General features: G+C 43.4%; 2 protein-coding genes across 2 annotated transcripts; one reads left to right on the top strand and one right to left on the bottom strand.

Moving 5' to 3' along the window:
• Positions 1–1,924: 1,924 nt before the first annotated feature.
• Positions 1,925–5,969, top strand: LOC308531000 (normal mucosa of esophagus-specific gene 1 protein). The gene is made up of 4 exons (XM_081107830.1): positions 1,925–3,084; positions 3,229–3,317; positions 4,243–4,303; positions 5,590–5,969. Exons 1-4 carry the CDS (start codon positions 3,049–3,051, stop codon positions 5,656–5,658), a joined length of 255 nt encoding a protein of 84 aa, XP_080963956.1. The 5' UTR covers positions 1,925–3,048; the 3' UTR covers positions 5,659–5,969.
• Positions 5,970–42,378: 36,409 nt separating this feature from the next.
• Positions 42,379–68,517, bottom strand: SLC30A4 (solute carrier family 30 member 4; the record flags this gene model as incomplete). Its single annotated transcript, XM_081101675.1, has 7 exons — positions 42,379–44,257; positions 45,091–45,225; positions 46,412–46,517; positions 47,395–47,596; positions 49,020–49,173; positions 58,524–58,670; positions 68,127–68,517. The coding sequence occupies 7 exons, from the start codon at positions 68,515–68,517 to the stop codon at positions 44,103–44,105; spliced, it is 1,290 nt and encodes a 429-aa protein (XP_080957801.1). The 3' UTR covers positions 42,379–44,102.
• Positions 68,518–70,359: the final 1,842 nt, after the last annotated feature.

Here is a 70,359-nt window from a genome sequence, read left to right as displayed (position 1 = left end):
GCCACACCACCTTTAGGGTGGGGGGGTCCCCACAAAGGTGCCTGGCCAATCTGGGTGAAGGGCTGAGGGCCATTTTCAGGCTGGCCAAGCCTCCCCAGTGACAGAAGCTCCCAGCCTCTCCTCTTTTTCTTTTCTTTTTTTTTCTGTGATTTATTTACCTTCTATAATTGAAACTTTGTAGCCTGGGGCCAGGGCTTGGCTTCCTCTATCGCCAGGGGCAACCCAAGGCTCCAGCTCAATGGCCATGCCTGCTGAAAGTAGGTATCTGGGATTTATTTACCTTCTGTAATTGAAACTTGGTGCCTGAGAGGAGCTTAGAGCCGGCCAGGGCGGGTGGGAGGGAAAGCCTCCTGCGCTCCAGCTCTGTGGCCACGGCCGCTGAAAGCAGGTATCTGGGGTTTGTTTAGCTCCTATAATTGAAACTTTGTTGCTTTTGGAGCTCAGAGCTGGGCCGTGGCAGGCGGGGAACCTTGGCTTCCTCCATTCTTGGGGCAAGAAAGCCTCCTGCTCGTTCCAGCTCTGTGGCTGCCGGCTGCCATCTTTGTTGGCAGTTAATTTGCATATCTTGCTGATTAGCCAATGGGAGGCGTAGCAAAGGTGTGGTCAGCTACCATATTTGTCTATTATTAGGTAAGAAGATGCTTCCTGATCTGTGTTTGTCTGATATGGCACCATGATAGATTCAGGCTCTGCCTTACCAGTGAGCAGTATGTAAGTGCTGTGTCCTTAGAGTTCACGTTAATTTTGACCACTTGTTTATGGAATTATTGAGTTTCTCCACTGTATAGCTACTATTTCTATTTTTCCTTTTATAAGTATTTTTAAGGAGGTAGATTATGTATTCATCTTTATTTTCCATTATCATGAAAGCAATTAGAATGCTAGAAAATACAGATTAACACAAAGAAAACACTTGAGTATTTAACCTTCCAGTTCCTTATGGATGCATAGATAAGACATGGTTTACTTTGTAACTTGTTTTTCTCATCTAACAATATCAGGTAAGCATCTCACTGAGCCTTTCTTCACTCACAAGTATACGCAAATGAGACAGACATGGCAGCTGGGAGCATGGGTCTCAGACAAATCATGCAGGAAGTAACATACAACCAAAAGGAATTAAGGGTCTGATCAGAGCGCAGTGCATGAAATATATGAAGTCATAAATGTTAAGTTGGAAAATTTTCTATTTCTGATTGAAGCCAGGACACATTGATTAAGCCAAACCTCACTATTTGGGGAATAATTATTTATAGGCATATAATTCATCTAAGTTATTCTAACCACCTGACCCCTCACTTTTGAGTAGTAGGGGAAATACCTAGAAAACTTAGAATTCTGACAGCTTTCATTCATATTCTCCATCTGTATTGGTTTTATAGGACAAGGCAGCATTGAGCCTTTGCCACCCCTGGCTGGAACCCCTCCCTCAGGCGCTAGCTGGAGGCCGCGCCCCCCCCCCTTTTTTTTTTCTAGAAAAAGTTCCTAGTGTCAGTCTGGAAGTCTGGTACCCATACTTTGGTTAGAAGCTGAATTTTGATGTGAAAATGTCTCATCAGAACTTTGGAAGCCCCCTGAGGACAAAAGCCATGTTTTCTCTTATTAAAATACTCAATAAATGATGATGTCAGATCAAGGATTTCTTTGACTCCGTTCCCCCCCACACCCCAAGTTTATTGGGATAATATTGGTTAGTAACATAAATTTCAGGTGTACACCTTTATAAAACATCTGTATTGTGTGCTCACCACAGAAGCCCAGTCTCCTTCTGTCACCATATATTTACCCTCTCATCCTCCCCCACCTCATTTCCCCTTTGGTAACCACCACCAATCTGTCGGCTTTGACTCCGTTTTAATCTGATTTGAGGATGGCTCTGGACAGCTTCCAAGAGTTGTTCTTAATAGTGGTGAGAAAATTAAAATACTTCAGTTTCTAAGCACCTGGGAAGTATAGTTTTCCCTGTGCATTGAGCGGAAACACCTTTCTGAGCCACATCAATAACCTTAGACAAAGGTTTACTCCCAGACCTGCCAAAACGGAGCAAATCCAGTAATTGCTAAACCTGGCAATTAGGTACCCACTGAAGGGTAGGCAGAATTAACTTTAGCAAAAAGTATTTAATAAAATAATATTTTCATTACAAAGCCTGAGCTGGGCTGACTAAAATCTAATTCCTGGTGTGTGGGAACCAATCAGTATAGCTCCACATCCCTGAAAACCTGGATTGCAGCAGCTAGAGAAGGTGCTAGAAGTTTCTGGTGGGGAAGGGAAGCTCCCCCGAGGGATTATGGGCTTTGGGGCAGCCACAGAGGATGAAGTGTCCTGAGTGGGTTCCTTTGGGGTTTGAAAGGTGGGAGCTGTGCCTGCTAGTCATCCTGGGGAAGACCAAATTCCATACTGACCTTGCGTCTCCCACAAGTTCATCAACCTGGGCATTCACTGAAGGGGAAACGTGGCTTGCTGGGTGTAATTCTAATTTCGCTGCCTCTGGCTCTGCAGCTCCTTTTCCGGACCCCTTTTGAGGGCGCTGGTTTTCACCCCGGCCCTGGCCAGCAGCGATCCCGGTGTTCTCAGCTCCACCCGCTTCCACACCCTGGGCTCCCGGAGCGCCAATGCCCAGCCAGGGCGGGTAATAATCGCAGCGAACGGCAGGGGGCGCCCGCATTCGGCTGCGCAGGGTCTGCGCGCGCGGCGTCCTGCAGGGGGCGCTCTCGCGCCGGGCGCCGAGCGGGGAAAGCGAGTCAGGTCCCGCACGTCCGCGACCCGACCCGTGACCAGAGCGCCCCGGCCGGCCCTTCCGGACGGTTGTGGTCGGTTTATAAGGAGCGCGCCCGGCCGGCCGCCGAGGTCGTGGTCGTTCGCATCCTCCGCGCGCGTCCCCGCCCCGCCCCGCCCCGCCCCGCCCCCAGGGGAGCCGGCCCCAGGCTGCCTTGGAGAGTTCGTTGGATCTGTTGGCGCCTACGGAGTGTGGTCCTAGGGGCTGAGATTTCATCAACATCTTGGATTTTTTTTAGTCTAGATTTGGCATTCTACACTGCGGTCATCATGAAGGTTTTCCGAGTCCTGATGAAACATAAGGAAGTAAGTATTTAAAGCAATGGAAAAATCTTGACTACAATTTTTGATTTTTAAAGATGAGCAGGTGGTGCATAGCTATTCTGTTACCTTTCACTTTGAAGCAGCGGGATTTGCCCTTAATTTAACGAATTCAATGTTCTCTGTTAGCTTATTCCTTTGGCGTTGATCATAACGGCGGCAGCGAGCGGAGCGTCATCTTTTGCTGTCTATTCCCTTAATAAAAAACCCGATGTGATGTAAGTAGACATCATTCACAGACACGTTTTTACAGCTTAAGAAATGTATGACATCAATTTCCTCCCCCCAACCTCCCCGTTCCCCCCCCCCGCCCCCCCCCGCCCCCCCGACAAAACCGCCCAGCTGAGAAGGGGAGTCAGGGCTGGAAAGTATCCTGGTGTCAGAAGACTGTAAATTGCGATTTTCATAAAATTAGTTCGTTCCTTAGTTCTCAGTGTCCTTCCATCCACTGCCACTCCCTCTTCTCCGGCAGCAAAGTAAAGTTTGATAAAGTTTTGACATTTCAAATTCTTAAATGGTCTTTGGGGCTATCAGACTTAGATCATTTTAAATGAAATTTTAAATGTTCAGTTTACTAAAAAAATAAAATAAAATTTCAGTTTACTGGAAAGATCTTTCCCAATGCAGTAGAGTTTGTAGATTTAGTTGTTTGCAATGGACCCAATCTCAGCTGTGGATATAATAAGTGAAATACCACGCTTCCTGGGACACCAGGAAGAGAGAAACTTGGAACTGAGCTCGTCGGGCTGGAAAGGGCAGCTCTGGGAGCGGGACCGGGGACCCCGCGGTTCACCCCCTGCAGCGGCCGAGCCCAGCCCTCCTGCTGGTCCTGTGGGCGAGGACATTTGTGCTTCCTCCTGGCCTGGGCTTCCACCGCTGCTGCTCTTTAGCTTGTGAGAAGGTGCTCCAGTCGAGCCCAGTAAGTGGAATCCAGACCTCCTCACCTGCAGAGGAAATAACCCCTAGTGTCTGAGCCAAACCGAAGCTCCTTAAGGAATCTTCCGTCAATTGCAGCTCCCCAACAGATGGAAGCCTTAGTTAGCATGCAGTCCGGATCTGTCCCCAGCATGTTTATAGACCCCATATCAGGGCTGGTTTAAATTCACCTACGTTAATATTTCATCAGCTTTCTTTTCTGTTTAGCATTGATCGAAAAAGAAATCCAGAGCCTTGGGAAAATGTGGATCCCAATGTACCTGGAAAGGTAATTGCCGCATTAAAAAGTGATTTACATTTAGCCCAGCCTTAGCATCATTGTCAGCAGAATAGGTTTAATTAATACCTTTCACTTTTAGGGTGCCATTTGGTGTATGTAGTGTTAGAAAGTGTTACAGAGTTGTAGAGATCTAGTTCAGACTCTTGCTCATTATTCACAGGCAATTTTATTTTTTTAAATATATATTTTATTGCAGAGAGCAGAAGGGAGGGAGATAGGAACATCAGTGATTAGAGAGAATCATTGATCAGCTGCCTCTTGCACGCCCCCTACTGGGGATCAACCCCACAACCCGGGCATGTGCCCTGACTGGGAATCAAACCATAACCTCCTGGCTCATGTGTCGCCGCTCAACCACTGAGCCACACCAGCTGAGCTTCACAGGTGATTTAGACAACTTGGCCTCTCTGAGGCTCTCAGAATCTATAAAATGGGTACAATAACAGGGTTAAGAGGATTAAAGAAGATAAAATACAGAGAGTCCTTTAGAACCATGCCTGGCCCATATATTAATATCTCACTTTTCCCATTATTTATCTAAAGTTAATATTAGGTCTATTATGGCCCATTACAGGAGTTCCTGGAAACAGAAATTGCATTTTAAGCAAAAGTAGCTAATATTCACCTACCGTTTTGAGACTATTGCAAATACTTTTTACATTTTAAATATTTTGGAAGTGAGAAACATTTAATCTGTTAGATTGAACACCATTTAGGCCTGTCAGGAAAGCTATCTTATTTTTAAACAAAACTTTCAAATAACACAGTTTGACCTGGTGAGGACACTTAGGATCTTTTAAAACTACCTACATCGCCTAGGTCCTGGGATAATAGAAGAATTGTGAGGGTAAATGAGAATCTCTGAATGTGAGTCCTTTAGTTGAGTAATTACAATGAGGAAATTTTGCCACACCCTGTGCTAGGAGCATTACACATCCACGCACAGGGAGCAGATTACTTTGTAAACTTATAAAACCATGGGAAATTTAAAAATCTAGATCTTGTTAAATGAAAGGGGGCGGATGGATAAGACCTTTCTCTCTTATCCTGTAACACTCAGGAACCCAAGGGCTTTTTGGAGGTTTAGTGTGATAGAAACCAACCCATATTACTGTTTTGTCCATGCTTTAGAGATGGGAAGAGGAGGTGATTGTTTGGCTACAAATGCTAAGGTGATGCTTTTTCTAAAGACGAGTGTGGACAAATCCCAAAGGGGGATGTAAGGATGAAGGACAGATCCTAACGAAATGCTTTATTTTGCTTTTTTATTTAAGCTTATAACAGTCAACCAACAATGGAAACCCATTGAAGAGTTGCAGAAGGTCCGAAGGGCAACCAGATGACCAGTCCTGGCCTCTTCCTTCCATAGAGTGCCCTATGAATCTAGCGGAAACACTTCTCACAATCTAGATTATGGATCCAGTGTGCGGAAATGCTTCTGCTACATTTCTAGGGCTTGCCTACATTTTTTACTCTGAATAAGGAATTATAAAGTTGGCGCAGCAATAACCACAGTCTAAAAATAAATTTCTTGTTGTAAATTTGAATTTTGAATATTGAAATATTTATGTTTATGATGCCTGAATGTTTTAACATGTATAAAGATTCATAAATTTTATTATCTATAATAAAATACCATCTGTGCAAGATTTCTTAAAGATGAGATACCTATTTAAATGGAGGAGAAAGTCTTATGGGACAAGAAACATTTTAAAGCATAGAGTCATATTTTAATTAATATTCAGTGCAAATTTCTGTGTAAACTTTTATTTATCCACTAGAAATTTATTAAGCACCTACTGTTGGCTCAGCACTGTTTAGATACAGGTGAGATAAAGCAATGAACAATCCCAAATATTGAATGACAGTACAGGACAATACAGTGAAGGACAATGAAGAAGAGATGGGGTATGAGATGTGCACGAAGACTGCACTGGGATTCTGGTGGTGAGTGGGAATGTGGGGTCTGCTGAGATTGCCCCTACGATGACCCTGTGAGGGTGGTAGGGAGGAGGGTGCACAGCACCCTGCAGCGTGTGGGGCCCCTCTTTACTCTGGCCAGTGGTGACTTGGAGACCAAAGGTGCAATCAAACCCAGCAAGCCCTTAGGTTCCCCTTGGAGTGTTCCATAAAATTGCTTTATGTTAACTTTTTAAAAATATATCTTTATTGATTTCAGAGAGGAAGGGAGAGGGAGGGAGGGAGAGAGGAAAACATCAATGATGAGAGAGAATCATTGATTGGCTGCCTCCTGCATGCCCCCTACTAGGGATCAAGCCCACAACCGAGGCATGTGCCCTTGACCGGAATCAAACCCAGGACCCTTCAGTCGCCAGGCTGATGCTCTATCCACTAAGCCAAACCAGCTGGGGCTATGTTAACTTTTTAAAATACAATTAAGATATAATTCACATACCATAGTATTCATCCATTTAAAGTGCACAATTCAGTGTTTCTTAATATATTCACAAAGTTCTACCACCATCTCCACCATCTAATTCCAGAAAATTTTTGTCACCCCCAGAAGAACCCTGTGCTCATTAGCAATAATTCCCTATTCCTGACCCCTCTATCCCTAGCTCCAGGCAAACACTAATAAATTCTTTATTCTCGCCATTTTATATAAATGAAATTATACATTATGTGGCCTTTGTGTCTGGTTTCTTTACTTAGCATAATATTTTCATCTGTGTTGTGTCATGTATCAGTATTTAATTCCTTTCTATGACTAATGTCCCATTGTTTATCCATCAGTTGATAGACATTTGTATTGTTTCTACTTTTTGGCTGTTATGAATAACTAGAGGCTCAGTGCATGAAATTCGTGCAGGGGGGTGAGGGGGTCCCCTCAGCCCAGCCTGCACTCTCTCCAATCCAGGACCCCTTGGGGGATGTCCAACTGCTGGTTTAAGCCTGATCCCCGGGATCGGACATCCCTCTCACAATCCTGGACTGCCGACTCCTAATCACTCACCTGCCTGCCTGCCTGGTTGCCCCTACCTGCTGGCCTGGTCACCCCCAACTGCCCCGCCTCCCCGCACCGGCCTAGTTGCCCCTCACTGCCCCTCCTGCCAGCCTAATTGCCCCATGCAGCCTGCTTGTTCAGTCATTTGGTAGTCCCTCACTAACCCCTGCCGGCCTGGTTATAGGCAGCCTTCTGGTGAGGGTGTGAGGGTTAATTTGCTATCACTTCTTTATTACATAGGATGCTGCTGTGAATAGCCATGTACAAGCTTTTGTGTAGCCATATGTTTTCTGGGTTTTTTTTTTCTTATTTTTTGTTTTTATAGCTATATATTTTCAATTCTCTTGGGTACATTAGACTATCTAATAAAATAGGTTCATTAACTATTTTTTTAAACATATTTTTGTTGATTTTGGAGAGGAAGGAGAGGGAGAGAGAGATAGAAACATCAATGATGAAAGAGAACCATTGATCAGCTGTCTCCTGCACGCCTGCTCCTGGGGATCGAGTCCATAACCCAGCATGTGCCCTGACTGGGACTCAAACTGTGACCTCCTGATTCATAGGTCAATGCTCAACTACTGAGCCACACCTGCTGGGAATTCATTAACTATATTAAATAAAGGTGATAAATTATTGTTTTTTTTAACTTCCCTCTGAATATAATAGAAATTTAAGAGAAGGGCTAAATTTTTATCACCTTCACAGCAAAATTAACTAGCTCTTACTAGAGACTTGGCAATTCTGAAAGGACTAAAGCAAGACTACTTCCACCAACCTTTCTTGCTTCCTTATCACTGAAAATTTTCCCAGATGAAAATCTTCAATGGTTGATCTCAAGGAATTACATGTGCCAATTAAGAAGCACACTTTTATTTGCCTAAGTTTCTCGTGTGATATGATACCATTTAGGCAAATAAAAACCAACAGTTGTGATGGTTGGTCAACGAGGAGAGCACATTTGTGAGGGATGACTGGGCCTTTCAAATTTCAAAATATTTATTTTAATTTTGGTTGTGTTCTTAGCATTTTCCCTGAATGTTTTATTTGGAAAATTTTTCAAATATGCAGAGTTGAACAATTAGTACAAAGAATACTCACATTTTTTTATCAGTTAACATTTTCCCACATTTTATGTATCTCTCTGTATATTATGCTCTTTTATTTACTTATTTTTAATTGATTTCAGTAAGGGGAAGGGAGAGGGAGATAGAAACATCAATGATGAGAGAGAATCATTGATCGGCTGCCTCCTGCACGCCCCCTATTGGGGATTGAGCTTGCAACCTGGGCATGTACCCTTGACCAGAATCGAACCCAGGACCCTTCAGTCTGCAGGCCAACATTCTAACCACTGAGCCAAACCAGCTAGGGCTATATTATGTTCTTTTAAAATGAATTCTTTGAAAATAAGTTACAGACATCATAAAGCTTTTTATGTTTAAAAGAAAGGACACCCTGGCTGACTAATGCCATTATCATTCCCAAGAAACTGAACATTATTTCAATAATATCACCTAACATATAATCCATTTCCATTTTCTCTGATTGCAATGTCCCTTGTGACTGTACTTTTCAGTCCGTTGTACTGAATACGCAATAAACAGGTGGTCACAGAAATGACTTCAAAGAAGCTTGTGTTGAACTGCTCTCTTCCGAGTTTCATCTAGATAAGATTCTCTTAGATGTGGACTTTGAACTTTAAAAATATAACATTTTCATGTAATTTGAATAAGTACAATTACTGAGCATTCACTATGTGGTAGGCCTTGTGCTGGCCTCAAGAATCTGGCATAGGAAAGGGAGACACCTGCAAACAAAGCTATACAGTGACCGTGAAGCAAAGATAGATGTGAGCACAGGGTGCAAAGGGCAGCGTCTCAAAGAAGATGGACCCCTCAGGACTCACCAGTCTAGTTTCCTGAAAAGGCAATAATTAGAAGTCAGCAAGGCAATTGGGTGGAGGCACGTTTACCAAGTCAGAGAGGGCTAAAGTAACTATATTCTGGAAACTTGAAGTAGCTTAATGATGGAGTTTAATGTTGGAGTGTACAGTGGGGCAGGTGGAATGTGTAGAGCCTTTATGCTATTATCCTGCAGGCACGAAGACACCAGAAAAAGGCTTTAAGTTGGAGAAGGAGATAAAACATTTTACTTAATGGAGCGTTAGCTACAGCAGCTAGAGGTGAGGGTGCACACTGGCAGGGGCTTTGGAGGCCAGAGACCACCTGCTGCCAATGGTCCAGGGTCTGGGTGGTGAGTGCCACAACTAACCAAGACACTGGCTGAAGGAGAAGAGAAAAATGGATGCATTTGAGAGCGGTTGATGAGAAGGCCTCAAGGCTTACTGGATATAACTGGGGGAAGTCCAAAATGACTCCATGATTTCTCACCGGATTCGTTGGGCAGGTGGTGGTGCCAAGACACAGAATACAGGAGGAAGAAGGAACGGAATGTTTAGGGAAGGGTGGATCAGGAAAATGAGTTAATATGCACACTATTTAAGCTTATAACAATCAACCTTTGGTTGATTGCATTGGAGAGCTCAGCGAGCTATCTATGCAAATTACTTCTAGAGGACTGCAGAGGTGTGAACTGCAGGTAGTTTAAGGGATGGTGAAGCCAAGGGCATAGAAGAGATTGCCTACGGAGGGCAGAGAGCATCTGAAGTGAAGACTGAACAGAGAGGAGTGTCATCATGAAGGACGTGGGCAGAGGAGGAGGATCTGGGTCCTGATGGGGGTTGAGAGAGATGGTTAGGGAAGGAGCCCAGAGAGGAAGGGCTCCTCCCTGTCAGGGGATTGTTCCATTTGCCATTAGAACCCATTCAACTTGATGGCTTTGAGCCTTGGGCAAACATCTCTAAGTCTCTCTCACATAAGGTGTGAAGTAAGCTTTCTGAATAAAAAAAGTTAAAATCATTTTCCATATCACTGAAAACTGGAATGAGGTCTAATTACTTATTCATCACATTTTAGTTGAGATTGTGGTAGAGAATGAAATTACAGACTCTGAAATCAGACCTCTCTGCCACCCATGCTCTTTCTACCTAGGTTGCTTTGGACAAGGCTCAGATTCCTCATCTATAAAAGTGAGTTAGCTTGGCCCTAGCTGGTTTAGCTCAGTGGATAGAGCGTTGGCCTGCAAACTGAAGGGTTCCAGGTTCGATTCCAGTCAAAGGCATATGTCCAGGTTGTGGGCTCAATCCCCTGTAGGGGGCGTGCAGGAGAGAGCCAATCAGATTCTCTCTTATCATTGATGTTTCTATCTCTCCCTCTCCCTTCCTCTCTGAAATCAATAAAAATATATTTAAAAATAAAAAAATTAAAATTGGGTTAGTTTGTACCTGCGTGGGTGAGTTGTGAAGAGTATGTAAGATAATAGGAATAAAGTACCTCACGTGGTATTTAACGTGTACTAGATCAATAAGAGTTCCCTTCTCTCTTTTTAGAAAATGATTATCATTATGAAGTAGAAAGCTCTTAATGTGTTTAAAATTATTTTCTTCCATAAGTGGGAATATTGCCTGTTTGAAATTCACACATACCTCCTTCTGGTGACTGGCCAACCTTTGGTTCACAAAACCCCACTGAAAACTTTTGCAAGAGCACAAACACACCCATAGATAAATGCATCTTACATTCACTCTCGCCTACATAGGTACCCCTCGCTAAAGGCAAGAACTCCTACACATATGCCCACATAGATGATCTCACTCCAGAAAAGATACCATAATTACAAAATGGTAAGTAATATAAAAATAGCCTGTATTTTAGAAATCACTCTATTCACACAAGCACATTACATATAGTTTCACATTCAAAAGTGAAGGTGTGTGGTTTGAATAAGACAGGAGGGTGAAGATTGTACCTAAGATTGTGAGAGGAACGGAATTCCTTTTTCTGATGATTGTCTTTTCCGCCTGCTTAGAAAGCTGCCTCTGGAAACCCAGTGTCTGGACTCTGCTCCTGTTCTCTTCACAACAAACCTACTTGTCAGCACACGGGCAGACTGAACAGACAGACAGAGTCTCTAGAGACTAAGGCTTTTTGTTTTGGTTGTGGTCGTGGTCTACAGTATCCTTTGCCTGTGTGCAAATACTACTTTAACATGAAAATTAGAATAAAAATAAGGAAAACGGAAAATTTTATAACTACTGCTCAGTCACCTGCTATGACTTATATAACACACATATAATTAAATATTACCTATTCGAACAGTGGGCATACTGGTCAGAAAATTAAACTCCATGTTTTTGTATTTACTCCAAGTGATGTATGTGGATTTTCCTCAGTTATGTGCTACCGTGAAGTTCATACTATTCCCGGTGTCTGTGAAGACCACACTGCCTCAGACAAGCGAGCCTGCTGGATTATTGTAGGATGCCCGTGCTTATATGAATGCTCTCTACCAACATAAATGAGCAGTGAGCTCAGATCATAAGGCAAAAGGTAGCTATTATTTCCTGGTTATTTTTTTTTAGACAAGTTCACTGTGCTCTTGCAAAAGTTTACAGTGGGATGTTTCAACTACTGCACATTTCTCAAATTTTAATTGTTTCAGATTTCCTTGAAGTGGCACCATTTCCTTTTAAATTATTTTTAATCGAGGTGTAGTTTTATATGTATAATAAAAGGAACAGGTCTTAATTTTTCAGTTGGAAGAGTTTTGGTAATTACTGTCTGCACTCATGAAGCCGTCCTGCACAAGAAGCTACTGCACCTTTCTAGCATCCCCAAAGTCCTCTCGTGGTACCATTTGCTTTTGGAATTAAAAACCATGATCTGTGTGCTTAAAGGGGGCAAATGTTATGGTCTGTGAATTGTATTGCAAAAAGAAAAGAATCTTGCTCTGCATTGACTTATCTCAAGAAATAACGGGCGGGCATAATTCTCCCATTTGGTTTGACTATTTCCCCCAAAATAATTGGAAGTTGCTGAAGACGGTGAGAAGCACGCTAACAAGGCCAGTCGGGCGGGGGCTGGAGTTCAGTCTGTCCGTGTGGTGACCGGTAGGTTCGTTGTGAAGAGAACAGGAGCAGAGTCCAGACGCGGGGTTTACCTAGTGTCTCAGCGATGCCACCCACAGAGGAAGGCAGAGTACAGAGTTACCATAGCAACAAGATTATCCCTGCCATAAATCCTCCCAGGGCAAGAGGGAATGCCTCTCCTGGCCAGGCTGCCCGGCCCCCTCACTGAGCAGCGGTGGATTACCAGGTGCGGGTATCTCAGGTGCCTCTGTGAGCACCTTCATTTCTCTCAGAGATGACAGTCTCCATCCACGCCAGGACCGATGGCGGTGGTCCTGCCGGTAACCATCAGACATTATTACATGAATTCAGCTTCCCAGCTGACACAGCGGGCCGGGAGCAAGCGGACGGGTCAGCACCTGACTCCAGTCCAGAGCTGGGGGACCTGGGCAAGTTTCCTAACTTCCCAGAACCTTGTTTTGCAAAGGGGGAGGGTCATCTAAGGGGTAAACCTGCGAGGTAGGTTCATATTTAGAAATATTTTCACAGAGATATTTCATCGCTGCATTATTTCCTCACTGCTCTTCCTCCCTCTAGCTTTGGGCGGGGAGCAGTCCCTGCCTCAGGGGCCTGAGGCACCTGATCCATGATTCTCTTCATTGATGTTTCTGTCTCTCTCCCTCTCCCTTCCTCTCTCAGAAATCAAAAACATATAAAAAGGAAAAGGAAAAACAGTAGGGCCAGGAGGAAGGAGAGAGGGAGAAGGGGGTGAGGTTAGGCCTGGGAGGACCTGCCGTGTTTTCTGTCCCCTTCTCAAGGCCCCACGTGGCCCCCCTTGGGAAGGTTTTAGTGGGTCGGTCGCTCTCTCAGGAGCTTGAAGTGATAGACAAGAGGTACAGTCAGAGGCACACCCTTGAGGAGGACAGTCAGGCTGAGAGGCAGTCATAGGACTGGCACCCCTAGTTATTGAGGGTTATGAGCTAAGAGCCCTGATAAGGGTTGAGGGCAGCTGAGCAGCAAGGCCTCGGGGGAACAGTCCCCACCCGTTTCCTCATTGTTGACAGCTTTGTGTGCTGCCTCTGGCTGCCTACGGGTCCCTCGTCCATGCCTGCCCCTGACCTCGCCCTGCACTGACCCCGGGAAGGCGCTGTGGAGGGTTGTCTCCAGTGGACCTTTGACCACAGAAGCTGGCACTGAGGAGGGCATCCCCTCAGGCCCATGGTCAGGCAGGGAAGGGGCCCCGGAGGTGCCTGGGCTGCAGGGCCCTGGTGTTGAGCAATCTGGGTGTGTCTGTCCCTGGAGTTACTGGAGAGCTGGCTCCCTCACTCCTTCCCTCCCTGAAAACCTGGTGACATGCCCAGGGTGAGGTCAGTTTCAGTTTAAGCCGCTTTGTGTTAAAAAAAAAACCAAAACTTTTGCTTCCTGTTGACCAGAACACTTACACCTGAAAGCGTGTTGAGCTTGGCATTCAGGACTGGGCAGTCAGGAGAGGCGGATTGGCCTTTGCTCTGCGGGACCTTAAATTACAAGCAGCCAGCGGTGCGCTGGGCTCCTCGCTAAGCAAACTCGTTGGAAATGGAAGATGGACGGTGGGTGGGCGGGTGGATGGATGTGCAGCGTCTCCCTCAGAGAAGCCTTCCCTTGCCCGCAGGCCCTCTGGCCGGCACTTGCCCAGTCCTGGGGCCCCTCCTCCACAGCCTTACCACGTGGCCTTTCTGTGCACCTGGGACATGAGCTTCTCCTGCCACACCTGGTGCTCCAGGAGGAGCTCTGGTCTTGCTCATCGTTGGATCCCTAGCGGCTGGCACGTGCCTGGCCGACAGTGGGCACTCACGCATTTGTTGAGTTAATGAAAACTTAAGAACCTTGAGACTAAGTGTGCCGGCAGTCATGGCATGAGTGTTTGCAAAGGACTGGTCACTGGGTTTCATCATTCAGACAACATTTAAGGGTCATCTGCCGCGTGCCATGTAGGTCATACGGGGAAGGGGCTTATATGAAGGTAAAGAAAGAGGGTCCTTCAAATGATTACAGGCTGGGCATGGCCCTTCTCCGCAGTGGTTCTCAACCTCCTGGCCCTTTAAATACAGTTCCTCATGTGTGACCCAACCATAAAATTATTTCCGTTGCTACTTCATAACTGTAATGTTGCTACTGTTACAAATTGTAATGTAAATATCTGCTATGCAGGATGGTCTTAGGCGACCCCTGTGAAAGGGTCGTTTGACCGCCAAAGGGGTCGCGACCCACAGGTTGAGAACCGCTGCAAGGAAGCTGCTCTCACCTGGAGGCTGCGAGGAAGCCCCAGGACTCGCCCTGGCCCCCAGTGCCGGCCCCACGGTGAGGCGGTTTGTGAACTGTCTAGTCTTGGACTTGAGAGGCAGGAAGTTTCGTCCCCGGAGACGGCCGTGCAAGTCCCTTCACGCTGGACACCCCCTCTGCGGGCTGGGGGACTGTGTGCTCGCGAGAAGCCCCAAGCTCTGCATCTGACGAGCTGGGAGGGTCCGGTGAAATGATACAACCCCTCTGTGAGGAGAGGGGAGCCCAGGGCATCGCTAGTGAGGGAAGTGTCCTGCGTGTGCACCCCACACTGCAGCCTCCGTCCTGAGAGGTCGTGCCCCCCAGTGGGCAAGGGAGCCGAGGTCCCCGATTTCAGTGCCGAAGGGGAAGCCCAGCCTTGCTGGCTGCAGCCATGGAGTGTCCTGTGGGGGCTGCAAGTGCGCGGGTCCGAGCAGCAGGCAGAGGTGGAGCCAGGAGCCGGCCTCCTGCTCTGCTGGCTCTTCTCAGCGGAGCTGCCTGCGGGATGTGTGTGTGTGTGTGTGTGTGTGTGTGAGAGGAGGGGCATGGGGGTTTCTCCAGGTCCACAGCCCACAGGCTGCCCACCCAGGATCCTCACTGCCCACCCAGGATCAGCTGTCTTCACTGTGACCACAGAGCTTGGCTACTTCATACTGAAAGCTGGGGGCATCCTGGAGAGCCCCACTCCCTGTGTGGAAACCATGGAATTTCCCAGGGAAGGTGTCTTTGGCAACTGCAAGGCCACAGGGAGTTCACAGCTGGTAGGAGACGAGAGAATCAGAAGGAGGAAGTACAGTCCTGCCCACACCGCTGGAGCCCCTCCCCTGACCCAAGCAGGAAGCGTGTGGGCTGCAGGGGGGCCCCACCTCACACACTGGACACCGGACTCCCCCGTGTGGAGCAGGGGTCTCAGCCCTGGCTGCACAGGAGACCCCCGGTGCTCAGGCTGCACCCAGACCCATTGCATCAGAATCTCTTGGGTGGCACCAGGGTGGGCAGCAGAGATTTTTTTTTTCCAGAGAGAAAGGGAGAGGGAGGGAGAGATAGAAACATCAATGATGAGAGAGATTCATTGCTAGGCTGCCTCCTGCATGCCCCCTTTTGGGAACTGAGCCCACAACCCGGGCATGTGCCCTTGACCAGAAACCCAGGACCCTTCAGTCCACAGGCCAACATTCTATCCACTGAGCCAAGCCAGCTAGGGCAGCATCAGAGATTTTTTAAGCTCCCAGGTGTTTGCAGACAATGTTGAGGGCCACTAATCTATATATATAAAAGCCTAAGTGAGGGAAAGACCCACAGGTCAACTGGTCATTACGATGTGCACTGACCACCAGGGGGCAGACGTTCAATGCAGGAGCTGCCCCCAGGTGGTCAGTGCGCTCCCATAGTGGGAGCGCCGCTCAGCTGACCGACCTGTCCCAGTGGCCCACCAGCCTGGCGGCAGCCACTCAACAGACTGGCACCACTGGCCGGCCCTGAATCTGGCTTACTGTGCACTTGTGTTTACGTTCCACACCTTGTACGACAGCAACTTTGCAGAGTGCCTTCTCGCACTCCGGGACCCTTTGAGGGATGTCAGAGATCCGGTTTCAGCCCGATCCCCACAGGCCAGGCCGAGGGACCCACCTGCCGGAGGGACACCGCTCACTCTGCAGATGCCGCAGACGCTGGGGGAGTGACCATGGGAGGGACCATGGGAGGTTGGCTCCAGGGTGTGTCTGGCCCATCTCGCCCAGTCCCGCCCCGTCGGCCATGTTCTAATTAATCTCTTTTCAATGTGCACGAATCCATGCACCGGGTCACTAGTGAAGAAAATAAAACCCTTACACAGGCACACCCCATGTTGTGGGTTGGGTTCTAGACCACCACAATACAGCAAGTACCACAATAAAGCAAACCGTAATCTTTCTGCTGGTGGAGGGCCGTGCCTTCAATTTGTGAAAAATTATGAAACACAGTAAAAGGAAGTATGCCTGGAGCAGATCTTCCTGTTTGGGCAAAGGGGGCTGGGGCAGACTGGGTTCAAATCCTGCCTCTGTTACTAGTTGTGCCATCGCAAGTCTCTCCACTTCTAAAAGCTTCAATCTCCTGATCTGTGAAGTGGGAACAATAACGAAAGCGCCTACCTCGGAGGCCCATGCAGGAGTACATGCAGTGATCTGCTTCTAACCGCTGTGGTCAGTCAGTGCTGGCCATTCCCTTAGAACTCGTGTTCCTCGCCGCCTTCTCTGTGCCTCCAGACGCAGGCCCCTTGCGTCTGTGCCAGCTCTGAGTCCCCAGGACTCTGTGTACAGTGCTTGCACAGAGCGACGATCAATATTTGTCGAGTAAATGAGTTGGAAGGGGATCCTGTGTAAAGACTTGCTCCCAATTTAGCTCTAGAATGAATCCAGAGCCCATATGTTGATTTCACGTGGCAACTCGTTCCTTTTTTATTTTTGATTGTCCATGATGTGCTGGGCGCTAAGAATTTGAAGATAAAGACTCAATTGCTGTCATTGAGGAGCGAAGGGTCTGGCGGGGACACGATCCGTGACTTTGTATTTTCTTTATGATGCAATAAAACTGGCACAGAAGCACTCGGGCACACTGAGGAAGGGAAGGGGAAGAAGGAAGGAGACGAAGGGAAGGAAACATTCCCACAGAGGATGGACGATGACCTTGAGAATGACCTTAGCAATGAGGAGGAGCGTGTCCTATGGAGAAGCAGGGAAGGGCATGGGAGGCCCTTCAAAGAGCACCGACAAAGCCGGAGAGGCCGGAGGGTGTGGTGCTACCTGAGGAGGGGGTGATGTGGGGTCCGGAGTGGAGGGCAGCCAGGCTGTGGCCAGAATGGGAGAGGCTTGAGGGCTGTGCTGAGGTTGGGGCTTTAACCTGTCGGGAGAGTCCAGCCCTGTGTGTGAGCCAGGCAGGTAAACAGAGACACCTGTGCTTGGTTTCCTTCTGAGGCCGGGCTGGCAGACACGTTACCCAGGTGAGTCCTGCTCCTGGTTCCGGCCTGGGAGGGGCCTTCAGGTTGGGTCCCGCTTTGTCCCCACTTCTGGGTCAGAAGGGCAGATGCCTGGGAGTGGGTGTGGAGGAGGGTGGAGGGGAGTGGCAGCGACTCCTGTGAGTTTCATTTGTTGGAGGCACAACTTTCCAGTTTAAACCAGCTGGAAAAGTCGGGGCAGCTTAGGGAAAACAGGCGAGTGGCAGAAAGGCCCTTGGCTGAGTCAGGAGCCCTGCCTTCTCTGTTTGTTTTAAAGCATGACTGGTGCACGGGCACTTAACTCCCCGTCAGAAGCCCAGTGTCATCAGCTGTAAAATGAAGTGGGTGGGCCAGGTGATCCGCCAGCTCTCCGATTCCCAGGAAGCAGGAGGCTCAGGGCAGCGGTGTGCGATTTGGTGGATAAGCGGCTGAGGGTGGGGTCTCCCAGACAGACAGACAAAGCCTCTTCCAGACGGGACAGGAGGCTTCCGGTGGAGGGGGGTGACAGGGCTGCCTCCCAGCTGCTGCTCCTAGACTGGCCTCAGCCACAGGCCCAGGCAGCCACCCCCTACCCTGGTGAGGCTTGTGCCCATGGGAGGTGGGGAGTGAAGTTCCCCCAGACCCAGCGGGGAGAATCCCAGATTCCTTCGTGGCAAGGCTGCCCTAGATGCAGCCAGGGTCCGGCTGCTGCATCCCCGCGGGGTGCCGCGCTCTCCCCCAGCCATGTGCGCCCCAGGAGTCAAGTCCTGAGGCGGATACCAGGCTCCAGTGGGCGGGGGGTTGGTGATAGTGGGAGGTCAGTAGGGCTTGTGGGCCGCAAGCCCAGAGGAAGATGATGTCCCCAGCAAACACGGGGTTGGGGGGTCCACCTCACCTGGGCAGCCACACCACACCCCAGCCGCCTGGAGACCAGCTGGCCACACACTCCAGTCACAGCCACCTGAAAGCCCTCCGGTGAGGACAGCGTCCTTGTTCCAGGACAGAGTTCTCAGCTCCAGCCTTTTCTGAATATGTGGAATCGATGTCAATAATTTTATAATTAATTTTTTAAAAATGCAAATGCTCAGACGTGGATTCAGAGGACCTAACAGCCATTCACACAACAAACATTTCCTGAAGGTTTGCAGCTGGGAGTCCTGCCCAGGCCTGCAGGACACGGGCCTGTCTCTGGGCTCTCACACCGTGGGAGCAGCCTCCCATGGAATCACCCGGAGGTTCAGGGAGCCCCCCAGGAGGTGAGAACCTGGAAGGCAGCTGGGGGAAGGAACAGTCCAGGCAGGGCCAGGAGGCAGGTGCTGCGAAGAGGTGATTGTGGTCGAAGCAGGGAGTTGACAAGGAACTGCTCCTTTTGCATTCATCAAATAATCATTTGCATAAGTATCATTTAATATTCTATCCCCTGCCAGGCCACGGGCTCCGAGAGAGGGAACAGTGTGCATTGTTCTCTGCAGGAGTCCAGTACCCGCACGATGCTAGCACATAGCACGTGTTCAGTTAAATTGGTGTTAAGCTACACGTCAATGAGAGATGATTCTTGTGTTAATGTGAGTTGATCAGAAAGGGCTGTGAGCCATGCCCTTGTGGGTGTTGTCACAAGGACAAGAGCGAACCACTGACGGTTTCAAGTAAGGGAATGGCTCTGTCTGTTTTGTGCTCTGGGAACCCCTTTTTGCTTTGGTGTGGAGAATGGCTGGCAACGGAGAGTCCGGTAGCAGGGGCTGGTGACCTGAAGTCAAGGAGATGAGGGGACTGCACAGAGGGGGAGCTTCAGGGGATGTGCTCCTGGGGTCCAGGGAGTGAGCGGACGTGGGAGAGGGAAACTGAGGCACAAGGAGGGTGCTGAGTCTTCGGGGTTTGGCAGCTTCACCTCCAAGGTCTTGTAAGACCATGTGCACATTCCACAGTGGTCCTGACCTTGGGGCAGTGTTAGGATTCATTCTCTCTCTGTGTGACTGTCCCCTCGTAGGCGCGAGCCCTGAGGGCGAGGGCCGAGCCCTAGTCACCTTTGCATCCCTCCTGCATAGCACAGTGCTCATTACGAGCTTAATGGATGAAATTCTGATTAGAAATGATATATACAACTTTAAGATGATATTATTATTTAATAAATGCAGTGTTTTAAGCATCTTTCAAAACATGGAAGAAAACATCATTTAAGTTTGAGAAGCAGTGGTCAGAGGCCTGAGAGGAGGGGTGCGGGGGGCAGGAGGGGTGCGGGAGGCGAGGGGGGCTCCCTGCCCTGAGGGCTGCTGTACAAAGGAGGCCTCTCGGCTTGGCAGTGGCTCCGAGCTGCCTCTCCCTGAGGCGGGAGCCTGCGGGGAGCAGCAGGTGTGGGGGACTCGGGGATAAGCTTGGGCACCTGTGGGACACCCAGCTTGAGATAGAAACTGGTGTGTCACCAGCAACAGAAGATCTGGAAACCGTAGGTGTGAGTGAGCAGACGCAGGGCAGGCAAATGTGTGGCTGCTCCCTCCACCCTCCTCCTTATCCGCTGGCTGTGGTCAGGGAGAGGCACCGGCATGGGGGGCTGGGGGGGGGGGGGCCTGCACAGAAGCCCCAGCTTCAGAGGGTTCAACTGTACGTGCTTGGCGCACTTCCCTTCAGTGGTCAAAAGACGCAACATTCTGTGGTTTCCCTCTGGCCGGCCTCCCGGACCGCTGTGCTTCCTCGTCAGCCCAGTGGCTTATTTCCTGTCTGAGTATCGCCCCGGCTACTCTCCACACCCTGGCCTCTCGCCCTGAGTGCCTCCAGCTCCACCCACGGTGAGCCAGGCTCTCCTACTGAGTGTGTGTGGAGGGATGGGGGGGGGGGGCGGTGACAAGGGTATTGGCCAGTTTCCTCCCACTTCCTCCCTGCTTCCCTTGCCTCTCACCCTCTGGTCCGGCTGAGAGAAGGGCCCAGAGCTGGTAGCTGCAGGCAGGACACCTGGGCTGGCTGTCCTCGCAGACATTGCACGCCCATGATGAGGTGCAAGGTATGCTGACAGGGAACAGGCACCTGGAGCCAAGAGCCCCGGTTGGTAGCTCGTATTGATCGCTGCGGTGTGAACATTCCCACGGTGACCACTTGCAGGCGGCCCGCAGTGAGCCCCTGAACTAGAACTGGGAAGCGCTGTGTGTGGCGCGCTGTGCGTTTCCCCAAACAGACACAGCAGCGCTCTAGCCTCGGGACCAGGTGCAATCACAAAATGGAGTAAAAAAAAAAAAAAGAAGTGATGAGTTTTGAGTATTTCTTGCTCTTTAAAAATATAACTTGTTTTCTTGGAAGGTTTAGCAGTTTATATTTTAAAACAATGGCTGTTTAACAACTGGTTTGCAAAATTCCTGAAAATTTTACAATTAGCTCTTACAATGAGCTGGCTTCAGCAAGCCATCGAGTGCCGCCTGGGCCAGGAGGAAAGGGGGAGACGCCACACCCCAAGTTTAGGGGACAACATTCATACTGATGTGCACTCTCACCGGCATCCTTTTCCTCCCCAGGCGTGGGTGGCAGGTGGCAGGTGGCAGGTAGAAGCCTCCGCATCCCCACTGGCAGTCAGCCCTGGGGGAAGCAGAGCCTGGCCCTGGCACCCCTGAGGGCATCTACCCCGCACCCCCCAGAGCCAGGAACTTGCGGTGGTGCAGTGTCTTCCACCTTTTGAGGGTGTGAAATCGGGTGAGGCCTGGAACTTGCACGTTGCTCAGAAAGCGGGTCTACCAATCGTCCCACACGCGGAAAACAAAAGAGAACAAGCCTCTTTCTGAGCCTTTATTTCCATGGGCTACAAGGGGTGGGGAGCTTCAAGGGTACAACTCAACCTGGGGTCACTTCTGAACAGTAAGAATGAAAAGCACCAGTAAGTTCACTTGACACATTCTAAATGAGCCAGTCTTTGTGCCAGATCTAGATATCAGAGTGACCCACAGCAATGAAACTCCAGCTTCATGTCCCTGCTGATGGCCATGGTGCATTCACCCGCCCCCCCCCATCCCCTGTCCCCTCACCTTCCGCATCCCAAATATGCCTCAGGCCCTGGTTTATGTCTTTCCTTCAATCAAAGGACCCCTTGCCTTGCTCATAATCACAGCTGATCACAAGCTAACCCGTCATCCCAGGCTCCTCCACACACACCCCCCCCCCCCTGCCCCCAGCTCCCTCTTGGAGTTGCTACCTCTACCTACAGTACATCTGGATTCTTCCTGGGGGTCTTCCTTTGAGTGTGGGGTTTATGTGCTCTGATTTCTAAGCTCAGGGAGACTACCACCTTGTCACTTATTCATTCATTCATTCATTCATTCACTCACTCAGTGGGGAGGGGGCTGGGGAGGAGGAAGGAGGATGAAACATCTTAGTGGGGGGTCAGCTCAAGGAGCATCCACTGAGTCTGTTACAGAACAGAGAGAGTTCACCCACCTGGCAGGGGCCAGCCGAGCTGAACACTGGACACTGAGAAACGCAGTGGAGAAATATTGGCGATTTTATTATGAAAACCGGCCAGGAGAAGGGAAAGCTAATGCTCAAATGCCCAAATTCCCTCACGGCATGTAGGTTACAGATTGTATAGGGCAAAATCACAAGACACCATAGGTAGCAGCAGTTCTCAACCAGCGGGTTGCAACCCATTTGGGGGTCGAACAACCCTTTCACAGGGGTCGCCTAAATACATCCTGCATATCAGATATTTACATTACGACTCATAACAGTAGCAAAATTACAGTTATGAAGTAACAACGAAAATAATTTTATGGTTGGGGGTCACCACAACATGAGGAACTGTATTAAAGGGTCACGGCATTAGGAAGGTTGAGAACCACTGGGTGAGGGGCTCAGGGTTGTGCTGGGAGCTGACTGGTTGGAGGTGAGGTAGGGGTAATGAATCATTTCTTCAGGTCTTGAGGACAGCTCTGAGGTCTGTTCTGGTGTCCCTCTGTCTGCTTTCATGGCAAATTAGCAGGGGGTTATTCCACTTTAGGACTCATGAACTAAAACATATTAGGTCAACATATTGCCTTTAGCCTGGCAGACGTTCAGAACGTGTGACCATGAGTCAGGGCCAGCTACTGTCTGCTGCCTCAGGGGCTGTTGATTATCCAGGGTAAAAGCTGGCGGGGGGGGGGGGGGGGGGTGGGGGAGTAGTTGGAAATGTCTCTGATGATGTTATCAGGTCCTCAAGTGAATGCTCTGCGTGACTTACACAGCATCAGTCCCTGAGATTGTTTCAGCATGAACTGTTGTGGCGATTTTCTGATTTTCTTTTTTTTTATCAAGTTGTCCATCGTTAGCTCACATGGTTTGGGAGAAGGCAGTTTTAGTTCTCAATGATTCCTGGTCAAAGAATGTGAGAAAAATTGGAAACGTGTGGAGAGTCATAGGCAGATAATGGAGGAAACTGGAAGAATTCAGGATCCAATCTAGTTTACAAGCAGAGAACAAAACAAAATCCAAAAGACAAAGGACAACACTAGAATCTATTATACAAAGATATTTTATAGTTTCTATTGAAACAATTTCTCTCTCTCTCTAGAATCAGCCCTATTTTTAGCAAAGATAGCCAAATTAAGACTAATTTCTTTGCAAAATAAATCTAATTTTAATAAACTTGGCCTGATTATTTGTATAAGTCCAGCAGGAATGTTAATTAACCATATTGGCACTTTTAACTCTGCGTTGCTGGAATCTTCCATAAGGAATTTCCAGGTTAAACTTAAAAGGCCTCTCAAGGCCAGAAAAGCCAAGGTAAGGACCTGCCATCAGACACTGCCGGGAGCCGGTCCATGCTTGCTGTTTCAAGGGACCTGGCATATATGGCATACTGTTCTTAATATGTTTGCTCACCTTCTAGGCACTATGTGTTTTAACCAAGGTCTCTGAGAAAGGTTGTTTCCCCAGGTAGGGATTTTCCCCTGAAGTTAGGGAGGGAATAAAACCTCTTAACTAAGTGCCAGGCGGGTAATTAATCACTTTAACTATGAACAATCATGCTTAAGCTACATAATCTTTACTCCCTGGAATGGAGATAAGAAACGCCCTAACCTTTGTAATAGAGATTGATAGGATTGAATCAACTGGTATAAATACAGATGTAACAAGACAACAGGACACAGAACCTAGACACAGAACCTACACAGAACCTAGAGACAGAAGAACTTCGCTGGAGAGAACATGGCAAAAGATCCTGGACAGAAACTGGCCACAGAACCTAGAGACAGAACCTAGCGAGAGAACCTGGCTGAAGAACCTAGAGACAGAACCTGGCTACAGAACCTGGATAGAACATGGCAAGAGAACCTGACTAGAACCTGGTGACTGAACCTGGCTGGAGAACCTGGACAGAACCTGGCTGGAGAACCTAGCGAGGGAACATGGCTACAGAACCTGGCTGGAGAACCTGGAGAACCTGGCTGGAGAACCTAGCAAGAGAACATGGACACAGAACCTGGCTGGAGATCCTAACCAGAACTTCGCTGGAGATCCTGACCAGAACTTGGCTAGAGATCCTGGCTAGGCTGCTTGATCAACTGAACGCTGTTTCCATGTCATTCCTTCTTCGCCGACTCCGTCCACACCTTTGGGGACCCCTGGACCTGCTGGGGCTGGACCCCAGCAAGACACTGCATGCAATACCTGTGGGTGTTGGGTGAGTGTCTCCTTGAAGTCTCTGAAGTATCTCCAGTCGCCTGCACATGCCAAAAAGTGGCATTCTTTACTCCCGTAGTAAGGAAGGTATCTGGCCAGCGTGTCCAAGGGTTTTTATTGGCTTTCATACATTAGCCTTAATTCCTTAAGGCTGTGAGGTCATATCCAAGCCTATGCATTTCTCTCAAACATGACATTCCAGTCAAAAGTTTGATGATAACAACCAATTTTCAATTATATCCTACTAGAGGCCTGGTGCACAAAAATTTGTGCACTCGAGGGGGAGGGGGCGCTCCTCAGCCTGGCCTGTGCCCTCTCGCACTCTGGGACCCCTCGGGAGATAACGCCCTGCTGGCTTAGGCCTGCTCCCGGGTGGCAGAGGGCAGGCCCAATCCCTAGGTGCAGCCCCTGGTCGGGCTCAGAGCAGGGCTGATTGGGGAGTTGGGGCACCGCCCCCTGTCATGCACAGAGCAGGGCGGATTGGGAGGTTGCAATTCCATCCTCAGTCACGCTCAGGGTAGGGCCGATTGGGGGGTTGGGGCACCGTCCCCTGTCACACTCAAGGCAGGGTCGATGGGGAGGTTGCGGCACCACCCCCTGTCACCCACAGAGCAGGGTCAATCAGGGAGTTGGGGAGATCCCCCCTGTCACACACAGAGCAGAGCCCATCAGGGGGTTGGGGAGCTCCCCGCTGTCACACACAGAGCAGGGCCCATGGGAGGGGTGGGGGTTGTGGCGCCACCCTCTATCACCCACAGAGCAGGGCTGATCAGGGGGTTGGGGTGCCGCCACTGTCACACTCAGGGCAGGGTCGATGGGGAGGTTATGGCTCTACCCCATCACACACAGAGCAGGGCCAGTGTGGGGGCGGGGGGGTTGGGGCGCTGCACCCTGTCACAAACAGAGCAGGGCTGATCATTGGGGTTGGGGCGCCGCACCCTGTCACACACAGTGCCGCAGGGCGATCAGGGGGTTGGGGAGCTCCCCCCTATCAGGCACAGAGTAGGGCTGATCAGGGGGTTGTGGCCCCGCCCCCTGTCACACACAGAGCCGCAGGGCGATCAGGGGCTTTGGGCGCTGCCCCCTGTCACGCTGCTCCAGGGGCCAGGAGGCCTTGCAGCTCCGCTGATCCCGGTGCTGGGAGGCATATATAGGATATAGGCCTGGTGCATGGGTAGGGGCCGGCTGGTTTGCCCTGAAGGGTGTCCTGGATCAGGGTGGGGGTCCCGCTTGGGTGCCTGGCCAGCCTGGATGAGGCAATGATGGCTGTTTGCATCTGGTCACACCCCCTTCAGGGTGGGGGTCCCCACTGGGGTGCCTGGCCAGTCTGGGTGAGGGGCTGAGGGCTGTTTTCAGGCTGGCGGGTGACTGAAGCTCCCAACCGCTCCTTTTTTCCTTTTTTTTTTTTTATTCTTGGATTTATGGCTGTCACTGGAGCTGAGAGCCAGCTTTAGCTGTGAGACCTCGCTGCTGAAAGCAGGTTTCTGGCTTTGTTTACTTTCTGTATTTGAAACTTCGTTGCGACTCCAGCTCTGAGATCCCGGCTGACTGAAAAGAGGTTTCTGGGGTTTTGTTTAGCTTCTATATTTGTAACAATGTTTCTTAGCAGCTCAGAGCCCAGCAGCGGCAGGTGGGGAACGTTGGTTTCCTCCGTCACTGAAGCAAGCAATCCTCCTGTTAGTTTCAAGCGGCCTGGCTGCTGGCTGCCATCTTGGCTGGCAGTTAATTTGCATATCTCCCTGATTAGCCAATGGGAAGGGTAGTGGACATACGCTAATTACCATGTTTCTCTTTTATTAGATAGGATTATAAAGAGAATATATTCTGAGAATGCAGATTGGTGCAGCCATTATGGAAAACAGTATGGAGTTTCCTCAAAAAATTAAAAATGGAACTGCCATTTGACCCAGTGACCCCACTTCTAGGAATATATCTTAAGAATCCTGAAACACCAACCAGAAAGAATGTATGGACCCCTATGTTCATAGCAGCACAATTTACAATAGCTAAGATCTGGAAACAGCTCAAGTGCCCATCAGTAGATGAGTGGATAAAAAAGTTGTGGTACATTTATACCATGGAATACTATGCAGCTATAAAAAAGAAGGATCTCCTACCCTTTGAGACAGCATGGAGGGAACTGGAGAGTATTATGCTAAATGAAATAAGCCAGTCAGAGAAAGACAAGTATCACATGATCTCACTCATATGTTGAATCTAATGAACAAAATAGATCCAGAGACATAGAAACAGAACAGACTGCCGAATTTCAGAGGGAAGGTGGGGAGGGTGGGTGGGAAGACATCAACCAAAGAACTTGTATGTATATATGCATAACCCATGGACACAGACAATAGGGAGGTGAAGGTCTGGGGCAGGGGGTGGAAGTGGGCTAGAAGGGGCCAGTGGGGGGGAAAGGGGGCATATGTAATACTTTCAACAATAAAGATTTAATCATTTAAAAAAGAAAATATATTCTTACTGAACCTTTGCAAATAGTCATATTGCCATGAAAGTAAAAATACTCTTAAGAGTTTCTGAATTCTGCCTGTGGAGTCTAAATAAAATAAATGAACAAACAAAATAAAACAGACTTGTAGATATGGAGAATAGACTGATGGAGGGCAGGGTGAAAAAATATGAAGGGATTAAGAAGTACTAATTGGTAGTTACAAAATAGTCATGGGGATGTAAATAAGGTAAAGCATAGGGAATGTAGTCAATAATCTATATATATAAAAGGCTAAGCGACCATCTGACCGGTAGCTATGATGCGCACTGACCAACAAGGGGCAGATGCTCAACACAGGAGCTGCCGAACTGTGGTGACTTGGCAGCTGTGGTTCTCAGGTGACGCACCCTGGAACCAGAGAGGAGGAAGCCCAATTCCAGGGTGCATCACCCAAGAACTGCCCTCTCACAATCTGGGACCCCTTGGGGGATGTCAGAGAGCCGGTTTTGGCCCGATCCCCACAGGCCAAGCCGAGGGACCCCACCTGCTGGAGGGACCCCACTCATTCTGCAGATGCCCTTTGAGCCACAGCACTGCCCCAGGTGGGCTGGCCGGGGAGGGGCCCCAGGAGGTTGGCTCCAGGGTGTGTCTGGCCCATCAAGCCCAGCCCCATCCCACTGGCCACCTTCTAATTAATTTCCTTTCAATGTGCATGAACCTGTGCACCAGGGCACTAGTATTGTAATAACAATGTAGGGTACCAGGTGGGTACTTGAATTATCACAGGGAACACTATAAAGCATATGAATGCCTACCTGCTGTGCTGTGCTGTACACCTGAAACTGATACGAAAACATGTTGAATGCAAACTGTAATTGAAAAATCAAATTAAAAAATAAAAGTTTCTGAATTCTGGAGGGATCAAATAGAAAGAAAAAAGTTTTCTGTTTACAAAGGTGTAATTTACCATCATTGCTAAGTCATAGTAGTTTAAGAGAAACAAGTTTCCTTTTATCTGGAAAACGAAATATTAAAAATATCAGCAATATTTTAAACAAAAATTCATAAAAAATATAATCATATCAGTTCAGTCAGTACAATATAATCAGTTCTTATTTATTTTGCTCAATTGACAGCATTTCATGAATACAGTTATTCCTTACAGTTCTATAGATCTTTATCCACTTTAAAGGTCTGATCCAAAAGTTTATTTTCAGAGCTCTGTATTTTGGATTAAGTCAGCGTCCTCTCTATCTTTCTGAAGATGAAACATACTTGCAAAACTATCAGAGTAAAATAACTGTCTGTAAATGACAAAAACTTTAAATGACATCGTTATAGATTGGATTATAATACAATTGACAAATTTTTCTCTGCAGCATAACATTTTAAGAGATCAACTAGAGTTACAAATGAAAATATTATATCAGGACATTGCAGACTCTTGGAGATTACAGTCTCTGAAACATTCATTTTTAGTAAGAAGAATATATGCATATAAATTAAACATAATTATTTCTTTATTTAATAAAGCTTCCCATGTAATTTTAGTATATAAAATAGGCCTAATTAGTTTAAATTTTCTCTTTTATAAAAAGAGAGAGAGAGAGAGAGAGCCCTAGCCAGTTTAGCTCAGGGGATAGAGTGTCAGCCTGTGGACTGAAGGGTCCCAGGTTTGATTCTGGTCAAGGGCACATGCCTGGGCTTGATCCCCAGTAAGGGGCATACAGGAGGCAGCCAATCAAAGATTCTCTTTCATCATTGGTGTTTCTACATCTCTCTCTACCTCTCCCTTCCTCTCTGAAATCAATAAAAATCTATATATATAAAAGCCTAATCTATTTATATAAAAGTGACTGTCTGAGCGTTTGACAATTTGCCTGGTAGCTATGATGCACAATGACCACCAGGGGGCAGACGCTACAACCAGTAGAGGAAGGAGCTCAATTCCTCATGGAATCAGCCATAGGTTAGGTTGCTTCTGGGGCACTGTTGGCCTCAAATCTGCTTCACCTGCACCCCGGACTCAGAGAGGAGGGAGTCTGATTCTGGGGTGTGTCACCCAAGAACCGCCCTCTTGCAATCCAGGACCCCTCAGGGGATGTCAGAGAGCCAGTTTCAGCCTGATCCCTGCAGGCCAGGCCGAGGGACCCCACTGGTGCATGGATCCGTGCATCGGGCCTCTAGTATATTTAAGAGAGAGAGAGAGAGAGAAAGAGAGAGAGAGAGAGAGAGAGAGAGAGAGAGAGAGAGAGAGAGAGGGAGAGAGAGAGATCAAATTTTGGGGGGCCCACTGGAATAACTCAAAGCCATTTCCAGGTTAAAATAAGTCTCCTTTTACATTCTGAACCCTGGAAGTTTGTCAAACATGCTTGTCCAAAGGATTATATATCCTTTTAGAACAATATGAAATGATCTGTTTTCTCAAAGTGAAAGTAAGAGATGTCAGACACAAATACAAGTTACCTATTATTACCAAAACCTGAGTTCTTAGGATTGAGAGGATTGTTTTCTTGAGAAATCAAGTAGCTGATTAAGACACTATGAGAGAAAAACCTATTCTCATAAAATATAGAATATTTGCTTTCTAGATAGAAAACATAATATTTTATCTGGCACAGAACAATGTAGGAAAACGTTATCCTTTTGACAGTGTGAAAGAGAACCAAACTCCAATTCTGTATTAACGTATTTTAGGTACTTAAATTAACTTTATTGAATTTATCTTAATCTTATTCAGTTTGACCATACAGAAAATTTCTTTCTCAGAATTCCTTTTCAAAACACCTTTTACAGCTTTCCTAGGCCTTCTTAGTTTGTCTCTTCTTACTCATTCAGAAATAACCAAGCTTATTTTAGGACAAACCGCTTTCTCTTAATTCCTTCAAAAATGTATTTCCTACTCTATAAACTCCTTCACTGAAAACACACATCATTTCCTTCCATATTATTTATAATTCATAACCCTTAGAACCTTAATTTTTACTGACAACTGCCAGGAGCCGGTCCATCCTTGCTGTTTCAAGGGACCTGGCATATATGGCATACTGTTCTTAATATGTTTGCTCACCTTCTTGGCACTATGTGTTTTAACCAAGGTCTCTGAGAAAGGTTGTTTCCCCAGGTAGGGATTTTCCCCTGAAGTTAGGGAGGGAATAAAACCTCTTAACTAAGTGCCAGGTGGGAAATTAATCACTTTAACTACGAACAATCATGCTTAAGCTACATAATCTTTACTCCCTGGAATGGAGATAAGAAACGCCCTAACCTTTGAAATAGAGATTGATAGGATTGGAATCAACTGGTATAAATACAGATGTAAGAAGACAGAACCGACAGAGACAGAACCTAGACACAGAATCTACACAGAACGTTCTCTAGAGACAGAAGAACTTCGCTGGAGAGAACATGGCAAAAGATCCTGGACTGAACCTGACTACAGAAATTGGCAAGAGAACCTGACTAGAACCTGGTGACTGAACCTGGCTGGAGAACCTGGACACAGAACCTGGCTACAGAACCTGGCTGGAGAACCTGGAGAACCTGGCTGGAGAACCTAGCAAGAGAACATGGACACAGAACCTGGCTGGAGATCCTAAGCAGAACCTCTCTGGAGATCGAGACCAGAACTTGGCTGGAGATCCTGGCTAGGCTGCTGATCAACTGAACGCTGTCTCTGTGTCATTCCTTCTTCGCCGACTCCGTCCACACCTTTGGGGACCCCTGGACCTGTTGGGGTTGGACCCCAGCAGACAACTAAAATGCAAATAACCACCCTGGTTGGTGTGGCTCAGGTGATTGGAACATAGTCCCAAACACCAAAAAGTCACGGGTTTGATTACCAGCCAGGGCATATACCCAGGTTGGGGGTCCCATCCTGATGGAGAGGCAACCAATCCATGTTTCTCCCTCTCCCTTCCTCATTCCTTAGATTCATCAGCCAGCATTCTTTAGTTAGCAAATTTATGAATCTATTTCATAACCTTTAGAAACACGTTCTTTTCCTGGCAAAGCACAAACGTTTTTATTAACCGATGTAAATTTATCTTTTAGTGCCTCTGTAATAAGAGGTCAAAAGTAAGTAAATTTGGACTTATCTAGCCATTAATGTTTCAGTATTTCAGGTTATTTGGAAATATCTAGATATTCAATATTTTTTATCTTTTAGTAAAATTCTAAAGTTTCAAGTTACCAAAGAGAGTTAGAAAATCATTTAAGTGCACATACAATATAATTATTGCTAAAGAGTTAACCTAAAAAACTGTATAATCCCATTTAGTTAGTTTACTTGCTCCTAACAATTAAGTTTAGATTACTTGTGAAACTGTTACGATACCAAGGTATCTTTCTTGCTGACAAATTTTGCAACAGAGATAACGTGAACGTATTTGACTAATAAACACAGGTAAAATAAAAGTATTATTTAGTGCTGATGATTTCAAAGATATGCCCATTTAACCAAACCAAACTCAGAACCAGCTTTAATATCAAATATTTTCCTGAACCATGTGATTCTGAAAAACAAGTGGTTTAGCCTGTTCTATTTTTGAGAATTTTCATATAAGCGCTTGTTTGTTTAAGCCAATTTAGTATCACAAATTAGCAATACCATTCAGAGGTAGAAATATGCTATATCTGGAACATACATACATAGACATAGAGATAAACATAAACAGAGATCTCATAGCCTTCATTTTAAATCGCTAGCTTTTGTGTCCGAGGTACAATGCAAAACCCAGAGGAAAAACTGGATCCAGCTTATGTCTCTGGCTGATGGACTAATTTAGGATTTTGCCAAGATGACTAAAGCTTTGCATGCTGAAAAAACAAATAACAGTGACAAACAGCATCTCACTCAGTCACATTCCTACGCTCCGCCCCAAACATAATACTTTCAAATTTAATTTGCCAGATCTAGACCAAATTCAAAACTGACTTCAAGTGAAAAACAAAATTCCACTGCTGGAGACTCGGACTCCACAAATAACAGAGACAGTTCTGGTGATCAATGCTCGTAGCTAATTGTAACCTCTCAGGTCCTTGCCCTAATCCAGCCAACAGGGGGAGCCCCAAACAAAGTCCAGTGAGTTTCTGGAGGACCCAACCATAAGTAATCCCGGGTGTTCCTGGGGTTATCACCCACCAGGCTACTCCCCTGAAACCAAGGACCCCATCGCTCTCACGGAAAAACGAGAGCACGGTGATCAGCCACGCTGTCAGCCGTGAGCCCTGCAGGTCTGGTCCCGGACCAGCCAGTCCAGGCCGCTGCTCGGACAGACCTGGGGAGGCTCACCTCACCGGCCAGGGGTTGCTGAGCGGGCTGGAAAGCCCACCCAGGGCTGAGTCCCTTTGTAGCTGCTGTTTTTGTTACAGAACAAAGAGTTTGTCCACCCGCGCTAGCAGAGCCGAACGCAGAGTTCAGTGGAGAAAACATTGGTTATTTTACAAACGGCACCATCAGGAGAATGGGAAGCTGATGTTCAACACCCCCTCCCCTCGGTGGTGTGTAGGTTACCAATTATCCGGGGAAATCTCCAGACACCATGGGTTAGGGGTAGGGGCGGTGCTGGGAGCTGATTGGTGGAGGTGAGGCAACGGTAATGAGTCACTTCTTCGGGCCTTGAGGACAGCTCTGCGGTCTGTTTGGTGTTCCTCTGCCTGGCCTCCTGGAAAAGGAGCCAAAGGGCAGTTCCACCTTAGGGCGCAGGAACTGACACATAACTCAGGTCGAGCGGGGGCAAAAGGCGAGGCAGAGAGAGCCAGGCTGCTGGCCACCTACCCGGCCTCAGGATTCAAACACGTCCACCTACAAACACCACCTTCCCATCCCAGCAAGCGGGGCTGGTTTCCCACTGGGATTCTGGGGCTCACCAAGTCAGTTTTAAGCAATCACAAAATATAATTAATGAAAACAAAATAAAAAGGAGGAATAAGGGACAGGAAGTGGAAAAATACTTGCACCCCCTAACCAAACCCGTTCTTCTCTCCTTGCAGACCCTGTGCTTTGGTCCAAATGTATGTTAGTTACTCTTCCATCAGCCTGCAAGTTACTCTCAGAGGGGATTGCCATGGATTCTGCTTGGTGCCCCGCCCACCTTCCCCCAGCCTCACCGGGCTTTCCTGCCTTGAGGTAAAGACCTTTCATTCCTTTATTCTGAGCTAAAAAGATTAATGTGTTGTTCCTACCAAGAACCCCGGCCTATTTGTATTCCATGTATATCTAATGGTTTAAAATTTGTTTTCCCATTCTTTAACATTGCTCGTTTGCAAAATATTTGGGGACATTTAGGGGAAATTCAAGAAAAGAAAAAACACACCGTGTTACAGCTCAGGAGCAAGGCTAGGGCGCCATCTGCTGGTCACTTCGGATTATGACAAAACTGAACTTGCATTGAGCTTCCTGTTTGTGAAAATGAATTGATTTTATTATTATTTTTAAATTTCTTTATTGATTAAGGTATTACATATGTGTCCTTACCCCCCATTACCCCCATCCCCCCAGTCATGCCCTCATCCCCCTGTTGTCTGTGTCCATTGGTTAGGCCTATATGCATGCATACAAGTTCTTTGGTTGATCTCTCTCCCTTACCCCCACCCTCACCTACATTCCCTCTGAGGTTTGACGGTCTGATCGATGCTTCTCTGTTTCTGGATCTGTTTTTGTTCATCTGTTTATGTTGTTCATTATATTCCACAAATGAGTGAGATCATGTGATATTTATCTTTCTCTGACTGGCTTATTTCACTTAGCATAATGCTCTCCAAGTCCATCCATGCTGTTGCAAAAGGTAAGAATTCTTTCGTTTTTACAGCAGCATAGTATTCCATTGTGTAGATGTACCACAGTTTTCTAATCCACTCATCTGCTGATGGGCACTTAGGCTGTTTCCAAATCTTAGCTATTGTAAATTGTGCTGCTATGAACATAGGGGTGCATATATCCTTTCTGATTGGTGTTTCTAGTTCCTTGGGATATATTCCTAGAAGTGGGATCACTGGGCCAAATGGGAGTTCCATTTCTAGTTTTTTGAGGAAGCTACGTACTGTTCTCCACAGTGGCTGCACCAGTCTGCATTCCCACCAGCAGTGCACGAGGGTTCCTTTTTCTCCGCATCCTTGCCAGCACCTGTCGTTTGTTGATTTGTTGATGATAGCCATTCTGACAGGTGTGAGATGGTATCGCATTGTTATTTTGATTTGTATCTTGCTAGGGTTCATGTCCCAGCATCAAGAAGGGTTCAGGAATCTGGAAAAGGGGCTGAGCGTAGATGACATAGGAATCCAGAGACTAATAAAGAATCCGGAGATGAGATATAATTTTGAAAGGCATTGGGGGTCAGAGGACCTTCAGCTAAAGGAACTGAAGACTCCCTCCTTGCCTAGGACCCTTGCTTTTATTAACACAATTTGTCCTAAGGCAAGGTAGAGATAATACACTTCAAAGGGTAAGGTTTCAAAGGGTACAGAAGCATTGTCAGTTTGGGGAATAGCCTAAGGTTTTTCAGGTGTTTGGCCAGTAGGAGGCAATAACATGTAGATTAAGATGCCCTTTAACTGTCTGGCAGCCACAATCAGTTTCCTCTTCAGGTTTGGGGAAATGCCTTTAGCCATTCCCAACAGGTGACTACATGTGTGACTCAGCCCTGTTGAGTCCCCAAGTCTCATCAACCTTTTGATGAAACTCTTTAAATTATGACATGTTGGAATTGGTCTACGGCAGTATCTCTTGGATGATTAGTGACTTTGAGCATGTTTTCATATGTCTCTTGGCCTTCCTTCTGTCTTCTTTCAAAAAGTATATATTTAGGTCCGTTGCCCATTTTTTGATTGGGTTGTTTATCCTCCTTTTGTTAAGTCGTATGAGTTCCCTGTAAAATGTTGGAGATTAAACCCTTATCAGTGATAACATTAGCAAATATATTCTCCCATGCAGTGGGCTCTCTTGTTGTTTTGTTGATTGTTTCTTTTGCTGTGCAAAAGCTTTTTATTTTGATGTAGTCCCATTTGTTTATTTTCTCTTTAGTTTCCATTGCTCTAGGAGCAATATCAGTGAAGAAATTGCTTTGGCATATGTCTGAGATTTTGCTGCCTGTGGATTTCTCTAGTATTTTTATGGTTTATCATCTTATGTTTAAGTCCTTTATCCATTTTGAGTTTATTTTTGTGTATGGTGTAAGTTGGTGGTCTAGTTTCATTTTTTTGCATGTATCTGTCCAATTTTCCCAGCACCATTTATTGAAGGGACTGTCTTGACTCCATTGTATGTTCATGCCTTCTTTGTCGAATATTAATTGAGCATAGTGGTTTGGGTCGATTTCTGGGTTCTCTATTCTATTCCATTGATCTATATATCTGTTCTTGTGCCAGTACCAGGCTGTTTTGAGAACAGTGGCTTTGTAATACAGCTTCATATCTGGTATTGAGATCCCACCTACTTTGTTCTTCTTTCTCAGGGTTGCTGTAGCTATTCGGGGTTCTTCTTTTTTTTTTTTTATTCCAGATGAATTTTTGGAAAGTTCATTCTAGGTCTGTGAAATATGCCGTTGGTATTTTAGAAAATGAGTTGATTTTAAAGTTAAAGGTGGAAAAGGTATGTGCAACAACACGTGTAACTAGCAGAGAGTTTGTGTCAAGATTTAAAGAAGTTTTACAAGTTAATATAAAAACTCAATAGAGACATGAGCAAGGAGATTAAAGGACACTGCATAACAGAGGATATTCAATGGACGATAATTTTATGAAAGATGGTCAACTTTTTATTCTTGGAGACTCAGGGGAGGAAAAGAGGTGGAGGCGGCGGAGGTATAGTGGAAGACTATATACTGTGGAAAAAAAAAATCTCTCAGGTAATTCAGATCTTACCACTAGGGGGAGGTCTTTCACTTCACTTTAATTTGCATCAGGGAAATGCAGATTCAAACCAGGAGGTAAAACCTCCTGGTTTACATACTACTCTTTAGAATGGTTAAAATTAAAAGACTGACAATGCCAAGTTGGCAAAAATGTGGGGCAATGGGTACTCTCATAAACTTCTGGTGAGAGCACAAGTTGATACAATACTGAAAAATTGTTCAGCATTATCTGTAGGCAGAGATGAGACCTGCCATGAGAAGGCCTTCTGGGGCTGGAAATGTTATATTTCTTGACCCGGGGTGCTTAATGTTTACTTTTGATAACTTATCTTTAATTTAAGCACTTAAAATCCACATAACACTTCAGTTGTAAAGTAAAAAATAAAAAAAGGTTAAAGGTGGAAAGGTAAAATGGGATTCCTAACCAGGAGAATATAGGCAAAAGTATGGAAAGAAGATAGAAACTCAGGAAAAGAGAAAAGCAGGTATGGGCTGCAAAATATCTCGGATCTGCCTCTCCTTCTTCGCCCTGAGAATTCTTGCCCCCATACAAACAAGTTTGTTTTGACTCCCCCCCCCCCCACTCAACCTCCCCCCCCCCCGGGCCCCCCTCCCCCTGCCCTTGAATTGCCTTCATAGGGAATAACCGCTTAAAGGGCTAAAACATGTTCAGGGGCTTTTACAAGAGCACCAGTGTCCTTAGGAAAGGTGGTTTGGACAAGTGGAGGCAGTGAAATGTAATTGTATAAAGTCAAGTGCTCCTAAACTTTTACACTTCCATTGCTTTTATACATCTATTATCTAAAACTTGGTTGTGATTTTTATTTATTTATTTAAAAATATTTTTATTGATCTCAAGAAGAGAGAGAGAGAAATATCAATGATGAGAGAGAATCATTGATGGGCTGCCTCCTGCACACCTCCCCGCACTAGGGATCGAGCCCACAACCAGGGCATGGGCCCTGACTGGGAATCAAACTGTGACCCCTGGGTTCATAGGTTAACCTCAACCACTGAGCCATGCTGGCTGGGCTAAAGGCTGGTTGTGTTTTTAACTATATTAGTCTACATTGGATCCCTTTTGTATTAACATGTTTACTAGTTTTACTATATTTAAGAGTTTTCTGTGACCTATTCCCAGTACAACTCTACCTGTCTGACTTTGGGCAAGTCACTTAACTTCTCCTGGTCTGTTTCTTCATTTGCAAAATGAAGATTATAATGTTCTTCAAAATACCATCACAAGATTAAATAATACATATAAAGTGCACAACAGTGTCTGGAATGCAGTAAGCGCTCAATAAATATTAAAATTAACATTTCCCCTGTAAACCAAAAGTTGACTGTTGTCTGGTGTGGCTGATACATGGGAGGCAGGATAGTGGTGGTGGAGAGGATGGACTGTGGGTGGAGAAAGAAGTAAGCAGTCACCAGATCAGAGGGTTTTGTATGTCATTACCAAGATGATGGATTTTATCCTACAGGCCACTGTTTCTCAAGCCACCCCTAATGGGAGCGTGATCTATCTGTAGGGGTGAGGGGTAGACCAAGATGTCCCCCCAAAACATAATATTATTTCATTTCCCATTTAATTTTAAACATACATAGGAATTTTGTGTTTTATTTCATAACATGTTCAGTGGTTGGATAAAATGAATGGCATTTGGAAGTAGTCTCAGTCCACTTTAGAGAAAACCACTTTCAATCATTGAACCAACTTTCTGAGATGTCCCCAATTCCAATATCATGGTATTTTAAAGATAAGAATGACATATATATGGATATATATATATATATATATATATATATATATATATATATGGATATATATATATATACCATATGTATTACATATATAAACATATATATATATATATATTCAATGGTTAACATTGTAAATTCTGTAAGATTTTATTCACAGGGGCTCAAAACAATCCTGGGCTTTGGAAAACATTCTTACACAAAAAAGCCAGTGGAGTCTGTGCTGTGGGACTCTTTCCCCTCCCCACACGGGAGTCTGTGCTTGTTTCTCAATAAATTCCCACCTTTGCCATAGAAAAAAGAAGCAGAGAGGATGGAATAGGCTTATATTCTGTTTATTCTGAAGCTCCAGTCAAGCTTAATTGATTCAGAGCCTTTTAGTACTAGGCTTTGCCCTGCAGCATTCACGGCGAATTTGACAGGTTAATGAATGGAGGGGCAGGAGACTCTTCACATCCTCAAGCCTTGGCCGAGGTCACACATTCACTGTGATCACTGTTCAGAGGCAAACACCCCTGTAACCATTTACCTGTCTTTCCTCTGGAAAGGAAGGGAGGCAAAGATGAGAGAGGAGGGTGGGGTCAGATGTTCAGTCCCAGGCCAGTCGAGGGAACAGAGGTGTCAGCTTGTCTAGGACTGGCCTTGCTTTCATGAGGTCTCTACAAATTTCCTACTTAAAAAACAAACAAAAACCACTCTCTTACCAAGAAGTAGCTCTATATATTTTGGGGAAAAAACCACAATTTTTTTCCCATGGTGTCAGCATTTTGGTAAAGTGACCAAAAATGTTAAAAAAACAACAACCCATAAACCAGTATGTGGAAATTGGCAAGTGAAACACAGACAACAAGAATTTGAAAGTCTAATCAGAACAAGTTTTTGGAAAGTCGAGGACAGGAGACATGAGAGCTCTTTGGTAACTTACAGAGTATAATCTTCAGGTATTTTGGGTAATACTCATAGGCTAAATTTTACAGTTTATGTTTTTTCAAAGTCACATGAGGGCCTTGAACCAGAATGCTGCTTTAAAATGATGAGATCTTTTGTTGATATTTCATTGAGGCTGGATTTTTAAGCCTTCTAATCTTAAACACATGATTAGAGGTGATATTTAGTCATAAGGCTTCATACTTCCTATTTATACTTTGTCTAGTCTATTTTATAGTGTATAGCTATTACAATAGATCATAGTTGGAACTGAATTATAATAAAAAACATAAGCCTACTAAAACATTAAATAAAGCTGAAAGCTTAGCATAAACAAGAGCTTGCAAGGCTGTGGCCCCAAATTAGAATTTATTTTAGCATCTGACATGGACAAAAAAAAAAAAGACACGTCAAAACAAATATAGCTAAGCAGATAAGTAGATAAACAATATGCAACATCTCTTTATTTGCTAGAATAACTTATTTAAAACTTTATTTTATTACTATTTTCAAAAATAGTTGAGTCTTTTCCTAGGTAACTGGAAAACTTTTAAGAACATTCTTTTAAAAACTTCACAAACATCTTAGCAGAGAAAGTGTTTGCATTTGTGAGCTTTCACTTGGCACAAACTGCATAAGGTACTCAACATACATACATTTTTATTTCCTTTATTTTTGTCATAACTTTAGTAAAAAAATTAAAAATCAAGTGAATAAAACTTTATGATGAAAAGTATTGTTAAACGATTCTGTTGATCATGTTGTTCTGGGTAGAAAACTGCTTTGCTAGTGAACATTAGATACAGCTTATGGTGCATAGGTAACATCTGAAACTTGCTACTCTTTTCCTGTATTTCTGCCCAAACGCCAAGGGAGATAAAGACAAGAAAATGGATCAAAGGGAAGAAAAGAGCCTTCGGTGACTCAGCTAGCCTCTGAGGGACCAGTCTCAGCAGCTTCTAAGTGGGCTCTCGAAGGGCTTGCTGCATCGCATATGCTGCCAGGCCTCAAAGGGTACAACAGGGGACTTCCGCCAGGGGTTGGCAGACTTCTCCTCTGACGGGACAGATGGTACACGCTTTATATTGTTGTAACTACTTAACTTTGCTACTGCGGTATGCAAGCGGCCAGACAGCACGTAACTGAATGCGTGGTTGTGTTTAACATTTTATTGACAGACACTGACTTCTTTTTTTAGGGTGACCTCATCATTTATTATCATAAACTGGCCACTTAGAGAATAAAAGGAGATGCTGTTGTTAATTATGCCAGGACAACAGGCATAACTGAGTGGTTGCAGACAAACTGGGATTTCAGCATTGAAATTTAAAGTTCATAGAATTTTCACATCATAATATATTATTATTCTGATTTTTAAAAACCATTTTAAAATGTAAAATCCATTCTCAGTGCTTTGGCCCTGGCCCGTGAGGTAAGGTTTGCTGACCCCCCATCTACGTTCTTGGAGAGACACTAGGTCTTCGCTCTCGGACTTGGCCGTGTCTTCACCAATCTTACTTTCTCGGGGCCTTCTTTCTTTCCTTTCTGTTGCTGTTGCTGGGCTGGTGGGACATTAAAAGTGACTGATATAAAACAAAAAGATGAAGGTTCTTTAGTATCTTTTTATCCTATTTGGGAGATTTTTTTCAGGCTTGTTTCTTAAACATCTAAGAGGGCATTACAATCTGAGATTATAAAACTGGATAGGTTATCATCTATTTTCCATTGCTTTTTAAGAAGATATGTTTTGAGGCCTGCTACTATGACTTACTCAATAGAAACCCAGAAATTTAATTTAAGGAACTGTACATTTTCATTTTTAATAAACCACATGGCAAAACAATACTTTATTTAATAAAGACATAGGAAATTACAATTTAAAAATTGTAAATACAGTACATATACTATGCTTTGATTTTAAATTACATGGACAAACACCAGCTTCCAAATCTTTCTAAAATCAATCATATGCAAAATACTGGCTTCTGAAGGGGTTTGTGGAAGAGTATCTACGCCTTGTTTCACTGTGATATGGCTTACTCAGCAACATCTATTTAAAGAAGCACAAACCTTCCAGATGTACAGTAACTTCCAGGTGCAAAGCAGACATACTGGCACATCCCAGTTTTCTGTTGCAATTATTTCAGAAAACAAGTAACTGCAGTATTTAAACTGACACTGTCAGAGAAAGTCCCCATAAATGTTTTCCAATCTTACTGAATATCAGAAACTGTTTGTTGGTCCTCACAGTATAACTAGAACAGGTTAACCCCTTTGCAGCCAGAACTCGATGACAGGCTGGCCGAACGCACACACACAATTCAATGCTGAGGAGCTCCCACAAGTTATCCCCTCCAACTTCTGTGCTCCCACCACCACCACAAATGATGCCCCTGCCTGGTAATCTGTGAAACAAGTCTCAAGCCCTGCCTGGCGATTCACATAACAGATCTGTGGTTAGGCATTTTGGTTAGAAAGATATTAAGCTTAATCAGTTACTTGGAGATCAGACTTGCCTCCCCTCAACACAGCATAGCGAAATGTCACTTCATTTGTGACTGTTACCCAGATGGCTCATGAGCGAAGCGTGGTTCAAAGACAAACTGAACCAAATGAACTGATCTTATACTTAGGAAGATAGTCTGTACCTTTAAACTTACTGTATGAAAAGTACAGTCAACAGAAAAATTGCCTAAAACCTTGTACTAAAGGGGCTCAGTTTCTCTAAGAACACCTCATTCCTTATGACGAAACAATGAACATAAATGCATAAAAAGAAAATAAATTTAGCTGACTGTGCTTGTTTCAGAAGTGAGCGAGTCTCCCTTCCACAGGAGTGGGCGTGGGAGTTCAAGCAGCACAGGCCGGCTTCTCATTAGCGATGACCTTCACTCATGTCTGCAGTGTGCTGTTTCTCCCGCCCGCATTGTGTGCAGAGATTCTGAATCAGAACAATCAGCTGTTGGAAAAATGGTTTTTCCCACCCTGAAGCATCTTTAAAATGGTGCTTTGTTTCTGAAAGTTTTTTTTTTTTCTTTCTCACATTAAAAAGAAAGGGAAGCTGATGTCTGTTTATTCTGGGAAAATTCTACCAAAGATTAACACTGTCAGTGAGGACCTCTGGGTTCAAGGGACAGAACTAGAACACTGAGACTCCTAAGAGCAGGAAACTTCGGTTCAGAAATGGAAATATGGCATCCAGAGTTGAAAAAGAAACAGAAAGATAAGAAATCCAGTGAGCTGGCAAATAATACTGACGGGAGCCGCAGGTGTGAAAATCTGGGCTCATGCTCCACAGGCAGAGCTAATGGAAAATGCATGTGGGAATGACGTAATTTCGGTTCTGCATTTCAAAGCTCTGAAATATGCTTATTCAACTGCATTCCCCACGGTGTATTTCTAAGGCAGTACAGTCATCAACGAAACAATAGGCCTTTTCCTAAGATAAATCAAAAGGCTAGTCTGGCCAGACTTGTGAAACACAGGTTTATGTACACAACTTTGATTATTTGCAAATGTTAATGGAAACACATCACACTGAAGAACTGCCCAGTTTTTGTTATGATGTTTTCCCAGTGCAAAGTGAACAATGGTAGGTGTTAATCCAGGCTCAGCTGTGCTTTTCACAGGACAATGGATGGCTCTTTCTCTGTGTCTCTGTCAGACGCTGTGCAGCCCCTGCTCCCATCTGCTAAGTTCACATCCTTCCCTATGGGTTTTGTCAAGTTACAAAGAGTTAAATCTATCAATTATCAAATCTCACAGATCCAGTAAAATACAAGCATAAAATCTGTAGTTGCTGCAAAAAAAAAACCACACAAAACAACAAAGCACAGAAAACTTCATGTGTACCTACAGAACATAATAATTAAGATTTACAAAAGTTGTCAGTGTTTCTCCATTATACAAAAGGATCCTTTTCAATCCTCAAGTGGATTTCAGACTGTTTTACTCAATAACTTTTCAAGGAACAGGTCGATGTGAAAAGTTAGATAAACCTATTTAAGATAAAAGAAAGTTTACAAGAAACGAGCTCAGTAGATATGGGAAAAGCTGCAAATGTGGAGAAACCTATTAGCACAGGCACATTCTCCTCCTTCCTCTGCTAGGTGCCCAAAGTCATAAATGCCCAGATGGGGACTGACATGCCTCTCGTTTATTCTCACTTGCCTTCTACATTTACGAGTATTTTTTGAAATACAGGACATTATATAATAAAAGAATATTTTTTATTATATGTTCCTAAAATTTTTGAAAAATTAAAATCATTATTTTAAATGGATTTACAGTAAGAATCCTATAAAATTTTCAATTCAATTCAACAAATGCTGGGCTTTACTAGGTACTAACACTCACTAAAACTTTTGTTGGACACCATTGACGCTTAACAATCTTTTAGGTGAATCCAGGTTTAACCTTAGGTTTACTTACAGTGAGGTCCTTGGCAGAAAGATGAAATCTGTTTCATATTCTTCACTTACATTTTAAGTCACTGGCCTGCCTATCTAGGATTTCATCTCACAGCCTGTCTGGTACATGTTACTTTATCCTGATTCTCTGCTGAAAATGGACTCCCTAACGTGCACTAAATATAATCCCCAAACCAACAGTTGACAGGAATATTCACAGTTGCCTCTTTAATACAACTGTTACCAGTTAGGTTGCCTTCTGTTTGGAAACTTTTATGCTTAACTTCCCTACCACCCAGATTTAATGTCCATCCATTCTATTCCAGTGCTTTCACACACACACACACACACACACACACACACACACACACTCCAAAACCCTTAAAATTTTTGTCTTCTGAAAATCATGTCTTCCCCCAATCCCTTTCAGCATTCCTGCTATGGTATTATTGGAAAACCTCAAAATTATATCTTAGGGTTTCTGGAGCCCGTGGAGGATTCCTAATCCATAGCATCATACAGAAATTCTCCCTGGAGAAATGTAGTTAATCTGCATGGGAGAGACGGGTATTAAACTGAACCTTGGCCCCCTAGAGCTCTACCCTGAAAGGCACAAGCAGATGACCTGGTATGGAGGCAGGAAGCAAGGTGCCAAGCAAACTTTCTGTACAAAACATAAGGCAATTTCTAAAAGGACAGAGCATCATTATTTGCATTTTGCGTCGCTTGCTGTTCGTAAGCAAAGATAAATTCCATGGACAATAAAAGTGATTTCAGAAAGATTTAAATCTGAAACTCCACACCCCATCCTTGCTCCTATATTTGTTCAAATTATCATATAGTAATTCCAGTTTAAGATTAACTTCTAACATTCAGGATAAACTGAAAATATTTCCTAAGCAATTTAATGACAGTGACCACAATACATAAAGATTTGGTTCTGATAAGATTACAAATAACCAAAAATTGAGATTCAAAACCCTGTAATATCTGGAAAATTTTGTTTATAAAGTATAATAATACCAATAAGACTTACTTGTGAAATAAAACATTCCTGAAACATTTAGGAATACATGCTTATTCCACTCTGGATAATTACTAGTACTTTCTGAAATCTGCTGAGAAATAATTTCTGTAAAAAGAGAGAGCTGGGTGTCAAATTCCAGAAGCTGGCTATCAAGATTACATTAAAAAATCAGTTTTCCAGCACTGGCTTGATAGAAATGGGCTTTAAAAAGGATTTTTAAATGCAAATACAGAACTCTTGATGCTTCCTTCATGACACATGCTCTGCTGTGATTGTGAAGTACGGTCTTCGATTGTCTTCTCTGAGGTATCTGTAGAGTCACGTCTCATTCTGTAAACAGTGTTTTGGAAACATCTTCATCTGAAAATTACGGTGAAGTCTCACTTTACCATTGGACAGAAACTAGCACTCTCAGGCTGACTGCGAGGCCAGTGCCTGGGCACGGCTCTCAGGAATTCCATTCTCCCATTCAAGTGCATTTATTGCTCTCAAGTCTGTGACTGCAGGGTAAATAAGGCAGTAGTCCCCCAGACATCTTCAGTTAGGAGCTGGCATTCTGGCAGTTTGCACAAGTTCTGTCCACGTCTTGCCGGTAACTCTGAAGCTGAATAGTACATTTATACATGCCAAATGTGTTCAACAACAAATGCCTGGCTTTGGACTGTACCTCCTCCCATTTAGATGAACTTCCAGGAACTGCAATGTCAAGAAAATATCGTTACTAGTCATTGTACATTACACATTAGTGAATACGACCCAGGGAGAAAACAACCTTAGTATGCTCTGAACATATTTTTACTAGTTTGATTTCTACCCTCCTGAAGCTATTGTGAGAGCAGTGTGTCCGTTTGCCAAGCCAGATCAGCTTCTCGTTATCCCTCTCTCTCCAGTCCACTTTCGGGTAGAGAAAGAAATCTAAACATCAATTACAAGTCTTTCATCTTTTGTACTTTTTAAAAAATATATATTTTATTGATTTTTTACAGAGAGGAAGGGAGAGGAATAGAGAGTTAGAACATCAATGAGATTCAGCTGCCTCCTGCACACTTCCCAGTGGGGATGTGCCCGCAACCAAGGTACATGCCCTTGACTGGAATCGAACCTGGGACCCTTCAGTCCACAGGCCGATACTCTATCCACTGAGCCAAGCAAGTCAGGGCTCATCTTTTGTACTTTAAAAAATAAAACTCATGCATTTACTATTTTGATGAAAAACCAAATAAAAAGCATCGATCTGTGAAATGATTTAAAGAAAAAACACAGGCTCTAGCTTTTCTTATGTAGAAAAAGCATGGTAAATACACCCAGTACATTTAATCTGAAGGCAAAAATCTGTGTTTCATCTCATCCCAAAGGGATAAAAATTATTGCTCTGCTATAAACATCAACCTGCAACTCATCTTTTGAAGAGGCCACACCCTCCCTTAAAACAAATCTTTCCAGAAGTCTTCCTACTTAATTATAAGCATAGATGTTTAATCCCAAAGACAGAAGTCCACCAACCCCAGTATTTACCAACAGCAACATACTTAGCTGTATGTGTGCAATGGCCATGGGCTTTCCTGAAGTGAGAGACCAGACATTTAAATCTTCCACTGAATGGACATCTTCTATTTTCATCAAGGCTTCTTTGATATAGTCAACGTGCAAATGCCTTGGTACACCTATTAGTTCAGAATATATCATTTATAAGTAAAATTTATCTTAGGGGAAAAAGTTATAAATTACTGGTGGGCCTTCCCCCCGAAAACAAACAAACAAACAAACAGACAACTAGCTTTGTTAAATTCATTTTAAAATGAACACTTTCTAATAAAATATATTAGTATTTTAAGATAAACCATGCACACATATAGTAGGATATACACAAAAGGTTAATAAATACTTTAAAAATGTTCATTCTCACTAAAAAGGTAGGTTAACCAGCCCAGGCTACTTCATTTAACAAATAAGCTAGGATAATAAAAAATAAAAAGAAAGGAACATCCAATGATGGCTAAACTAGTGTTGAGAACTTATATTTCCATGCTTATATGTAATATTGGTAAGGCAGGAATGTTGAAAATATAACAAAGCAGCAAGTTAAATTGAAATTAATCTATAATAATAAAAGTGTAATATGCAAATCAACCAAACAGCCAAACAGCAGAAGGACCATCCGGACTACCACATTATGACACCCACTGGCGCCAGGCCAGCCAAGGCAGGTGCGATGCGATTGGTCAGGGGCCCGGCTATCACCCCATGATCACCTTGCAGAGGGAGGCCCAGGCCACCGGCCAGCGGGGTGATCAATCGGGGGGGCTCCATGATCGCCCCAAGAGAGAGACCCAGGCCATGATCGGCGGGCTGCGGTGGTAGGCGTGGCCTACCTCTTTGGGGCAACCAATCTCAGGGCTCCTGGACTGTGAGAGGGCACAGACCGGGTTGAGGGACCTCCTCCTCTGAATGCACGAATTTCGTGCACCGGGCCTCTAGTAAATTAATAAACTGCTACACATACTTGCATTAAGAATCAAAAAGCTGCATTCTTGTCCTAGTTCTGTAATTGAGTAACAGCATGGCCTTAATCAAGTTATACTACCCCTCTGAACCTCAATTTTCTTATTGGTAAATGGGGATAATAATGTTTGCCTTACCTACTTTTCTTAGCTATTATAAGGATCAAATAGGTAACATATGGGAGAGTGCATGTATTCTTATACGTCCTATACATGTAAGGTGGTGTAACTGTAGCCTAGTAAGCATCAAGAAAAACAAGAAAAGACATGGCTCCTATCCCAGAGTCTTCCCTGACCCGTAATCTGACTTAGGACTACATCCACAATGGGGATATTAATGAGATCTTACCTTCTAGTATTATAACTATTGTGTCCCATATAATGCGAAATGTTGTAAAAGCCACAAGTAATGAAAATACATATGTACAGATGGGATCAGCAATCTTGTATTCTGGCTGTGAAGTGACAGATCAAAATTGTGTGGTTAAATATTGACAGACATATAACAGACTGTAAGGCAAACTAAGGAATACTCTGCCCCCTGTCCTCTAGCAGGACTGCAGAATACCTCTGGGACCAGGACACTGCATCTGATAATTCTTTCCTGGGTTGTTTAAATGCCTTTCCTTGTGGGACCATTTTTAGCAGTTTAATGGTTTGTTCTGTTCTTTTCCCCTGTGCCTTCTCTAAATTGTCTGCCCAAAACCATAGAACATCAGAGCTAGGAGGAGTCTTAGCAGTCATCAACTGGATTTAAGCCCCTCATATTAAAGAGGAGGGAACTCAAATTTTGAGTTGAGGGACTTGCTCAAGGTCAAAGCATTAGTGGCAGAGCCAACACTAAAACCCAGATCTCTGGACTTCACTACATCCACATTCTAGTACCTGTCAGTTACAGGTAAGTTACCTTGTGATGTGATACTATGGTGTTCAGTGCTAACAAAAGAGCTATATAGCCTGGTGGCTCAATTAGGTTTGCATAAGTGCAAAATGAATAGGAGTGGCACTGGTGTCCAGTATACTGATGAAAGACAATCAGTTTGTTTTTTCTTGTTTAAATTAATCCATACCCGAGGATATTTTTTCCATCGATTTTTAGATAGGAGGGAGGGAAGATTGGAGGGAGGGAGAGAGAGAAACATTGATATGAGAGAGACACATTAATTGGTTGCCTCCTCCACATGTTCCCACCAGGCAGGGTATCAAATCTGCAACCCTTTGGTACTCTCTCCAATGCTCTAACCACTCGGCACACTGGCCAGGGCCAATCAGTTTTAGTTTTAATGTTGAAATTAAATACACATTAAAATAAAAAACTAGCAATCATAGTACCTTGAATCGTATGATGTAGGCAGCTATTAGCACACCGACACTTTGTACCAAATCCCCCAAAGCATGTACAAATGCAGCTCTCACTGCCAAGCTATCCTGCCCATGGTTGTGCCCATACCCAGGACCTGTGGTAGGAGAACTAGAAGGCAGGGAGTGGGAATGGGCGTGATGGTGACCAGATTGGTTCAACAGAAACCCCATTCTGTTAAAAAAAAAAAAAGAAAACAGAACATTATTATTCATCCTAATGCTATTGATAAAAATATCTATGACTAATCAGATATGAATGAGGCAATATTTACTAAATATTTGAGCACCTATTCTGTATCAGGTACTATTTTAGGTGCTGGGGTCAAAAGAGTGACTGAGACAGATCCCTATCCCCTTAGAGCTTATGTTCTAGTACAGAAGGCAGAGCAGTTAGCAAATAAACCCCTAATGTACTGCTAGACGACGGGAAGGCGCTGAAGAAAAGTAAAGCGTTGCTAGTGATGGAGAGTGATGGGGAGAGTGGCCTCCCTTAGATTCCATCAGAGCAGAGACTTGAATGAAGCCAGGAAGCAAGTTATGGTGGAAGAGTGTTCTAGCAGAAGGAATACCAGGGTAAAGGGCCTGGATGCAAAGGTGCTCTATGTGTTTTAAAAAAGGCAAGACAGCCACTGTGGCTAGAATAAAGTCAGCAAGAGTGCTAGGACGTGAGTTGGAGTGGTACACAGGATAATATTAAAAGGCCATGGTAAGGACTTTTGATTTTATTCTAAGTATAGAATAGAAGCCACTAGATGGGAACTGGCAAACCATGGTCTACAGACCATATCTGGCCCATAGCCTTTTTTTTGTAAATAAAGTTTTATTGGAACACAGCCATGCTCATTTGTTTACATACTGAATAGGACTGTTTTTGTTCTAAAACAGCAGAGTAACTGAGAAAGAGACTATATGGCTCTAAAATTCTAAATATTTGCCCTTTACAGAAAAAGTTTGCTGACCCCTTATTCAAATGATTGAGTATTTAACTCAAAAACTTCATGTTTTTAGGAAAAAAAGTTGGTTGTTAAAAAAAATCTCAACATGAAAGTAATATAAAAATTAAATTAAAAAAATTTGTCCTACTTAAATTTTTGTTTGTTAGTCAAACTTCAGTATACCTGAACAAACCAATGAGGAATTTATAATTCTAAGCGTGTTTTATTAATACTTATAAGAAAAACTGATGTACTATATAATTTATAAATATATTAAAATATCACTGCATATTACTGAATGCATGTATAGCCTCTAAGTTCACAGTATTTGAGACTATTCATGTGAAAACAGCGTAGAGTGTATGCTACTCAATGTTGGATACATGTCATTACACATTGGTCCAAACCCATTAATGTGCACCACCAAGAGTGAACCATATAAACTATGGACTTTGGGTGACTCTGATGTGTCAGTGCAGGTTCACCAGCTGTAACAACGTACCACTCTAGCGAGGGATGCTGGTAATGGGGGAAGCTATGCATGTGTGGGTGCAGAGGGTATGTGGGAAATCTTTGTACAGTCCCCTCAATTTGCTGTGAACCTAAAACTGCTCTACAGAATAAAGCCAGTTAAATTTTTTAAAAAAACATCAAGCTTACATTACATTGACTGCAACTCCAACAGCTGCGGTAATGAGCATTATATCTCCATTTATTTCATAGTTCATATGGATAGTTCTTTGGACAGCTTCATATAGGAGAAATGCCATAAGTATATACACCAACAGCACACTAATCATAGCTGACAAAACCTCTGGAGGGAAAAATATAAAAAAAAATGTATTTGCAGCATGGTTAGTAGACCTCATACAAACTAAATATTGTACAATCTTTTATTTATTTAGATCTTCTTTCCTCTAAGAAGATAAAAGCACTATATCATCTGTCATGTTTTTCTTAAAAATTATTTTAAAAAGTTTGATATGGGACATTTTTTAAAAATTGAGATACAGCGGACATATAACAGTATATTAGTTTCAGGTATACTATATATATTTTTATTTAAAAGGTTTAATAGTTTGATCTGAATCCCCCACTAACTCACTCCTACCACTTGCTACCTTCCCCTCATCTCTTTAGGGTCAAATTATGTGTATTTATAGACCAAACACATGGCAAAAAATGAAAACCTGAGAAAAAATATTTGTAACATACATGACTGCAGACTAATTTCTTAGTAGGCAAGTACACTTACAAATCATAACAAAGTGAACAACTCATCAGAAAAATGGGTGAAGAGCATAAATAGTAATATACAGAAAATAAACAGAAATGGCCAACTTATCAAAATCAATCATAATACAGTAAATTCAGTAGGATTCCTTTTTGGCCCTTACTAAAATGGCAACAATTAAAAAGTTTGATAATAGTGTCAGCAAGGATATACTGATGGAAGGATCAAATAAAACTATCTTTTTGGAGAGCACTTACCAAAACTAATCAAAATTTAAAAGGCATGTATTCCTTGATTCTAGGAATCTAGAATCACATCCACATGTATGCAAAGATATCTACAAGGTTTTTCACTGCGGCTTTGTTGGTAGTATCAAAAAAGATCCAGAGACATCCTAAATGTTCCCCAATAAGTAATGTAATGGATAAATGGTGGCACATACATATAATGGGATACCATACAACCTTTTATGTATAAAAAAGAAAAAAATAGGCACATTGGTAACTATAGGAAAGATAGACAAGAAAATGTTACATCTGGGAAGTGGGAGAAGGAGCTTGGAGAATTTAACTTTATTTTTTCAGTAATTTTTGAAATGTCTTTAAGTTTTTAACCACAAAGATGTATTACCTTTAGACTAAATAAAAACAAACACATTTTTATGCATTCAAGTATTCATGATGTACTCTGATCCAGGAATTCCTCTTCTAGGAAGGACATACACACTCATGCCAATTGAGCTGCACATGTGCAAAATGTGGTATGTTATGAAGCTATTCATCAAGCACTGTATGAACAGCAAATAATTCTAAACAATAAAAATGTTATTAGTAGAAGCCTTATAACATAGAATGCTGTGCAGTTGTAAAAAAATGAGTAAGGCTCTTTATGTACTGGCAAGGAATAAGTTCCAAAATACAAAGTGAAAAAGCAAAGAACACAATTGTGTATGGTGTTACCATTGTGTGAAAAGAAAAAAGAATATCCTATATAATAAAGAGCTAATATGCTAACTAGACCGGATGGCCGAAGACCTTCCGGAATGACCAGTGGGCGGGGGGCAGGGCCGCGAGGCAGCCGGGGCTGCGAAGACCTACTCTTGCATGAATTTTGTGCATCGGGCCTCTAGTATATAAATAATGATGTGCAAATGCAGATCCAGAAGGATGTACAAAACACTGATAAAAAATTGGTTATGAGAAGAATGGGCGAGGAGACAGGGATGGCTTTGTACTATGTATGTTTTCATACCAGATAAATTTTCTACCATATGAGTATAAAGTACAAATAGGCAATGTAAAATATATATTAAAATAATTAACTAACATTGTTACATAAAACAAATGTTGACACTCAAAACAAGAAAATACTTTTAAAGAAAATTTTTCCTTTAGAGACACCGGACATTAATCCTGTTAAGTGTTAAAAGGTAAAAGAATCTGGAAAACTGTTGTCTGGGTTGATTCATTCCTCAAAGGTTCCAGGTAGTTCAAGCATATTGGACTTTGATACCTTTTTATTCTAACCTATAACTTACAATACAGAAAAATTATCTAGAAGTTAGAAACTATTTCCTGACATTTCATTCATTTAGGTGAAACTCCAATAAAATTTTGTGCATGAACAGAACTAATATTGGAATAAGACAAATAAACACAATTACTATTCAAAACCATGGTACACCATTAGTCACTCAATAGCCCTCTCAGTTATCATATCGGCTATGAGCGAGAGAGATCAACCACATTCATATAACTTTCATTATAGTATATTGTTATAATTTTTCCACATAATATTATTGTTGTTAATCTTTATCTGTGCCTAATTTATAAATTAAACTTTATCATAGGTATTATAGGTATAGAAAATAGTACAGTATATATAGGGTTATATACTATCCACAGTAGAAAATAGTACAGTATATATAGGGTTATATACTATCCACAGTTTTAGGCATCCACTGGGGTCTTGGAATATATCCTCTATGGATCAGGGTTATTTATTAATCCCAAAGAAAAAGTAAATAGGTTAAAAGAATTAAGCCAAATACAAGACATAAAACACATGAATTTCTTGTCTTAAGTTATAGCTGCTGATGGTAAAATACACACATAAATAATATAAAGAAAAAATAATTAAAGTATTTTAAACTGTAAAATTTTATGTACTGGTGATAGCCTCATTTTACTCACCAAAAAAGAACTTTATCTTTAAAATTGGTATTTAAAAAATATTAATCCTAAAAAAATTCTTCCATAAAAAGACAATGTCAAGGTTGTACTAGCAATTAGGCCACCATAACTTTAAAGGTGCCTCAATAAAATTTTTAAATATGAAATTATAAAACAATAAATTTATATTTATATTAATGACTCAGAGATGTGACTACTTATAAAAATCTATAATCAATAATTTAAAATACTTTCAAAACCCCCTACTATTCAGTTGACCATACTTTCCAGTTTTCCCAGGATAGTTCCAATTTATGCCTTTGTCCTGGCATAATTATTAAAAGTGTCCCATTTCACTCTCAAAAGTGTCCTGACTTGAATGATAAGTTCTATAGTTACTCTAGTACAGGGGTGGGCAAACTTTTTGACTCGAGGGCCACAATGGGTTCTTAAACTGGACCGGAGGGCCGGAACAAAAGCATGGATGGAGTGTTTGTGTGAACTAATATAAATTCTAAGTAAACATCATTACATAAAAGGGTACGGTCTTTTTTTTTTTTTTTTTTTTACTTTTATTCATTTCAAACGGGCTAGATTCGGCCCGCGGGTCGTAGTTTGCCCACGGGCCGTAGTTTGCCCACGGGCCGTAGTTTGCCCACGGCTGCTCTAGTAGGTCTGCCAGGTAAAATACTGGATGCCCAGTTCAATATGCATTTCAGATAAAAAAACAAATACTATTTTAGTACAACTATGTCCCAGGCAATATTTCAGACACATTGGATATCATATATTTCAGAGAAAGTGGGAACGTGTGGCATGCATGAGCTAAATCTGGTAAGCCCACACCCCAGTAATAATTCACATTAACACTTAAAATTACCTTTTTGTAAATTCTCAGATATGGCAAAACCACCTCAGAATAAAGTAAAATGAAAGTCAAACTACAGCATAAACAGAGTTTTTTGGCAAGGATGATTCCCAGCCCACTAGGAGCTGAAAATGCAGTTTTTCACAATATAGTTTTCATCCAGGAGAGTAGCATAAAAGGGATCCCAATGACTTCCCACGGTTAAGAGTAATGGAATTCCGCTGACTCCTAGAAATTCCCAAATGACATATTAAGATGCTGTCATCAATTATATCCCTTTTCCAGCAATTCAGAAGGAATGTGCCTCACATCTAGTTGCCTTGGTGAAAAGCAAAGACATTCATTTGTTAGTTTTTATTCTAATTGACTGTAAAAATGTCTTCTAGCTAGAAAACTGATAAGTGCAAAAGAAAAACACACACAGAATTTTAAGTAGATTTTTGGGACTGAGATTTATAATTGAGAAGTATAAGGCACATATAATGCTACATAGTTAAAAATCCTAATAATAGTAATATGACCATTTTATTCTGATAAAAGGAACAACAAGCTCTTTCATTGTGAATAAATGAAACTTTGGTGAAATATGAATAGGACTAATGAGTGTTTAACATTTTTGCCTAGTATTTTTAACATGATGGAATGCAGATAAACATAGACAAGATTCTTTTTTCCTCCAACAACGTTTAACAGGGAGGGAAATTTTCATTCAACAATGAAATTATGACTTGTTCCAATCTTCTCATTGTTGCTCTGGGTTGGTCTCTGGTAACATAATGTACAATAAAGATTTTCAAGACAAAAGGAGTGTATAACATATACAGACTTTCATTTTCTAAAGGAGACCCAGGAACTTTCCCAACTAAAACCCTAGATTTCTGTGAAAGTTACTACCCCATTAGCTTCGGAAAACTTCACTAAATGGAAATTTAGCAAAAATGAAAAACTCTTAAAAGGGATTTTTATAGAAATTCTTGAAAAACCTATTGTTATAGTAGTTCTAATATATTTTGCTACTTTATGCACAGATAATTAAATCACTGCACTCAGCTGAACTAGTATTGGAGTAGTGTGAATAAACAGTTTTGGTTTGAATGGCCAATAAATTGGTAAAAGAAAAAATTAATTGGGAGAAAACATAGATGATTATTAAGTTTTGCTCATACCATAAAATACAATAAATGTTTACATACATTTTAACACATCTATAAATTGTCAAAACTAGAGGTTTTCAATGTTCATATGAAAAATATTGAGTTCTTCGCCATCCTTTGTTATTCTCCATCATAGTACTTTATTCTTTTCTTTGTAGCATTTAATACAATTTATGATTATGTTGTGTTTGTGGTACATATTTACTGCCTGTCTCCCCACACTATACTATTATTCATTCACTGAACAAGTAACTATTGAGTGCCTATTCAGTGAATGAGTAACAATCTGTTTCAACTATGTAAAACCACACTCAGTCAGCACATTCACTTTTGTGTGAGTGCTGCCTAGGTGTACTGGCCTACATTTAACTGTTAACTTTGCCAACACTGCAATGACAATAATGAATACATTTCCCTTAAATTATATAATGTTGTCTTTCTATTGCCTCAAGGAACTATACATAGCACATCTAAAGACAGATTTCAGAGGTCAATAAAAATCAATAGGGAAGGAAAGTGGAGATATATTCTCTCCCCCACTTCCTTTTATGCTCTTTCTCTTTTCTACCTTCATCCAATAGAAGATAGGAAGGAAACAGAGGAAAAATCAGTGAGCTATATTGGATCTGCCTAGGACTTTTAAACTAATATTTGTATTTCAACGCAGCCACAGATAACCCAACAACACTCAGGCTAAAGACATCATATAGGATTTTCAGCGGCCCACTTTTGCTACCAGAATGTCAAGCTAAATTGCAAAGTTTGTCTTTGGATCCTCTCACCTCCTATTCTAAGTAATCTCCTATTTTCTATCTTCTTACTACTCCTTCTATCCACACTCAATGTGCCCCAGTACTCCAAGTTGACTTCTGGCTAGTCAACATTGACTACCTCACTCATGTCTTCTTCTGCCTCAATAAAAACTCTGAATTCTTGGAAGTCCCTATTCTTTTCCTAGATATGTATATGTGATATGAATTAATTCTCACTAAGATGTGAACAATGAGTAGGCATAACTCATATCAGAGGGGAAGGAAGTTGTTAAAATGAATCACTAACTAGAGAGAAGAGATTTTTTTTTTTTTTTTTTTTGGCTGCATGTTTGGGGAAGAATTTTTAGCTGAATACTTTCTGTTAAGTGCTTTAGCATCAGGGAATAAATAACAAACTAGGTAGAATTAACATTATTATCATATACATATCCCAGAACAACAATCATCTAGCCAGATCTGCCAAGGCCTTTGCTTAGTAGAACTACATATTACGAAAGACTCCCACACTGTCACTTTGCCACTAACCTAGGCTGATGAGCTGAATTACCATAATGTGTATTTTGCTTTTTATTTCAAATGCAGACAAATCTGCTTATTACAGTCCTTTCACATGATCGCTATCTTTATCTAATCCATCCAGCCTCTTCAGCCCCAGAAATAAAAGAAAAACCATATAAATAAAGTCAACTACACTCAAAATCCTCAGAGAAGGAATAAAGCAAGCAAGCAAGCAAGCAAGGGATGTTCTCTTTAGAACAGCATGTCCCCTTGGTCTGGGAGATAGTGCCATTCTGCCTAAGGGTTTGTGGAATTCCTCCCCACGGTGTGGTTTCATTAAGTTCTAAGTTTTATTAACTTCCAGGACGAGAGGGCAAACCACCCACAGCCAAATAAATGCAGGCACTTAAAAATAACTCACATGTGGTTTCTACCCTCCTCTCCCTCTTCCCACAAAAGAGCTGCCACTATAGCTCACTGAAAGGAAAAGGAAAAGAAAAAGAAACTCCTGAGTAATTTTACACAATCTTGAGTTCACACAAAGGAAAGGAAAATACCAACAGACTGGTACTGATTCCTGGGACAGCCCCTTGGGTTTACCCTTCAAATCCAACGACCTTTCTTTCACCAGGATGGAATGATTTTTGCTAAAATGAATTTTGCTGTATTGCCAAAAATGCTCCCAAAGACCCAAGTCAAAAAGCACATCTTTTAAAATTGTTACTCATCAGGTTGAATCATCTTACTTTTCTCCTACTACCTAGCTGAGACAGTTATGCTGAGACAATAAGAATGCTGATATGGAAAGAAGGGAAGGCAGGCAATCTAGAAGCATGGGTCATTTTGAGAGATATAAAGTCTAGTCCAAGAGGGAAGGAAAACATGACTGAAACGAACATTTACTGAAAATTTACTCTGTGCCAGGTACCCTGTTAGGTACTTATGCCTTACCACTTTACCTTATGTATTTTTCACAATTCTGCAATACAAGTAACTATCATCCATATTTTATAGAAGAAACTCATAGAGAAATTAAATCATTCTCCAAAAGGTCATACAGTCATTCAATTAATTTTCCTTGTTTTCAGGCCCAAGTCTCACTTCTGATGCTCTTTGTTCTGAGCTTTCTTTAGCGATCTGTTGGGCTGACCCAGTTCCTAGCTTGGTGTACTCTAGGCTGCGGCTTCTTGGCTTGTTTTCTCCTTCAACCCACTCCCATTTACTTTCTAACTTTCAGAAATTTCTGGAAATTTGTTTATTGGTGACCCAGCATTGACTTCTCTTTGTTGTTTTGATGCTTTTTATTTCAGTGGACTCTCAGGAGAGACAGGAGTCAAATGCTGATATCTAGTCCACCATCCTGAACTTAGTATTTGTAAGGAAAGGGAAATATCTGACAGTCTTCAGGAATTTTCAGAGATACAACAGGACCAGTCAGTCCTATTTTCTCTCATCTTTTCATAGTGCTTATAGTCTTTAAAGAAACAAAGTGACCATCTAGGTAAATACTAAGTACTTCTTTGATATTTAATAGAACTTTCATGATTATTGGTTTTTAATTTATTATATGTAGGACTTCCTATGTTGGTATTACTGCATATCTCTGGGCTAGAGTGCCGCTGACTTCATTAAATGAAATGTACTCTCTCAAATAGTGCTAGAGGGTAATCCCCATTCCAGGATGCAATGTTTTAGATCTTAAATTGCAGGTGTTTAAATCACAATAAGATTGGAAAATAAAAAAAAATTTTTAGAGGATGGGGGGGGGAGGGAGAGAAAGAGAGAGAGAGAGAGAGAGAGAGAGAGAGAGAGAGAGAGAGAAATTAATTTGCTGCCTCTCATACATGCATGCCCAACCAGGGATCAAACCTGTACTGTATGTATGTGCCCTGACCGGGAATCGAACCCACAGCCTTTTGGTGTATGAGAGCACACTCCAACCAAGCCATCAGGTCAGGGCAATTTTAAAGTTGTTAAAAACCCTCAAGTCAATCAATTAACAAATGAATGTGTATGTTGGAAAGTAGTGAGGCTTCTTTTAGGAACACATCCAAAAGCATTATGTAGTGGCTTATAACAGAAACACCTCACTCAGGGCTTCAGTTCTCTTGTATAGCAGTTGAGAACTGAGGGGGGGAGATGCCAGATAGTTTCCCAGCCTGATGGCCTGGATAGCTACTCGGAATATAGCTATTCAGCTAAAATGTCAAGTTATATTCCAGAAGACCCAGTGATTACATTTTAGAAGACCTAGATGCTGAGTTAATATTAGGTCGAAAAGTAACACAGAAGGGGAGGAACTGATTGATATATTAGCCAAGCATGTCAGTGTCTACACAAAATAAAAAACAATATATTAATTCTGGTTCTTTAAGACAGGTTTTGCTGAAGCTACCTAAATGTCACCTTTTGGGTTCTGAGCAAATGACATGTGGTCATATGGCACTTCACATAATAGTAAAGGCAATTATTTTTAAAATAAGCAAAAATATTAAAAATAGTAACACAGCACGAAGCACAGTTGTATATGATTATATATGATTTTAACCTCAATTAAATATTAGTATCTGTTAAAAATAGGAAAATAAAATGTGTTCATTATTAAAAAGAAAAAAAAATCAATGACATTTGTTACAACATGGTAAAGAACACTTTATTCACGAGGGGAAGCTATTGAGATAGGCATAGGGACCACTGCAATGGTATTTTGCAGTGGGGGAGAGAGTTTGGGCTCAACTCTGAATACTGTATGGGCAAGTGGGAATTTATAGCAAAGAAGCAGGTTGGGAGTCTGTGGGTGGAAAACTACTGAGGAAACATTAGGAGGAAGGGGGATTCTGGTAAAACTGACCGAATAGAATTCTTGTGAAGACAGGCCGGGGTGGCGAGACATCACCTGAAGGATAACTGGCAAGATACTGAGAGTGGGAGGCTTGGGAGAAGGTTCAGGAGACTGACTTAAGTGTGATTAACCAAAGAATCTTTGTCAGCATTTTCAGAATTGTGTTGATACAATGGCCTCAATGAAGTTCAGCCACACAGTAAATGTTATACGTATTATAATAATACTTAAAATCTTGGCCACAGTAGCCTTGGTTGAAATAACCTGAAGTAAAAGAAAGAAGCTAATGCTCATTAATGAATTAAACTCACATAATTTTGTTTGATTCAATAAACTGAAGGTAAACTTTTTTTCTGATAACATCATTAGGACATAGGGAAACCATTTACAAATTAATGATTACCATATAAGTTTATATGTGTAAACTGTTCAGCTGACTGGGCTGAAGTTCAGTACATGGGAAGATATGTATCTGAATAAATGCTGTTCACCCATTTTCATATGCTTTGTTCATCTATTTCAACAGGCTTATCACCAGAAAGATTTCAGCTAATCAAAGGTTACAGTCCGTTGCTGGTTTACCATAAAACGTTATAATCTAAAAAACACCTCCCAATTACCTACCTAAGCGATGAAATCCAAAGGTGAATCTTTTGGTTGGTGATTTTGAAGACAGCCACAAAGCAAGCAGGGTCAGTATGATAGCACTTAAGTCAGTTAACATATGAAGTGCATCTGTCATGACTGCTAGGCTATTTGCAATGTATCCACCTTAAAGTAAGGATAAGAGGGAAAAAGGAATATGTTAACTAAAATAAATGTAAGTAATAAAGCCAAAAATATGTAACATCCTACAAAACATGAACTTCTAACTAAATCTTTATCCTATTACAATGAAATCAAGGTAATTGAAATTTGATGCAAAACATTAAATATGCATATACTTTTCTAGTGACAATGTCCATTTCTATGAATAGATTCTCTGAGGAGTCAACAACCTTAAAGAAATTAAGAATCACTAAACTGGAGCTAACACATAAATAGGAATTTTGTGTTTTAGCACTGCAGCTTTTACTCAACTAACTATCCTACTCTCAGTGAAATTAATAACCATAATATCTACATATTACAATAAAGCTGAAGAAGAGGTAGGTACTCACTTGTTTGGGAGAGTTTGAACATAAAATTGAACTGAAGAAACTCATAAAATGTACATTAATTCAAAACAAGAGATACAAATAACAGATTCATTTGGATACATAACAGCAATGTCTTCTAATAGAGGAATAAAAGGTGGTATTTAAAATACACAATTTAAAATTTTATGTTGATTTTTCTAGACATTTTATATATACACACACATAATTTCACATATATGTCTCTGTGTGTAAAAATATGTTGTTCCATTATGGTTATATAATTTTCCTATTACCATTCATTGTGTAAGCTTTTATAATTAATACAGAGTATTCAAACTTTTATGGGTACCAGAATCATTTGGAAGTTTTGTAAAATTGCAGATTGCCTGACCCGACTCTCAGAATCTCTAATTAAGTAGGTCTGGATGGGACCTGAGAATTTACAGTTCCAACATGTTCCCAGGTGATGCTGATGCTCCTGGGCTCAGAACCACACTTTGAGAATCACTGTTACACTGCACTAGTGGTTTGTGCACATTGAAAGGAAATTAAGAAATATTTTAATATCACTATTCACTTTTTCTCTATAATAGAATGTCAACCAAATTCACGATTGACAATGACAGATTGAAACACATGCATGCGATTGGTGCCAGCAAGAGCTTTATATGTATCAACGTTTAAATTGCCAGTGCGCATCATATGTACTGGCTGGTTGGTCGGTCACTTAGCCTTTTATATATATAGATAGTGGAACTTCATGGTCAGGGTGTCTTGACATACTAGTGTGCTGGGTTGCTGATCCCTCTATTTCTAGGATGACTGTGCAGAGCCAAGAGCAGCAGAACTGGAGGCAGTGATTTTGTAGTCACATCCACGTACTCCAGTGTGTTCTACAAAAATATTATTTTTTATGTACAGCAGGTCCTTGGGTTATGTCAGAGATCCGTTCCTACAGCACGATGTAATGCGATTCGCCGTAAGTCAGAACCCATCTACATAAGCACCTATGTCACTCACATGGAGCACATACACAGCAGTAATGAAGTGAAATAGTAAAAATAATTTAAAAGAAAGACAACAATTCCTGACCTTTACTTGTGGTAAATAAATAATAAAAAACATTGCCGAAACCAGTTTGGCTCAGTGGATAGAGCGTCAGCCTGCGGACTGAGAGGTCCCGGGTTCGATTCCGGTCAAGGGCATGTACCTGGGTTGCGGGCACATCCCCGGTGGGGGATGTGCAAGAGGCAGCTGATCGATGTTTCTCTCTCATCGATGTTTCTAACTCTCTCTATCTCTCTCCCTTCCTCTCTGTGAAAAATCAATAAAATATATTTAAAAAAAACAACAACAACAAAAAAAACATAAAGCACATATGTACATATGTTGAAATGACGGAACTTTTTTTTTTTTATATAAATACTGTAAGTGGGAGATGGCGACGTAACCACGAAATGATGTACGTCGAGTCTGACGTAACCAGAGGACTGCTTGTATTCCCTGACATGAAAATGCTGGAAATCGGAGAAACCAAGATGGCGGCAAAGGTAAACACCAGAAATTGCTGCCTCCCATAACAAATTCAAAAATACAACTAAAAGACAAAAGAGTCATCATCCAGAACCACAGGAAGGCTGGCTGAGTGGAAATTCTACAACTAGAAGGAAAGAGAAAAGCACACTGAGACTCATAGGAGGTGCGGAAGTGCAGAGGTATGGAGGTGCACGCAGCAAGGGCTAGCAACTGAGGATGTGGCTGTCTTTTTGAATCAGGAGGGAGACACACGCTCCCGACAGCTCTGAACTCCAGTTCCAGGTGAGTCTCTGGGGACCTAGACTCATACGGGGAGAAACTGGACTATCTGGTGGCAGGCAGAACTCAGAACTCGAGGGCGGCTTTCTCTCAAAGGTGCTTGCAGCGATTACCCGGACACTGAGATGCGCGGCCCCTTAGGGCAGGGCTGAGGATCAGCCATAGCTGCTTGCTCTGCCCTGTTGATTCTCTGAGACCCTGCCCCACCCAAACTGCTAGCAGAGGTTTTTGCATATGAGTGCCCTGGCCCTTTGCAATCTGAAAATTACCTAACAAACAAACATATGTGCTTTATGTTTTTTATTATTTATTTACCACAAGTAAAGGTCAGGAATTGTTATCTTTCTTTTAAATTTTTTTTACTGTTTCACTTCATTACTGCTGTGTATGTGCTCCATGTGAGTGACGTAGGTGCTTATGTAGATGGGTTCTGACTTACGGCGAATCGCATTACATCGTGCTGTAGGAACGGATCTCTGACATAACCAGACAGACCCAGAACTTCCAAGAGAAGGCCCAAGGCCCCATAGCAGCTTGAATTGCTTCACAGCTGGGCCTCCTTTGGGCACCTCCAAACCCCAAACAAGGAAAGGGAGTCTGCAGATCTCCTCGTAGCTCCTGCTGGGTAGCCGCAGGCAGAGGCTAAATTAGCTCCTCCTTAGATCCTAGAGCCAGTGTACCCAGTGGTCAGAGTGGGACCAGCCAGATTACAACTCCTCAGATCCATAAGGGACACACTCAGGGGGCAGACTCAGTGAGCACCAAAGCCCCACTGAAGCAAGTCTCGCCCCAGAAGGGTGTCTTCAGCACAGAAGTTCTCCCACCGTAGACATAGCTGACTCTCACAGCCAATTGGCCTGGAGGTCAATTCCTCCCAGTGATACCAACAACAATCAAGGCTTAACTACAACAAGACTGGGCACAAAGCCCACAAAGGGGTGCACCAAGAGTGTCCATGTCAGGTAATTGGGGAGGCTGAGCCACTGGGCCCTATAGGACACCTAGCACACAAAGCTACTCTACCAACACAGGGAAGCATAAAAAATGCCGAGACAAAGAAACAGGTCACAAATGACAGAAATGGAGGAAAGCAAACGAATGGATATAGAGTTCAAAACCACACTTTTAAGGTTTTTCAAGAACTTTCTAGAAACTGCCGATAAATGTAGTGAGACCCTCAAGAAATCTAGTGAGACCCTCAAGGTTATGAAAAAGGACCAACTAGAAATTAAGCATACACTGACTGAAATAAAGGATATTATGCAGAGTTCCAACAGCAAACTAGAGGATCGCAAGAATCAAGTCAAAGATTTGAAATACGAAAAAGCAAAAAACACCCAACCAGAAAAGCAAAATGAAAAAAGAATAAAAAAATACAAAGATAGTGTAAGGAGCCTCTGGGACAGCTTCAAGCGTACCAACATCCGAATTACAGGGGTGCCAGAAGAAGAGAGAGAGCAAGATACAGTGGGGCCTTGATTTACAAGTGTCCCGACTAACGAGTTTTTTGAGATACCAGCTCTCTCTCCACCGATTTTTTGCACTGAGTTGATAGAGTAATTTGAGTTAACGAGCTCCTTAACGAGCTCGGTCTCAGAACAAATTAAACTCAGGTAAGTCAAGGCACCAATGCATTGAAAACCTATTTGAAGAAATAATGACAGAAAACTTCCCCTACCTGGTGAAAGAAATAGACTTACAAGTCCAGGAAGCTCAGAGAACCCCAAACAAAAGGAATCCAAAGAGGACCACACCAAGACACATCATAATTAAAATGCCAAGAGCAAAAGACAAAGAGAGAATCCTAAAAGCAGCAAGAGAAAGAAAGTCAGTTACCTACAAGGGAGTACCCATACGACTGTCAGCTGATTTCTCAACAGAAACTTTGCAGGCCAGAAGGGAGTGGCAAGAAATATTCAAAGTGATGAATAGCAAGAACCTACAACCAAGATTACTTTATCCAGCAAAGCTATCATTCAGAATAGAAGGTCAGATAAAGGGCTTCACAGATAAGAAAAAGCTAAAGGAGTTCATCACCACCAAACCAGGATTATATGAAATGCTGAAAGGTATCCTTTAAGAAGAGGAAGAGGAAGAAAAAGGTAAAGATACAAATTATGAACAACAAATACACATTTATCAACAAGTGAATCTAAAAATCAAGTGAATAAATAATCTGATGAACAGAATAAACTGGTGATTATAATAGAATCAGGGGCATAGAAAGGGAGTGGACTGACTATTCTTGGGGGGGAAAGGGGCGTGGGGGATGCGGGAAGAGACTGGACAAAAATCGTGCACCTATGGATGAGGACAGTGGGGGGGCGGGGGCGGTGAGGGCGGAGGGTGGTATGGGAACCGGGTGGAGGGGAGCTATGGGGGGAAAAAAGAGGAACAACTGTAATAACCTGAACAATAAAGATTTAATAAAAAAAAAAAGAAAAAAATGCTGGAAATCACTGTGAGAAAATACTCGTTGGTAGTTAATAATATGGGGCTTTGGAATCTCAGCGATTCTAAGGTAGTTACTTAACATTTTTGAGCCTCATTATCTATAAAAGGAGGTTATGTTAAAGCCACATTGTCCAATAGAACTTTCTGAGGTGATGGAAATGTCCGTCTACACTGTCCAATATAGTAGCCACTAGTCATATGTGGCTTTCGAACATTTAAAATATGGTTAGTGCAACTGAGGAACTGAGTTAATTTAATTGAATTTTAATTAATCTAAATTTACAGAGCCACATGTTGGTGATCATCAGCAAAAACAGCAGAGTAGGGACTTCTGAAAATCATCTTCATAAAAGCAATAAGAACATGGACAAATCAGCTTATTTAAAACTCTGGAAATTACCTGAGAGCTGTTATAGGTAGCTATTATTCAAGGGAAATAGCTGAATCTTGGTAAGAATAGTGGGCTCCATGGCATTTCCCCATTTGGTAACCTTGAACACCAATAAGTGGCAATCACAGTGAAAACCTCAGCATGGCAGCCACTGCAAGGGGTAGAAGAGGGTTGGAGCTCCTTAAGAGCCCCATTCCCAGAGCACTCTCTTTATGTGACCTCGTCTCACGGTTCCCTGGAAGACCATACTGGCCAGGCTGTTCTTATTTGACTTGACTTGGAGTTCTGCCCTGTGCAGAAACAATGAGAGGCAATAGATAACAATGTGTTCCCCGTGTTCTGAAACTTCAAAGTAATGTACCCAATCTGCTGGGCTTTTGTTGACTCTTTCAATCTGGAAATGTATACCTTTCAGTTCTGGGGACTTTTTTTTAACTACCGTAATACCCCCTCATCTGAAGGGGATGTCTTCTAAGACCCCTAGCGCAGTGGTCGGCAAACTGCGGCCCCTTGAGTGTGGCTCTTCCACAAAATACCACGTGCGGGCGCGCACGTACAGTGCGATTCAAACTTCGTGGCCACACTCAAGGGGCCAAAGAGCCGCATGTGGCTCGCGAGCCACGGTTTGCCTACCACTGCCCTAGTGGATGCTGGAAACTGTGGATAGTATTGAACCCTAGATATACTATATTCCTATACACAGATACCTATGATAAAGTTTATGGCTTCTCCATGGCATATTTAAATCGTCAGCACCACAACTCCTGCATTTTGGGACCATTATTAAGTAAGTAAGGGGTATCTGAAGACAAGCGCTGTGGGTATCATGACAATCAAAAAGGCCTGCATTTTGGGACCATTAGTAAGTAAGTAAGTAAGGGGTATCTGAAGACAAGCGCTGTGGGTATCATGACAATCAAAAAGACTACTAGGCGACTGTCAGGATGGGTAGTGTGGATGCACTGGACAAAGGGCTAACTCACCTCTTGGGCAGGATGCAGCAGGACAGTGTGAGATTTCATCATGCTAATCAGAACCAGCGCAGAACTGAAAACTTATGAATTGTTTATTTCTGGATTTTTCCATATAATATTTTTGGACTATGGCTGACCACGGGTAACTGAAACTGTGGAAAGTAAAACCACAGATAAGGGGGGGGGACTACTGTATGTTGCTGATTTCTTTCCTTCTGCTTTCTTGTTTCTTTAAACTCTTATTACTTGGCGTTTGGACTAATATACTAATTTTCTTGCCTTTTTTCTCCTATTATCCATTTCTACTTTTTTGCTCTGCTCTTGTCAGAGATTACCTTAGTTCATCTTCCAACTTTTCTGTGGAGTTAAAAATATTTTGTGTTTTTATTGTTTAAAAGCTTAAAAAAAAAAAAAAGACAAACTTCACCTGAGGCTATTTTCTCCATTGATTTTTAGACAGTGTGGAAGGGAAGGAGGATGGGGGGAGGGAGAGAGAGAGAAACATTGACATGAGAGAGACACATCGATGGTTTGCCTCCCACCCGAGGTAGGGGCTGGGAACCCGCAACTAAGGCAGGTGCCCTTGACCAGGATTCAAAACCACAACCCTTTGGTCCTACGTTCTAACCACTGAGCGACCGGCCAGGGCTAAAAGCTCTTTTTTTTTTTTTTTTTTTTTTACCCCTGAATTTATTTTATAAAGCAGCAAGATCAGCATCTCCTGGGAACTTGTTAGAAATGCAAACTCACAGGCCAGATCCCAAAACTACTCAATTAGAAACTGTGGCCCAGAGTTTGTGCTTAAGTTCTCTAGGTGTTTCTGATATATTATTAGGCTGGTTCTTGACTTTCCCTACTGCTTGCTTAGGAGTTGGCTTTCTTGGATCTATTAAGGCAGTTACCTCCTTTATCAGCTTCTTTTCTAGTTTCCCAAGTTTGTGTTGCTGTTGCCTGCTCTCCAGTTTTCCACATCTGTGTGGATATACAGATCCCTTTATTGTAGTTTAAGAGAGGCTTCCGGAGAGAGTACAATTAAATGAGTGAGTTCATTTGCCATCTTTACCATCTTTGCACTCACTTTTTAAACTTGTTCACTTTCAATAAAAATGCAGTTGTTAAAGTAATCAATAACACTGTTATTAAACTCAAGAATATTTTAGTTCTCATCTTATTGGACCTCTTGCAGCTTCAACTTATTTATTGCCACTTTGAAATGCTCTCTTTTCTTGGATTCTGAGATACCTGTTTGTTTTCTGCCTGATTTCTAAAGTTGGAGTTCCTCCAGACTTGGGCTCTCTAGGTGACTTTTTCCATTCCCCATGGCATTATGTACTATATCTCCACCTTGACCTCTTTTCTGAACTGTAGACTCATATGCTCACTAGACATATTTACTTGGCTATTTCACATACATATGATAACATGTTTGAAACAACCACGGCTAGATCCTGCTCTATATTTTCTCTCTGCTTCATAAATGACATACATTTCCATACACTTAGCTGCTTAGGTGAGAAACTTCAGAATCATTCCTGACACTGCTCTCCCATCAACCACCATATCCAAACGACTAGCTAAGCTTGTCCATGTCACCTCTAGAATGTTTCTCAATCAGTAAGTACATTTTTCTCCAGCCACTTTAGTCTAAGCCATAATAATTTCTTGTCTGGATCTCTGCAATAGTTTAGTTGTTTCCATTTTTGCACCCTCCAATCCATTCTCCAAATAAGAGCCGGAGTAATCTTTTAAAAAGGTAAATCCTAAACATGTCACACTCTGCTTTTAAAAGCCTTCACTGGCTTCCCATGTATTTAGAATTAAAAACTACACTCATTTAATACGGTCCATTTAATACAGGACCTACCTGATCTGGTTCCCAGGCCTCTTCCCCTCTTGTTTACTACACGGCAGTCAAACTGTTTATTCTCTAACACAATAAAAACGAGCTCAACAAAAATTTAATGAGTGTCTACTCTGTGCCAATCATTGTTCTAGGTGCTGGGAATTCAGCTTATATTTCAGTGGAGAAAGACAAGATGTTAAACAAGGAAATATAAAACAAAATATACAAAAGAGATCATCTCAGCTGTTGAGGGCTTTTATAGTTGGGGAGGGAACAGGGAAGAAGGAAGGTTTAGTCAGTCAGAAAGGTCTCTCAGAAGTACTTTTTGAGATGAGACGTGAATAACAAGAAACCTGCCAAGAGAAGATCTGGGAAAAGTCCATCCACAAAAAGCAGTATTTTTCAAACTGCAGACCCTGCTCTACTTGTGGACCCATGAAATCAATTAGGTGGGGTGGAACCACAATTGAGAAAAATATATTAGAAGACATCACATGAAATGAAACTTTTGTTTCAGTTATACATATGTGTTTATACATACGTGTATCGGTGCATACATACATAGGTATGATGCACACCTACCTACACGAGTCACAGTGTTAACTGTATTTCTTACTCTAGTGACCTCAAAAAAATCTGTGAAGGCCCTAAGGGCGGGAAAGAGCTTTGTGAGTTATAGGGGAAAGGTGGCCAGCATGGCTGAGCACTGAGCAGTGGTATGAAATGAGGTAGGAAGTGCATGTAACTTTCCTACATTTAACCTCCAACCAGCACCTCAAATCTGGACTGCCACCTCTAGCCTCATCATGGTGCATCAGCAAGAGACACTGTGACAGGATGGTCGCTCTGCGTTAGTGTCACTGTGTGAACGGTCACTGGGACAAGTCAGCAGTTACACTAATGCGACACTGAATTCTCTAAGCAAAGAACGTATTTTATTGTGAAGAGTGTATTACTTAACTAAAAACTGAAAAATCAACCAAGTTCATACACCCCGGGGGAGCCATTTTCTGGTGCCTTTCAGATTTTCCTTACAATGAAAAACTTTCAGGTTAGTTGGTGGTATTTAATTTTGCAAATCTCTTGGCTATAAATCTAATAGGAAGTAGCACAGAGACCACCTAAGTCAAAGGTAGAGAAAAAAAAGTCAAGAGCCTGGGACTGTAGGTCTGACTCTTCCATTAACCACCCCATTTCCTCCCAACTTCTTGAACCTCTCTGGCCCTCCGATTCCCTTTGACAAAGGGGGTGGAGGCTGCAGGTGTTCGGGAAGGTCCCTTCATACTGTAAAATGTTACGGGGTTCTAAGTAACTTTAGAATTATTATTATCTTTTTTTTTTTTTTTTTACTATTTTAAACGTTGCAAGAACTAACCTGATGTTCGCTCACAATTCTTTTGGAAGAAAAGAGGAAGTTGCATGACGTACCATGGAGGTAAACAATAAATCTATGTTTGTACTTAGATTGACCTGCACTTTGGAACTGTGTGGACTTCTTGCACCCCAAGAGATCAGTATCTTGAGAAAGGGCAAGAAAGTTTAAACCTCCAATCCCGTGCCCCTAGAGCTGGACACAACGGAAACGGCAAGTGAGTTGGCCACACAACTCACCTACGAGCTCTCCAATCATGAAGAGCAAGTACAGAACGGCGGCAATGGTCAACCTGGTCTTCACCTTTCTCTGCTTCAGCAGCTCCCTGCGTCTGCTGCAGGTGTCACACGGGTCCACCTTCAGGCTCAGCTGGCTGTTGGTCAAAGGCAGGTCCTGGTCCAGCAGGGAGTCGTCGTCGGCCTGGAGCGCCGGGTGCGCTCCGTTAACAGGCCTCTCCGGGGTTTCGGAGCCATCGTCCGCCACCACCACTCGAAGTTTGTTAAACCGAGGAAGCCCCTCGTCCCCCGCCTCGTCCGAGAAGTCAAAGGCGCTGGTGTCATTTAGAAACAGCGGCGCGTCGTCCTTCCTCAGCAGAGATTTGAGGCGCTTCCACGCGCCGGATCCGGCCATGGCAGAGGCGGCGCGCCGCGCGCGGAACGGCTCGCGGCAGGCACGGCCGGCGGCCCCGACTTCACCGGCGCGCCCGCTCCCGATGGCGCCGCCGCGCGTCCCTCCCCATCCTGTGGGAAACGAAACACGGTAGCGATTAAAGGCGCCCCATCACAGCCCACAAGTTCCGAAGCCCGGGCGGCGGGGGGCGCAGGGCCAGCGCGGAGGCGCCGCGGCTCCGCGAGGGGGCGGCGCGTCGGTGTGGGGCGCCGCCGCGGGGCCGCCGCTCATCTCCCCTCCCCCGCTCGGTTCGGGGGAGCCCGGCTCGCGCGGCTCGGCCCGGAGCCGCGGGGGAGCGGGGCCGATCTCGCCTGCAGCGCCCGCAGCTCCAGGCTGGCTCCGCGGGTCTGACAGGTCCGCGGCCCGGCGCCCGCGGCCACCGCCTCTCCCCGCCCTTCACGGGCCCGCGCGCGTGCGCCGGAGCGGCCGCGGGCGAGGCGCGCGAGGGAGGGGTCGGCGCGGGGACACGCAGGCCGGCGCGCAGGGCTGCGGCGCCCGCTGGGGGCGGGCAGGGGCGCGCGCCGCGTCCCCGGGGTCCTCGCCGGGTCCTGGCTGCCCGACCCCACGCGCCCGCCTCTGCGCGAGGGATGCGCACGGGCGAAGCCCCGGTCGCGCGCGGACCTCCCGCTTCCCCTCGTCGTGAGACAGACGGCGGAACCCGGGTCCGCGACCCCGTGGGTCGGGCCGAACGGCCCCGCTGGGGCTGGGAATTCGCTCCGCGCACGGAGGGTCGCGGAAAAACCCAGGGTCGGGTCTTGGCTGGGGGTGCTCGGCAGGAAACCAGTGTCGGCCTTTTTCTAAGTGGGAAGTCAAGCAGCTTTTCTCTCCGGAGCTGCTGCCTCTCTGGCAAGTTGGCAACATTTGCTGCACAGTCAGGTCAACTCGGAGAGGGCAAGGTTTATATCTACGATCGTCAGCTGCTCTGTGCCTAATACATAGTTACTATTTTTTTTTAAAATCAAATATGCATTGTTCTCTTTGTGCTCACTCCACCTTCCTTTTGCCTCCAAGTAGTCATAATATGGACTAAACCCAAGCACAGAAAATCTAGTAGAAACATCTGTTCTGGTCCTTGGTTCTGCTTAACAAGAATTTGGGAGGTCTTAAACATAGGAGCAAAATTTTGTGGGCATATGTATTTTCCTGAGTAAGTCCCTTAGGCTTCATCATATTCTCAAATGGGGTTAAATCTCAAATAAGATTTAATACAGCAATAAAAAAACAAAAACACTGTCAGGAGAAATCTTAGCTCAAGCCCCTAGCTTCTACTTGGAGTTGAATTATAGTACAAACTCCTATTTATCCAGTGTTTATAAATGTTGTATTTTTGTTTGTTTATTATCCCCCCCCCATGGATTTTTAGAGAGAGTGGGAGGGAGGGGGAGAGAGAGAAACATCGATATGAGGGAGACATATCCTGTGCCCTTGACGGGAATCGAACCCAGGATCCTTCACTCTACAGGCCAACGCTATATCCACTGAGTCGAACCGGCAAGGCTATAAATGTTGTATTTTAACAATAGTCTACATGGATCACCAAATTTAAAGTTACAAAAAATACAACAAAAAGTCATATGAAATATCATTTTCCTCTGAAGATTCAGATGACACTTTAGAATTTTGCGTCTCAGGTGCAAGAGTACCAGCCACTTTTGGATTCCAGAAGAGTCCCTCACTTTTGCAGGCCCACAGTCTTCTTCTAGAGCTGTAGCAATGGGAGCCAGGTTAGGAAACCTGGGTCAGAGAGCCCATGGTTCCGAGACCCAAAATATTCAGTACTCGTGGCACTTAGGTCATTATCAG

This window comes from Myotis nattereri (genome assembly GCF_964212035.1).
Source record: "Myotis nattereri genome assembly, chromosome: 1".
Lineage (NCBI taxonomy): Eukaryota > Metazoa > Chordata > Mammalia > Chiroptera > Vespertilionidae > Myotis > Myotis nattereri.
This window is presented reverse-complemented; position numbering and strand designations above follow the sequence as displayed.

Bases quoted from the DNA above. Each gene is read 5' to 3' on its own strand.
- LOC308531000 (XM_081107830.1), top strand. From the start codon at position 3,049: ATGAAGGTTTTCCGAGTCCTGATGAAACATAAGGAA. The intron at 3,085-3,228 runs GTAAGTATTTAA...GTTCTCTGTTAG, and splicing joins TCCTGATGAAACATAAGGAA to CTTATTCCTTTGGCGTTGAT. The intron at 4,304-5,589 runs GTAATTGCCGCA...TTTTTATTTAAG, and splicing joins ATCCCAATGTACCTGGAAAG to CTTATAACAGTCAACCAACA.